Here is a 72,089-nt window from a genome sequence, read left to right on the forward strand (position 1 = left end):
TCTGGATAAGCAGATCTAGGCTTATCCTCCCAGTCCCTGGGAACTGAGTCTCTGTAGTGCCTCCTCTGAAGGGACTGAAATTCTCTATATACAAACTGCACTTTTGATTTTATTTTAAGCTTATCTGGAGGAGGCACTAGATGCGCTTAGTCAGAGATGTGATTCTTCATAGTTCATCTAATTATTTCTTTAGGAACGTGACGAAGTAAATAAGTGTAATGGGTACAGCATTACAGTGCGTGTAGTGGAGCATCCTCGGAACATCACCTGGAGCCTAGCTGTGTGACTCTGCCCTGCAAAAAACTTATACATCTGCAGCAAAGCTATTTGCAAGATGAGGCTGGTGTTACATTGCAACTGTGTGCGTGTATGGGGAGGCCTGGGATGGTTGGGGATATTACCATTGATCACCAAGGACAGATTCTGCCTCTGAGGGATCTGGAAGGCTGGTGGGTTTCCATGGGCTAACATGCACAGAGGATGCTGGGTAAGACCTCACATGGTTCTGAAGATGACCTGTTTTCGTCTTCTGCTGCTACGTTATTTAAATCTGCTTACTTTATTTTTTGATTTTCTGATATTCCATTGCAAGTTTTTCTTCTTTCCAATGCTTTTTTTTTTTTTTTTTTTTTTTTTTTTTTTTTTCCTCTTCTCTCCTTTGGTTTGAATTCAAATCCACAAAATATTTAGTTTCTTTTGGTGTCTCAGCTAAGCTTCCACGTGCAGAACCTTACTTCTAAAAACAGCTCTATGGCATTGTACATATGCTAAAGTCAGGTTTTCTCACTTTCTTTTTCCCAAACCCTCCTGCCAAATATGTGGGCAGATGATCACAATCACAACTTTTATGCCAAAGGAGAGGAATGAGGAAAGATGGATGTGTTGAGGTTTTGTGGGGGAAGGAGCAGAAATAATGTGGAAAGATTTTCTGACTATCTAATCCTTTATCTTATTGTTGGTGCCTTCTTCTTACACCTTTTTGTTACTGTTGTTTTGTTTGTTTTTGGTGGGGAGAAGAAAGATTGTTGATTTTCTTAAATTTGTTAATGAACTTTTAAGACTTGCTTAGGTATTTATGCCCTCCTTCTACTTGCAGGGAATTTTCTCAGCCACTCAGGTTATGATGAATCTCTTTAAACAAATGGAGCCTTACAGAGTGAGCCCATATCATTCATTACTTGGGATTAGTGATGTGTGCTCCAATTTGGTCCGTTTCAGTGAACCTCTCTCTTACTTCCTTCCTATTTCTTATTCTGTCATAGCTCTAAATAGCTATCCAGAGCAAGAAATGAAGTTTCTAGTAGCTAATACAGTCAGTAGTTTGGCGTCTGTTTCAGTCCCTGAGTTCTGAATGAGTTGAAACAACTATTATTCATCCACTAAAAAGATTACGGAATTCCTTATGCACAAACTGTGTTGTCATTACAACTTTGTTTTCTCCAAGAAACTGTTCCCCTGTAATGCTCAGCTAAGTAGAATTGTTCCCTGCTGCCCTGTTTCTGCATGCTTTAGTGAATATATTCTTTAGTATTCTGCTCATCTTGGTTTGTACTAGAATAAATGCTGTGCTTTCTTCAGTGTGGCCCTTCTGGGTGGGAAGTTCCATATGGATGCTCACCAAGCCAATTCATTGTCCTTGATTTTAACAATTCCTAAAATTTCTTGGTGCTATAATTGTTGTGAGCAGCTCAGTAAAATCAACTGTGGTTTTGTGACTAGTATCCTGCTGTTTAATACCAGACAGGTAAATGGGGATATATTCCCTTGCTTGTGCTCCCGAGCTGGTTCCTTTGTACCATAGTGGGAAGAGGCTACACAAGTGCTACATAGTCCTAGCAACCAGAATTCTTACCAGAAGAAGTAAGGACTTCTCAATTTAAGATACACTCTGAAGTCATGCTGTGAAAGCTTCTTATGATTTGCCCTGGGCAAGTCTGTAAACCTTCATGTTAGAGGCTACCAAATTTTATTCATTAGTTTAGATTCACTACTACTTCTGCTTGTTTATTAGGGCGTGTTCACACTAATGCATTTTTCTGGATATGAACTTCTTTCACCATCCTTTTCCTCGTCTTTAAACCGTGAGGATTATTGGTATGAAATAGACACCCTTCTGCACACTGTGTGCACTAATTTTTGCAGCCATGTAGCATTTTGGAGATTGGACTAATTCTTACAAGACAAAAAAATAAAAAAAAATGCACTGATTGTAGCTCATGTCTTTATACCAGCACTCAGAGCTGAGAGTATTCTGTGCAGGCCAGGTGCCTGCTGTGCCTTCTCCTTCAGTTTCACAAGCTGGTTCAATGTGTACTGTTCATTTTTGGGACAAATGTTTCATCAGAGGGGCAGAATTCCCCATGTTTTCACGCTATGGACAGCAGATGGCCATAGCCAAAATAGCTGCAAGTAGGTTGACGCTGCACGTGTGATCCAGATCAGAGCCATGCTGAGTCTGCTAACATGGATGTCTTCTATCCAAAATGTCATTGCAGTTGTGGATTCTTGGCATTCACGTACAAGATGTGTGTAGCAGACTCAAAGGCATTTACAAAGAAACTTCACAGCTACATGATATGCAGTACCCATGTTCTGGTAGGAAAAAAAAAAAAATTGCGTTGTATCTGTGCTTCAGTTGACAAGCTGATGGCTGCATGCAAAAGGTCAATGATCATTCAGCCACAGAAAGGAGAAGTGGTGCTGCAGAAGCAGTGACTGGAGAACCAGTGCTTTATTGAAATTGCTTTCAGAGAGAATAGGAAAGAATTTAGATCACTTTAAAGAAAATCAGATGAAAATAAACAAGAATTTGTGAGTGAAGATGAAGTAAAGTAGTACAATCAGTAAGTTATCAATTCCGTTGTCTCCTGTAATATTGTCTGCTGGCAATAAATGGTTTGAAAGTTTTGTGAACTGATAGCTGAACACTGATTAGGTTGAGAGAGCCTTAAATCCTTTGAATTTTCTGAGTTACTTGTAGTCCCCTGAAATGTGAATGTCCTGTGAAAATGTTATTTTAATATGAAAGTGATGACAAGTTTTGGCCACATCTGCTGCTGCACTTTGTGCAAGCACATAAGTGTATCAGGGAGACACGGGGTCCCCCCGAAACCCCACAGCCAAACCCCCAGTGGGGGTGATGTACTCGGGGTCATGCAGAAGCTTAACCTCAAGTCCCTCTCCCTACAGCTAAGCCCACAGAAGCTGCGTTACACATACCTTGGGACTTGTCCCCTGGTGGTGGTGAGACTGACTTCGCCCTCCACGGTGAGTGAGATAGCGCTTCCCTTACTCTTCACTTAGCGTTGCTGTAGACCTGGTGGGACAGCCATGTGTGGTGAGCTAGATCCTTGATCTGGTTGATCTCGAGGGTCAGCGTTGGGTGGGTTGACTATTTTGTCTTTGAAGTGAAGCTGGAAGATGTGAAGTGACTGACTGAAGCTCAGATGGCAGGTACAGGGGAGGGAGCATCCTGGCCTCCAGTCATCCTGTCCCAGCTGTCTCTTGCTAAGAGAAGAGAAGAAGGATTGGTTTCTAGTTGAGCAATGAAGAAATGATGATTTTCTGAATAGAAAATGAAATATAAGTACCCCCAAAATAGATCAAACTATTACTTACTTGTCTGTCTTTGTTTGACTGGTTCAAGTGATGTGTTTGGACAAATGGATACGCTGCCCTGACTAACACAACTGCACATATTGAAGAAATGATCCCCCAAAAACTGCCTCAGGAGCCTTTAAGAACCAAGGAAATGCCCGTTCAAATTAGGACTTTCTAGTACCTCTTGAACTCACCAAAAAGTCACAAAAAATGTTATTTTTTTTTTCTGTTGATAAATTAGAATGATATTATTATTTTTCCTGTCTTCCATTTGCCTCTAAGAGAGTTTCTTTCCTTGCTTCCATAGGAGCAGGAAAAATATCTGCTGGTGCTGAGACCATACTTGAGCTGCTAGTTGCTCTGCAGCTTCATTCAGAAGAGCATACTCCTGGTTTTCACTCCCTCAGGGCTGACTGCCTTGGGAAGTCCTTCAGATAGGAACTGTGATCCTTAGCTGAATCACAGCTCTTGCTCACAGTTTGCCCACAGATCAGCTGTGGCTCTCCAGATCCTTAAAATACTCCTATGCTTTGTTCAGGACTAAGGGCTCGCTTTTTAAAGACATCTTATGTAATAGAAAGTAGCATATTATATGAAGCTAAACCATGCTTAAGGCTGAGGTTGAAATACTTTTCCAAAGTCAGAAGTTAGTATTCAAGTTAAATCTGCCTACTGAAAAGCTTTGACAAAATTTCTTTATTTTACACGCTTGATGCAAAATTTATTATGTATTTTCATTTGGAAAAATAAGAGAACTATAAAAGTCATATTTGTAATGTGGATAATTGCACTACTATCCACAAAAGAGAATTTACTGGAAAATTAAAATGTTAGTGTAACTTTTAATATCAAAATAAAACTACTTTTCACAATAGTGGCTATATAAACAATGTTTCAAACTGCATCTTGTGAGTATATTTTTCCAGTATGAAAGATCAGAAAAATAATAATAAAAGAATATTACTTAAATCTCTATATTGTCACACTTAGCCTTATTCATGGAGGCAGACACCTACTTAAACTATGTGTAAACTACATCTAATCTAGTTTCTTCTGAAGTTTACAGCGGTGTAGCCAGAAGCATAATTTGGTCCCCTATCAGTAACAAAATGTTTGGAGTTTTTGATTTTGATTTTGATTTTTTATCTAAATGATGTTTATACTACTGGAGCACTATTAACTTGTCTCTTTTACAGCTTTCCTTCCACACTGTCTCCAGTTTCAGAAAATGAAAAATACTACTATTAGAAATTAATAAAAGTACCTCCACAAAATTGCATTCCTGCACATCTACAAAAAAGCAATTTGTAAAGCCCCTACTTGCCCAGGCTAGACTGTGCTGATAAAAAGGCATAAATGTTGAGTTGATTTAAAAAATAAATATATATAATAATAGTTTACCACTAACAAAACAGGAAAGTGTCCGTATCAGTGTAATTACTTTTGTTCAATAATCAGTTCCCCTGATCTTGACAAGCAATGCAGCAGAATCTAAAAATACTGTTGATTAACCATACATTTTGTCATCCTTGTTCCATGTGTCTGTGTGCAACTGTCTTAATTGATGAAGGCTTGTATTTTTTCAAAAGTAGAGTAGATTGGCTTTTAAAATTATAAACATTATCTTTCATTCTGCAGGAACAAGTTTAATAATTTGTTTAGGATCACTTCAAATTTTGTTTCCCCAATGCAACCCTTTATGCTACTACCATGCCCAAATAAATGCAGTGGTACTTCACATGTTGTGAAACTTCAGAAATACCTTACATCAGCCACAGTTATTATGAAATGGGATCACAGCTGAATCTCTTCAAACCTTTGGAAAATACTTTTCCAAAACAACTGCATCAAAACAATTGCAGTCGGACAGGATGCAAAATAATAATTAAAAAAAAAAAAAAAAAAAGTGAGCAGAGGCAGTGATGGAATTTATTCTACTCCAAAACATTTCAGGCATCCAGCAGAATAATTTAATCTCCTTGCATAAATAATATATTATAAAATTACTTTGGAATACATATATATATAATATATATACGCAACAGCGTAGTATGCTAAAACATTTTAATGTAATTGAAATGCATTTGATGAGAGTAAAAAATATTTTTTATGTCTTGAGAAATGTGTGTGTCATTTCTCACTAATGGGAAAGAATTTTTACAACACCGTTCCTTATTATTCCTTTAGGGAATTCCTCCATGTTGAAAATTTGAAGTCAGGGTATTTTAGAAGTGGAGGAGTACGAACTTCACTATATGGTGCAGTTTGAGGATATAAGGGTGAAGTGTAAATTGAGGAGAAAATGATCAATGCCAAGCATTTTGTGCACAAAGCTTTTCAGGAGCTTGCGTTTCTGAGTAGCGGCAGCTAAATAAGTAGCAGGTGCCAGTATAGGCAACCGGGTGGCGTAGATTTCTTGTTCAATGCAGAGTGCTGCAGGGGAAGTGCGTTTGGTCTGCTTTTTGGTTTAAATGAGCACAGAAGCAAAGTCTTATTTAGAGCTTGCTGAAATTAAAGCATGATCCATATGCTTTGTGTTGTGGATGAGATTTAATATTTAATTGCACTGCAGGTTTTTCAATGTTGCTCTCAAGAGAGCATATAAACTACTTAAACTCTCTCAAATAGTAGGTGCAATAACAATCAAACAACAAAAAAAAAAGGAGAAACTCTCGGGCTACTTACATAAATTCAGAGTGGCTTTGCAATATCTGTGAAATTCAGAAGTGAAGCTACTAAGAAAAGATTGATTGATTGATTAATTACAGAAGCTCCTACTGATTGAGCAGCTCCTTTTGATCTTGCTGGGGATTGTATGTGCTACCAATTTTTAACCAGTCAGGTGTTCAGCGTTGCACTGCTCGTGCTGGACACCAGGGAAAGGGATTGCATCTGTCCCGGTGGCAGCCAATGCCGAATACTTTCTGCCTGGGCTCATGCTACCAACGGCACCGTAACTCTCTGCCTGGAATGTCTGGGTCTATATGCTTTGAAGAGGTGGTTTGGAGTCCTTTTTGTATGCACTGCTGGTGGGAGGTCTTTCTGTTCTGGCGCTTCTATTCTATTTTGGCATTTATTTTTAAAGAAGTCATCTGTGGCTCTCTGTAATCCCCTCAGACTGTATTGATGGTGAAAGTCATGCCTCCTCCTCCCCCCCCCCCCCCCCCCCCCCCCCTTCCTTTTTTTTACACAGAATATCAGCAACTCCTCTCCCTGGGTATGATGACTTTCTGACAATGCTAGGTTTCACTGATAAATGACTGAAGTGCATTACTCTTAAGCTTAGAAACATTCTTTTCTTTTAAACTGTAGGCTGTCATGTGGATTAAGCTGTAGCCATGTGTAGTTTCTGTATCCATTATACTGAGAAAGTGTAGAGAGAGGCAGCTCTGCAAATGTGGCACAAATCTGATGTGCAGGGTCAGGAATTTCTCTAGACTCTCTCTTAACTGGCAATAATAATATCTTTTTGTTTGTTTTTCTTTGTTTTCCTTTGAACCATGAAGGTTTGGTTGTTATAAACTGAACTGAAGGCACTACTTTGCTTCACAAAGATCACCGAAAAACTGATGGATGGCAGGGACTTGCTTCACTTTTGACTGAGCTTAATTTTTACCAGTGACCAGAAAGTGAAAGGCTCAATATCTGGTAATTGGCGACTCCTGCCAAGCAAGCACAAGTATTAAATTCAAGGCTTCTAAGACGCATTTCTTGTATCAACCCCTGGGACGCAAAGAACAGTAACAAAAACAAACAAAACCCTTCTGTATGATCTAAATGTCAATCTGGAACTCAGAAAATAAAATTCCTGCCCAAGTATTATTTACATCAGTGTTACATCAGTAATTACTCTGTAATTCATTTACATCATTATTCCTGGTCTTTCAAAGAGTATTCTGTGACTTCTTAAGTTTTTTTTTAAAACTATGTGCCTGTCAATTAGTCTTGATTAGTGTCCATAACTGATAGTTATGTCCCTAGCTAATATCTCCTGACCGACTGCCACTCAAGCCACCTCAACTTTTTGACCTCTGTGTGCTCGTGTGTATATGAGAAAGGGTGAAAGCTGTATTAGTAATGTTTTACAATGTACTCTAAAAGATGACTGGCTCTGATTCTGTCAAGCTAAGGGAGAAGGAAAACTTTCATTCACGCATTTTTTGTGAAGTGTGCACTGCTCTTTTATATGTGGTAATGCCTACCATCCATTCTAACTACTCAGTCCATATTAATGGCACATTTGGTTTCCTGGGCTGTGAAAAGTTTTTTGTTGTTGTTTTTTTTCAGCTTTTAAGGATAAAAATCACCTGTGTTTTTCATATATTTCACCCCTTGTTGGCCTTATAATTCCACAAGCCCAAGGCAGTTTCTAAATGAATACAACATACAATGACCAATGATGGTCTTTCACTAATAAGTCCTGCTTTATACTTCTATTTTTTTCTTATATCTTTTTTTTTTTTTTTGATAATGTGCTTTCCATAAAAAATAAAAATAAAAATGGACTTCTGTGTATACAAATAACTCATTTGTGAACCATGTACACTCTTTGTCTTTCCTGGAAAATAAAGGCTTTGAGTTTGAGTTGGCAGAAATGAGTAATTTACTTTTCTTTTATTAGTCTTGAATTTAATTTTTCACTGGCTAGAGGAATATGTGCCCTAACTCTCAGCTTGTACTTCAGCCTGTCTTTGGAAAGCATACTTGTGAGTAAGCATATTTCTTCTACTACCATCTTATTTGATCAATCTGGATGTTTTTTACAAAATAATAATAGTAATAGTGTTTCCACTGCTTTTTTAATAATCAGGTAGTTATCTATTTGAACTAGGTTATTCTGTGTGTGAGAATCTGGAGGACCAAAGTGTGAGGCAGCCCCTCTACGCGGGGTAGTTATTGTGCCATTTCTCCTGTTCACTTCACGTTAAACTTTGTGTCAGGAACCCCTGGATCCAGAAATATAACAGCAAGACCATTATAAACAATGTGATGTTTCCCTCAACAATTGTATGGCAGTTCCGTGTCATTCAGTGATGAAGGCTGATGTGATGTTGGGGATGCGAAGGAATGACTGAGGTCATGCAGAGCATGTGACAGTTCTCTCACCTTGTCCCTCATGGCTGCAGCTGGCTTTGAGGAAGTCCACGGACTCCATTCCTGTGCCAGTGGTAGCACTGGAAAACCAGTGGCTGGGCCTGCTAACCAATTGCATTTTTATTCTCACCTTTTTCAGTAATAAATATGCACATTGGCTTCATGTGGTCACAGCTGATATTTCTTAGGTGTTACTGAAATTCACAATCCTGAGCAACAAAGTAATTGCAAATTATGAAACTTTGCATAACATAGAGTAAACAGTTAACTTTATATGACTTATGTTCTGCAATATTTCTCTCCTTTGGCAGCTTCTCTGCGACCCCTTTAGTTGTAACGAGCATTACATTTGTGTGCAGAAGAGGGAGCAGACAAAACAGTCGAAGCATAGCAGTCCTGTGAAGCTGCAGGGGTTCATTCTTGAGAATCCCAGCAGAAGCATTAGGGTAATCTCTTGAGTACCTGGGGAGGAAGGATTGCCTTAATGGCTGCAAACTGAATGTGAATAAGTTAGCAATTTATATGTGGAATTATCTTCTGATTCACTCCACCATCCCTTTCTTGCTCCTCTCCATTGCAAAGTAGCAGCAAAAAAGTTTGGAAAAGTTATTATTTCGTTCCACTGAAACTCTTGGCCTTTTAGTCTTTTCAGAATGCATAAGGGCCCAGCGTGTTGAAAGATGTTGTAGTATTGCTTATCTATATTTACCGATTTATTATTCTTTACAAAAAAAAAAAAAAAAAAAAAAAAAAAAAAAAAAAAGAGTCCTCCTTAAAGTAAGGAAAACTAAAAACATGAAAACTAAACATAAGGAAGTAGCACCACAGGACTTGTTTGTTCATGGTGGTCTAAGACCTGTGCAACTGCAACTGTCCACACAGGTTGTTTTGCATCAGGAGATGCAGGCAGTTCTAGATGTGGTCTTTATGCACGTGCCAGGCTAACAGCATTTCTTGTCCTCTCTCTCTCAAATTGATGTTGGATGCTGTTTAGTTTTGCTTCCTTAAATCATGTTGGTAGTATGACCAGAGGAAGTTGCAGAAATTGTGAGGGAAGGGGATGGATCAGGTAGGTTGCTTTGTTTTGATAATGAGGATTTAATGGGAAGGGAAGGTATTACAGGCTATGTACTCAGAAGATGTTTGTATGCCTTTCTTTGTTCCTTTCTGGGGAACAAAGTGCACATTTTAGCTATATGCTTGCTGTTTTCCCACTGCTCAGCTAGATATGGGCAGAGGAATGGTTAATAGAACCATTGGTTAATAGAACCAATGGTTAATAGAACGTGCAGCTCTCAGGTTTTGTGGCATTGCTCTGCTATCTCTACTTCTCTGGGAAGGCATTTGAAACTACCCTTGTATTTCTAAAGGGTTGGAAATTACAAGTCTGTCCCAGACGCTTCCTGGTTTTGATAAATGGGAGAGCATCCTATTGTGTTATGCTTACTCCTCTAAACTTTCTAATTCACATGGAGGAGTTAGGCAGAACGTAGTCTTTAAATGATCCTTCTCTGTGTTGTCAGTCTGCAGGTCTATAGATCACTATAGCAGCAAAAACTTTTGTATGGGTTTGCGAAGTAGGTGCCTAGGAATAAAATAACCGAGAGAATTTGAAAGACTTTCTGCATATACTAGGTAACTACAAAAAATTACTAAGGAAAATTAAAGTATGTAGGATGAAGTGATTGAAGGAATTGATTGAGAATTATTACAGCGCTTCCATTTGCTCCTAAATAGGAATTTTATTTTAGATTTAAGAAAAATATTTTTAGCTTGGTTTCTAAGGAGATTAGTGGTGTATTAATGTGCTGTCTTTGTTCGTCTGCCACTCCTATGTTTCTAATACAGGCTGAAACTGTTGATAGATTACTAGCTCAACAGAAGTGAAGGGTTAGAAGGTATAATGTTTCATAGTAGTTAGTGGCTGGGTGGAGGCTAGTTGGTATTAGTACAGTTCAGTGCTGTGGGGAATTTCCCCAGTATAATATGAGGAAGACTGGGAGAACAGAAGGTGCTAGGATACAAGAATTCAAATGGACTGGAGAGTACTGTCTTGGAGAGGTCCTGGGAAGCATCAGAGGAGAGGACTTGGGAGAAAGCAAGAAACGTGAATTGTAATAAAAGAAGCCTATCTACTTCTGTTGTCTGTGTTTGGAGACCCAGTTGTAAGTAAGTAATTGCATATTGTTTATGGTCTAATAAAGCCAATAAAAACATCAGGAAACAACTGGTATCACTGTCAAGCACATGTTTACCTTGTCACTTTATACTAAGGACTTGCTGGATATGTGGCCTGGATATAGTCACCTTTTGAATTCTTTGGGGTTGACATACTGATATTGACCAACTGTGCTCAGCCTTCCTTTTTAAAACATTCAGGCTTTGTGGACTCAGCCCCAGGATCAGTGGTTCACAGCTGCATCCTGTACACTTCTTCATTCCTGCAGCTGCACCAGCAGGCCCAAGACTTATCAGAGAATCCAGATGATTTCTTCAACCAGGGATGCAACAACCATGCTAAGATTGATAGCATTGTTTCAAAAGCAGTGAAATAACACAACTTTAGGGAACAGCATGTGTTGTTTTCTGGGATATCATCTGTGATCTTTCTGGTAGACAATCTCAGTGGCCTTTCTGTAAGGAATATACCATCTTTCCCCTTCTCCTATCCTAACTCACAGACTTCTTGAGGTTTACTTCTCCTGAAGGAAAGAACCCCTTGCCTTTCAAAATGTGTGCACTTTTTTTTTTTTTTTTTTTTGAGCTCTTGAATTACCTAGTTTTCTGCCTGAAAAATATATGCAGATATATTTCTCTGATCTGAAAGATGCTACTACTTATCTGTGGTTAAAAGGTAGTTAAACTTTGGATTTTTGCTCTTCCTTGTTTTGTGATTTAGAGAGTGAGCTTGGGAAATGAAAGGCTGGTAATGCATAATATGTTTGTTTCTATAGAAAATATATAACCTTTAAGAGGATGTCAGAAAGGGAAGTGGAGCAACAAAAAGTGAAAAATTGCCACTTGATACAATGATTTGTCACCTGTTGACAGTTATGCCTGATAGCAAAAAAGTTCATTATGAATGATAAGTGGAGAGCTCAAAGCAGGACAGAGAGAAGCCTTGAAGATTTGTCCTTGAAGGTTGGTGATGTACAACATAGTTTCTTTCTTGCTATGAAGGAGGTTAGTGTAGTTTAATGTGCCAGTTAGTCTATTTTAAGATACCTCCAATCACAAGAATTACAGAATGAAAGATGTCCATAATTAAACTATACTGTGAAAATACTGTGAAAATGTAATGATCTGTAACTATTTATACAAATAAGTGAAGAGAGGGCTTTAGGCAGTGAGAACTACTGAAAATCAGAGTAGCTGATGCTATAATCCTAATTTTTGTAAGGATGACTTGAGATCAAGAAGTTTATATCAATTTAAACATTCATCATCCTAAAAAATCATGAGAAAAATGTAGAGAATACCAGGGTTCGTGGAGTCATTCAACCAGCAGCTGAACACAGGAGAGAATTTTCATAGTCAAGAATTACTCATTTCTGCTGTAATAACCCAAGCATTGGTTACTGTAGCATCATCTCCTTCGGTTCTCTCACATTTTTTCAGTAGAAATCTTGTGTGTAATGTAAAACAGACAACAACTGGGAAAATGTCTTATTGTTTGTGGTTTTCTCATGTGGCAAAAGGTGGAGTTATAACATCTCTCTCATCCACACTCACATTCAGATAGATATACAGTGGTATGCGGAACAAGACATATTTTTTTCAGCATTGAGTATAAAACATAGTTGGCTCAAGGGCTACCAAGTAGACTACCGTTTGATTCTCAATTGGCTTTTCTTTCAGAAGAAATGGAAATTTAAAAACTGCGGTAATCTGGTGATAATCTTATTTCAAAGGCATTTTAAGTCCAAATGAAAGAGAGTAGCTCAGTGTGGGAATTCCTGTTGCTTAATTTCACGTTTTTGTTTAATTACCAAATCACCAGTGTTTAGCAGCTTGACGTACCTTCCACTGCCCTTGTCCAGCTAGTATTTGTTGTCCTCCTGGATTGGTTGGCCTTAGGAGTTCTTTGTGACCTCTCCTGGGTTTATAAGGACACAGTCTTTAAGATAGAATTGATGCAGTAGAAGAGTAGACTCTGGTCTACGTAGTTCAAAAGTGATGACTGCAGAAGTAGCGTAATGACAAGTGTGCACAGCTTTAATCAAGTCTGATATACTGGCCCTGTGGGGCATATGATATTTCAGAGAGAAACGGCACCTTTATAGCCTACTCATCCTAATTTATTTCCTGTTGTTCAGCTGTGCTTCCTGTTGTGGGTGCTTCTATACTGAAAAAGAATACCCAATACAAGTATAATGTTGTCTTTACTATCAGCATTAGACTCAGTTGTGTATGCTTAGTTTTGAAATTTAGTGAAATTGTGTGATAAAACCATATGCCTCCCACTCTTTCTGAGTGTTGACAGGTTTCTTACATATACTCTATCTGAATGCTGTAACTACACATAGATGGAGCAGATGTAGTTGCTTTGCTTTTAATCAGGGAATATATTTGCTTTCGAATAACATACTTCTGTTGTTTCATAATTTTTGGGGAAAAAAAAAAAAGTTTTGTGTGGTATTTATACGATCCACTTAAAGTAGATGAAAGGAGAAATAATCAGATAAATGTTTTGATAAGAATATTTGGTAGGAAGAAGTAAGAAGGTGAAATAAGATCCCACAAGGTTATTCCATACTGGAAGGTTGACCTTCAGATATAGATGATGTGGAGAGGGAGAACATCATAATCCTGATGGGTAGACTGTTAATAAGTTTTGTGTCTACTTACCTATTTTGATTCAAATTATATTTGGTATAACACATTAGATATATAGTGTACTATGAGTCCTAAATAACTCATATTGTTATGGAAAAGACTCTAGAATATAAGAATATATAGTGTAAATACTAAGAGAATTTGTAGTAAATACTAAGAGAATTTGTAGCAATTTATAGTGTAAATTGCTAAGAGAATTTGGGGGGACAAAACTGAGTGATGTTTTTTCAAAATCAGTACACATTTTGGGGGGTCGGCTTCAATGCTAATTCCAAGGAGGTAAGCTATGGCTTCTTAGAAATGACTGAGAAGATAATATGCCCCCAAATGACTCACATGACAGGGAAAGGAAACAGGAAAGTCACAGATACCATCAGAACTAGCTAAGGGTAATGAGACAACTGAATGGAACCACTCACTCATCACTACAACTTGTGAACCGTCCTCTGGCCGTTGTGCTGCCTGGGTGTTTTCTAAACTAAATAGGATTTGTCTCCTAGAGGTAGCCACTAAAATCTGTTTCCGATATCACACATCCCTTGGGATTTGTAGGACAGCAAAGATTAGTTAAGTCATTGATCACACTTCCAGAGCTGTCCACCTTCCCCTCAATTTATAACAAAAGGAGATTTCCAGTGCCAAAAATACACATTGAAGTTTCCAGATTCAGACAGGTGAGTTAGAACTACGGAAGCTGTTGAAAATGGATTCATTTTCTCCTTCACTTCCCATATTAATCAGTCTTACAGAGGAGCAAGTCCAAATCCCATTCCCAAAAGCTATCTTCAGCATGTCAGCTACTGTATTGTCACTGGACTGCCAAGATACTTGCACTGCTTTTGCTGAAACTAAATAGCAGAAGGTCTAGTCAGTGAGAGATGTGAACCTCTCCCAGGATTCTTGTAAGACCAAGCACTGGGAGGAGAGACCTTGTCCCCAGGGCTCTGCAGCTCTGATGGGCAGACTAATAACAAAAATACTAATATTGACTGATGACAACTAATATATCTTCTGGAGTTAATGGAGTCAGTAATGTATTAAACATGTACAGAGGGAAGACAAAATCCCCAGCCTAACCATGACAATAATTCTGGATGGTCAATGGTCTCCCCTACTGCATCCTAGCTTCCAGGAGTGTCTTGGAAACTGACTGCTAACAGACTGACTATAAAGAAATGCAGGATAACGTTATGCCAAAGTCAGAAGAATTAAAATCCCATTTTATATCACAAAGCTGATATTAGGTCTCTTGACATTTTAATAGGCAGACTTTCTACTAAAATATCAATATTATCCATCTGCATCAGGTATTATCTTGCTTATCAGGTACATATCTTGCTTAAAGTAGCTCCCTGTAAGAGTTACTCTGTTCTTGTTCATTTTCCACCACTGAGGTCAAGAACTTCTCTCCATCCCATTACAATGTTTCACCATTGATTTAGCCTTTCTGTCACGAGGGCACCTAGCTTTAAAAAAAAAAAATAAAAATAAAAATCTGTTATTCAGTATTTCTGTAATCATGACGTTTTAGGAACCTTACTGTCTCCCATTTTATAGTTTTTAGAAGTCTTGAAAATTTCAGGACTAGAATGCCCTTTTTTTTAAAATAAATAAATAAATAAATAAATAAATATTTTTATTGAAAGACTATGAGCAATGAAACTGTGAACTTAAAGACATTTCCTTGAAAATCTCTTATCTCTTCTGAGGTAAAAAGGACTGTGAATGTCCTCATAATTACTTTTGTGGATATCTTTTTAATAGCCTTGGGGACACACGCAAACATTTAATTATTAGGAAGGAAGTTAATACAATGAAGAATATCACTCTAATAATGAAGCTTATAAATACAGAGAACTCATTAATTGATAACTGTGTTGAGAGATAAGCACAACTCAATTGATTTTGCTTAATGCAATGAGTTCATGCAGGTGTTTACTTAGGAAAGGGCTGTGAGAAATCCTCCTGTGATGATGTCAATAATTTGCTTCTTGTCCTTCTTTCTATAGCAGTATGGATCTAGTAGAACTTTTTGATCCTCTTTTTTCCCGAATATGTCTTTCTTCCTTCCTCCTCCCCCCAAAACAAACAAACAAACAAAACAAACCACACACACACACACACACACACACACACACACACACACAAAAAAAAAAAAAAAAAAAGGCAACACACAACACAGAGCCTTAGAGCTGGCAAGTGTAGCATGAGGGAAAATTAATGTTGGCAGACCAGCTGGCTTTTGTGAGCCCATGTCTGACCACAAAGTAAGAGAGAATCTGGCTGCCTTTGGACCACCAGCCCTTGTGCCCTCAGATTGTTCTGCCCTGCATGTCTAGAACACAGCTTTGCTCACAAATGCATAGTATCTGGCCCCATGTGGAAAGTCTTTTTATTTCCTAGAAAGCAGCATGTAAATATACGTGTAGCTGTATTTTCACATTGCATCAACTTGGACCTCTTCTAGTAAAAATAAATAAATAAACTACACATTTAGAGTTATTAGGACATGAGCATGGAATACAGAAACTCAGTCAAGTGCTCTACTCCATGTGACATTGGAGTAATAGAGGTAGGAGAAATATGTTGATAGATTTATTTCATTCAGCTGTAGAGTAAAAAAAAAAAAAAAAAAATTTCCCTAATTTTGAATGTTTCTAGGGGGAAAGAAAGCTATTTTTTGATGAAACACAACTTGTACTATGACCTCTAACTTAGTAATTTGATTTAAAAGAAACTGTCAGGTTTAATTTGTTCCTAAATATAAGCCACTGAAAACACACTTTTACAAGCTTTTTGTGACTCACCCACCAGATTTAGTTTGCATGCTTTTAGATATATTGTTTTATTTGTGAAATGGCAAATATCTTCTGGAAAAAAAAAATCATTGCTTGAAACGTAGTATTTAGAATGTTTGATTTTCTTCAAATTTAATTGTAAAATATATTTCTTAAAAAAAAAAAAAAAAAAAGAACTTTTCACTGTAGGATTGGCAACCCAAATATTTTTCTTTCCTTCCTGAAAGTAGGAAAGGTCTTGAATGCTAGTAGCTTAGTTTTGGTTCTGTTTGCCCAAAAGAAAAGGAACAATAAGTGCACTAGAACTTTTATTTTTTTTCCCACTTTCAATAATCTGAAATATTGTTAATGGTACAGATTATAAAATGTGTTCCTAGAAGGTGTCTGGGAGGTATAGGTTGATGGAAGAACTGTAAGACTGCACAGGTCATTTACTCAGTTTACCCAGCATATTCTGTTCTTCCTGAGCTGTTGCTTAGGCAAAAAAAAAAAAAAAAAAGAAATGGGAAAGGATAACAGAAATCCCACAAGTTCTGATTGCTGTTTCTAAAACACGAAATAGAAGATGACTGCCCCATTTTCATATTTCCATCCTATTTTGTTTTCAGGTAAAAGGTATTAATATCTTACAAAATAAAGATGAATAAAGAATTGGGACTACTGCAAACTGCGATGAATTTTCTGCAAGATGGAAATGTCATAAGGAAAAAGAAAACTGGCAAGTTTGTTTGGTAAGTCTCAAGTTTGTTCCATTTACTTAGAAAAGAGAAAGGAACAAAGGTCAGATATAAGGAAGGACATGGAAAAACAAACAAAAAAACAACCAAGCACAAACAAAACAATAAAATAGGAAGGGATAAAATTAAACTCCATGCAGTTGTGGCATTACCTCAAAACTGAAGTAGGTGAGATTTTTGGTGTTGGAGCACTTTGTCAAAATGAAGCTAGGCTGTGGTTCAGTGATATAGGGAATTTGGCATTAGGCCTAGCTCCTGATACCAAGTGACAGATATTGTACCCACACTGCACAGAAGTGTTGATCTGCACTGAGCACCCTGTCAGTTTGGTGTTCTTCTAAAAATACATCAGGTGATGTCTGACTTCCCACTACCAGCAGTAAGTTGGCTGATTGCATATCATGTGCAGTGGATATTTTGGTAGAAAATCCATCATGTTGCTTGCCATGACTGAGATGGGTAATTTTTTTTTACTGCTGGTATCTGTGCTGTGCAGATCCAGTACTAATGATGGGGGAATCGTAGCTTTTAAGTGTTCAGCAGCATTACAGTCTGACATGTGTCTGTGTAATCTGCTGTAGACATGTGAATCAATGTTTTTAATTATTATGGAAAAATTAAAAACAAACAAACAAAAACCAACCACCAACAACCAAAACCCTTCCAGTTAGTTTTTTGACAACAAAAGTGTACATTCAAAGAAAATATTTCTGAGAAGGCATTTTGTGATATGCAAAATAATAACAATAATAAAATCATTAAGCAAGCTACCAGCTGTGAGCTGTTTCAAGTATCAATTCAACATGTCAATTACATTAATATTTACACCGGGTAACAATTTTGCCAGCAAAGGCAGTTAGAACAGTCTTTTTTGTGGAAGATTAAAAAAAAAAAAAAAAAAAAAAAAAAAAAAGGATAATATGTGCTTTGAAATATCAAATTATGTAATGACAATTGCAGTTTGGTTGAATGCTGTTTTTAAGCAACTGCGTGTTAGGTAAGAAGTCTCTAAACATATTCTTGGTGGATAAATAATTTATTATGATAAGCTTTATTCAGGGTATGAATTAACTAGTTTGGGAGAAGGTAAAAAGGGCCTAGATTCTCAATTGCTTCCTGTTTTGCATAGCTCTTGCTCAAAAACCAACCAAACAACATCAACAACAACAACACAAACCTAAGATAATAAGCCTGTGCATGCTGCTGGGACCAGTAGCATTCAGCAGTGGTTGCAGCTGAATTATCCAAATAGTACCACTCTATGAAATGCATGTAATCTACTACTTCGGGTGAGAGTGAGGACTCTGAACTCATATAATTTTGTACTTTTTATTTACTGTGACAGATTTTTTGCACTTTTGTGCTTGCCTGTAAGGAATTTGTCAAACAGGAAGAAAAGGAAGGCTTAGAGTTGGAGTTGCTGGCAGAACCCACCCATTGCACAGTCCCAGAACACACGCATGGGTTCAGTGGCCAGCTGACCACTGTCACAGCTGAACTTAGGACTCAAGGTTTTATCAGTGTGTCAAATAGATCTATAGTTTGGTTATAGTTTCATCAGAGCCTACTATTGCTTTAGGAATTTGCTTCCCTAGAAATGTGCATGTTCTCTGTGAGGCTTCCTGTTAGGTGTGGGGATATTCTCCTCAGTGTTCTGCCAAGCAGTACTAACAGTGTCTTTGTGTTGCAATGGCCAATCACAGTAAGTATTAAGCTGAAGTGCTATCACAGTAATAGTCCTCTGCTATCTCATCTTATCCTGTTTCGTTCCCTGTGTATTGAACAGATGGACTTGAGTTTTATGTAGGTGATTAATTAAATTGCATATAACAGGAGTATTTTGTGCATGCATAAATTCCTCTTAACAAGATTTTAAATTCTTGTTGCAACCAATCTGCTCTAGAGGAGGGACAGAGTATTTTTATCTTTTCTACTTTTCTTTTTAATATATGCAATATATATCTTTAAATAAATGTGCCAATATCTTGTGCCAGTTGTTAGAAAAGGCTTAGGCTTTGAATCTGCTGGCTAGTAAAACTTATAAAGGTTATCAGTAACCTGAAAATTTTAAATTATGCTGTTGAAAACATAACATACCTCAGTGGATGCTCTGTAACAAACTTTAGTGTGTATGGGAGATGGCAGACATTGCTTTGTCTGACAAGGTCTGTTTAGGGTACAGAAACTTGAGTTCAACAACTGCTCTCAGAAGTACCTGCACACGTGTTAGAGTGTTGGCACTACAAGATGAAGTGCCCTTAAAGGGAGCTGACGTCTGGAGAACAATCCCTAGTCAGAAATGGCAGTGGGTATATCCATTGATACAGCACTTGCTGCATGTCCCTCCCTTGTTTCTCACACTAGCCAAGAGGCATTTCTGCAAGCTTGCTCAAGCTGCAGTGACCACTGACCTCATGTGCATGTGCCTTTCACAGGCTTATTAGCAAGAACTGGATGTGTATTATAAAATGACTGAAGGTGATAAGATAAACAGTTACTCCTTCAGTCTTTTTTAACTATGTAGGAAAGACAGCAAAAAGGAAGCTTAGGAAAGGAAGGTTAATACAAAAAGGGAATTGATTTTTCTCTCTGACATGTAGTTAAGGATAACCACATATCTTGAAAAATCTTCTACTGTATTCTCTGACTTTACTGTACATCTCTTAATAGGCAATCTGTGATACCTAACTGCAAACACACACATACCTAAGAAGAACAAAATTCTGTGAGATTAATGCATTGTAATCCCTTGGCTGATATCTTTGCAGCTTTTTCTTAAAAGTTTTAAAATCCTCAGGCAGTCTTCATGCATCCTGTTTCCTTTACAACTGATAAAATTTAGAAGAAAACTTGGATTTTTTTTCAGAAGGTAAAAATATTTGGAATGCTCTGTTTTCTGATGCATATATGTGTGAGGCTCTTTCTTCATGTGCCAGATATGTTTTGGGGATATTATGATACACAGGGGTGGCAGCATTAATAGGGTTTGTTGGGGTGTGGGAAGGCATGACCTGATACTGCACATTAAAAATGTATTTTGATTGGACACGTAAAGACCTTCATAAAAACTTTAAACTCTGTGTCATTTTAATAACACATTATCAAGCTAAGTGAGCAGTCTTGTTTCTCATCCTGCCCTTCATAGGTTTGCTGAAGAAGCATTCTTGCTTTCTCCTTTTCTCTCTGTGCCTCATCGCTATTGTCCACTCCGCTGGGGATGCGTAATCCTCACAGCAGGTGACCTGTCATGCTGAGCAGCGTCTAGCTATGCAAGTATCTCATGCCAAAGTGATCTTCTGACCTCTTGATTCCTTTGGCTGAAACTTGAAACAGGGATCAGAGCTGAGCCCGCTGATTAGTTCCTAATCATGTGAGAAACCCCACTGAACTGAATTGCTGCTGCTCACTGTGACCCTGTGTATCATCACTTATGTTTCCTAAATTAAAAGGCTTATCTTGATATGTCTCAGTATGTGACATAGCACTTTAAAACAGCTGCAAACACTACTTTCTGTTCAAAGGGGAAAAATAATACATGCAGTTGCTTTTTTTCTTCTGCTTATTAGCCCTTACTTTTGATGGCTTTGACTGCTGTTTCTGTATAATGGCAAATTATACCAATTTCCACTGGAACAGTAGCCTTGAGGTCTACTGTATCTTGTCACAAGAGGTGGTGTACTTGAGACAAATCGTGCACAGTGTAAGACATCAGTGAAGCAGCAGTGAAGTAGTTAATGGCTCTTGGCCTCGATTGCAGTGCAGCTGGCCCAAATCAACTCAGAGCATTTGTAGTACAGAAATTGCTACAGCTCAAATCAGCCAGGCTTCCAAGGAAAGGATAAGGGTGGCCTTTATGCGAGATGGGTAGGTTAAGATGACCCACTTTAGCTGAATGCCTGATTTAAGTGGAACACTCCTGTTTAATACAAGCCTTCTTTTATCTTAATGGCATTGGCAGAGAAACCCATTTGTCTCAATTTCCTTCAACCAATAGTTCTTAAACCAAACCTTGAAAGCAGCAAATTCTACCGTACCACAGCAAAATCATACACCTTCGGCTTATTCTGGTTTGCACGTAAGGTGACTAATTTTCTGTCTTATCTCTTCCTGATACTAGGGTAGAAGTATGTTAGAAGCACTGGTATTTCACACCAGAAAAGCAGGATAAAAGCTTTCTCTCTTGCTTTTACAATGGCACATTGTGGTACAAATAACTTTAATGTAGCATGATTTGAGAATTCCAGCTACTATCAACAAGATTACTAATAGACTTGTACTTTTAATTCTATTAATAGAGTACTTTTCACTGGTTGGGCATACAAAATTCAGTGAGCACATAATACTTTTATTTTGAGGAAATTTGAGCTGAATAATCAACATGCTTACAACAACTGTCAGATAAGATGATCAACACAATACTTGCTGGTATTGGTTTCCTTAGTAATAAGTATTCTCTTGATAGCAGAAATAAAACTTAAGTAATATCATACAGTGAAACGTTTTAATTGCAATGAGATTTTGGATTATATCAATTAGGGTGTTGCTTTGAGCCTGCAGAAGTTTTCTGATAAAGGCCTCCCTTTCAACATTTTGATAACAATACAGACGCCAGACAGCATTAAATACTTAAAGCAAATTCTAGAAAAATGAATCAAGTGCTTGTCTTGATATCATATTTTTACGTAGCCCTATCTAGAACTCAAATATATACATATGTATATAGAGAGCTAAGTAGTATATATACATTGGAGAACTTACTGTTCTGTGTTGGGGGGCATCTGAGAGGGAGGCAAGAGAGAGAGATGGTGCAGGATTCTTTCTGATCTCAGTAAGAAAAGCCCAACAAAAATAGTTTTAAAATAACTATCTTAACTAGACAGAATAAGAAGAGAGTCAGTCTTCCCTTCAGATTTCAGGAACCCTGCATTTGCACAGCACTGGACGGACCCTCGCTGGATCTCTCCCATAGGGGCATGCTGTGTAAACCCTATCTGTGGAGAGAAGCTCCTCCCTTATGCTCATTCAAGCTATTAAATAATTTTCTTACAAGAAGCCAACTCTGTTCCTAAAGGATGTTCATATGAAAACTTCTTGCTGCGCTGTTTGATAAAGGCAAGGCCTTGTACATAGCAGGAGCTGCCTGCAGGCTACTCAGTTGCAAGGAGCTGGCTGAGGTTATCCTGCTGCCAGGGGATTTGTACAGCATAGGCCTGCGTGTACCTGGGTTAAATGTATTGTGGAGCACAAACACCCTAACCTGGAGTGCTTTCCCAGTCAGAATCAATGCATTTGTACTCTTGGTACACATAGAGTTCACCGTTCCCAAATCCATTATAAATTACAGATTATAGTAATAACATACTGGTCTCTCAACTCCAAGTAAGAGGCATGGTATGGCAGGTGTGGCCAGTTCAAGATCAATGACTCCTCAAAAGCAATGCCTTCTTCAAGGCTCCCAATGCACTTATTCTGCCATGGCATAGGTGAGATTTGCAGTATCAAATTCATATTTGGTTATAGCAGGTGAAACAGCCATGGATCTATGCACAGGGCAGTGGATCATTTCATGATTCTGAAAGGTTGTTGTCTTGTACACACTTCTGTCTGTCAAGGAAAGTTTTCATTTCCATAAATACTGGCATGATGGGATTCTGCTTCTAAAGAAGATGCCTTTGAGAATCAAAGAATCATTTCTGAAAGAGAGGGAAAACAGGAGTGTATATGCAGAATGTACAGCCGAATATACTGCTCTGTCTACAATTTCCTACCTTTTCTGATGAAGACTTCTCTGAAATCAGACTCTTTTTCCTAGGGGAATTAGATTGGAACCAAAGCAACATGTTTAATATTGTCACTATTCTTCTCCTCCCCCAGTCTTCAAAAGAAACAGAAGCCGCAACAACTTACAGTCCTCTTAAAAGGTTTCAGAACTTCTGTAGAATAACTTAAAATTCAGAAACTGTGGATGAGCTATACAGTATTTTCCAACCTGCAAACATTGAGCACTGTCTGAAGTATATGTCTCAATAGACTGAATTTTGAGTAATTACTACCTTTCTGCAAATAAAATTTGCTCATGGTGGAGCAGGTGGATATGGCATGGAGGAGGCTATGGCCCATGGCGAGCCCCTGCAGGAGTAGGCCCCGGGCTGGAGCTGCAGCCCATGGAGAGGAGCCCTCGCAGGAGCAGCAGGTCTGGGGGGAGCTGCCACCCACCCGTAGGGGACCCGTGCTGGAGCAGTTTGCTCCTGGGGGATGGATGGACCCTGTGGTACGGAGATGCGTGGGAGCAGTTCTTGGAGAGCTGCTGCCTGTGGGCAGCCCCCACAGGCTCAGCTGGGGAAGGACGGCATCCTGTGGGAGGGACCCCATGGGGAGCAGGGGCAGAGAGAGGGACCTTGAAGGAGTAGTGATGAAGCATCAGGGACTGACCGCAGCCCCCGTTCCCCTGTGCTGCTCAGGAGGGGAACATAGAAGAGGGCGTATGGGGAGAAGGTGTTTGTAATTTGCTTGCAGTTTCTCACTGTTCTAGTCTGCTACTGATAAGTAAAAAATTATTTTAATCTCCCGATGCTGAGTGTGTTTTACCCACGATGATAATTGGTGGGTGATCTCCTTGTCCTTATTTCAACCCTTGATTCATCCTATTTTCTTTCCCTCTTCCTTTGAGGAGGGGGAGTGAGAGAGAAGTTGTGGTATAGTTTATTTGCCCATCAGAGTGAAACCGCCACAGTTGCATCGTTGCTGTGATTCTTCCAATTAGACACAGAACGCTGAAGTATCAAGAAACACTGAAATATGTTCCTTTACAAATATTCCAGCCTCTGCTGATGCTCTTTGGCTAGGATCACCAGGATCCATAGAAGCTGTGAATTTTTGGTTCCGTGCAGCTGTTCAGCGGTATGAAAAAATTCCTAGGACAAATTAGGTTCTGGATATATCTGGGCTCAAGTCCATTGCAGATTTTTGCCAGAGCTTGCTGCTATTCTTTACATTGATCTAATTATAAAGTTTTGATTATCTTATTGATTTAGTGAAGCTGTGCCTGTTTCTCCCATAGCTGATTTTGGCTCGGTGATTTCAGATGGAGACAACTGAAGAGAGATCTCACAGGCTTGGCCAGAAGGTGATTCCCTTTTGACGTTGCCACAACAATCCCCGTCTAATTATGCTAAGCATCAATACATAAACTACACAGAAAATGAACTGAGTCAAGCCAAGGTCTTGCAAACTTTACTAGATGAGCATGTCTGACACAGCTTTTTGCCAACAGCTGGCAAAATCATCATATTTAGAGCAGAGATCAGCTCAGATATGAACTGGATTCTTAGAATGTGTCTGCATATAACCAGAATATATGAAATATATATTTTAGGTCAGTCATGTCTGTTTCTTCATGGAAAAGGTGGCTTTGTCTTGTGTTGCTTTTTTTCCATCGTATTACTAATATTAAGTAATTTATCAAGGCTTTTTTTTTTTTTTTTTTTTTTTTTTTAATATTGTTAAATTGCTAACCTTATTAACATTTAACAACTCATCATTCAGGCTAAAATACTATAATACAGATGGGCATTGCTGATATTAAAACACAAAACATAGATTGCTGCTATTTAGGGACACCATTTATTATTCTACAAACAAAGCAATTTCAGGCAAATTAGTTTTGGTCATGTAATAAGGGAAAAGTGGAGGTAAGGGAAGTCTGCTGTACAAGCTAAGTTGACTGGCACTGATGTATTCAGAGAATCTGATGTTTTATCATCCTATTATTGTAAAAGATGCTTAAATTCAGACATATGGGTTAAACTTCTGGTCATTCCACATGGAACAGCGATACGCTACACAGGATTGACTCCTAGACGGTATTGAGAAGGTCCATTTATAAACATGAAAAAAACATAAACATAAAAAGCAAATTTTCTGTGTTTAGCATTAAAGAATATCACAGAATTTTATAAATTTACTTTCCAATAAATTGATGATTTTTTTTTTTAATTGAATTATTTGCACAGTGTTTGGTTGCAAAGCTGTTTTTATGAGATGTAGAGTGCCATGATTATCATTGTTTGTTTTTTTTTTTTTCCTATACTCAAGGATGAATAAAAATGAAAGTAGTACTGAAACACATATTTATCTTCAATCTAGTATAAAAACACTAGCAGGTTTAATGATGCAGGAAGACTGAGTGAAGGAACTGACCCTATGTGGTAGTAAGTATGTTGCTCCAAACCTTCATTTCCAGTGAATATTGACACCTGAGTGTCCTTAAAAAGAGAACCCCTTGTGCTCACCTCTACAATTTAATCAGGATTTGAGTTATGTTTTCCTTTTTTTCTAGGCCGGATATAATTTGGATATATATTTTTATATATATACTGTGAAAATGGAAATGCATGTTTTAAGATTTCTATGAAGATATTTAGAATTTATTTGCAGTATAAAGTCTGGAGAAAATTAAGAATCCCCTGTGACTTTTAAGGTGCAAGAAGTATTTGGAGTTTAGGATTTCTGTTTTCTTTTGCTGTTGGCAAGCCTTTTTCATGTTTTCCAACTCCAGTTTGGCTGTGATCCAAGATCCAGTGTTTTTCATCACAAGGAGTCTTTCCATTACCTTCTACAAGTGTTTGATAAAGCTTTTTTTTAAAACTTGAGAATTAACTGTGCCTCCTTCTGGGTTCTGTTACCAGTGTGATAATCCATAACTATGGAAGTTCATAGCTATGGGAGCTTTGTAAAGTTGTCACTACAATGAATGAACTTACTTGAAATTCCTGAAGAAATTAATGGAAGAAAACAATATGCTATCTTTGTGCCATCTATTACATGTTATAGTGAACATTTAGGTAAAATTTTACTTCAGATATCAGATATTTTGAAGCTACAATGAATTGAATGAAGTCTTTATGACTACCAGCAGAGACCAAGCTCCATTATCGTGTAAGCTGTAAAGGAAGGAACTCTATCAGGGTTACCTGTCATCTTTAATTAAACAGCAGTACTGTGCACAAACACAACCTCTAAAAGGAAAAAAAAAAAATAAATAAAACTACAGAGAACCAGTGCAGCTCATGCTAGTGTTCTGATAGCTTTGCTTGAAACAGTTTTCCAATCTCAGTAACATACTGCAGGAAAAAAAAAGTACTTATTCTGGTGAAGTTGGAAACTTGTATAGTTTTTCTTGAATATATTAAGCTATGAATATTATCTATACATTGGTACTGCATAGCAGAGTTAATGAAGCTGTTAGCATGATCTGTCATGCCAGAAAAGATCCTGAAAATAATTAGAAAGTGACTGTGAATATTTAGATAGGACACATATTAGATATGTCACATTCTCTTGTAGAAGATACAAGTTTGCATTAGAAAAATATTAAATGACCTCCAGCAACTCGTAGCCTTAAGTCAAGAATATAGACTTTGTGAAGTCTGTTATGCTTGTGAAGTCATACTGTTTTAGTAAAAGGCATGAGTTTCTATGTTATGCTTCTTATAAGATGTGTACAGTATTCATTAAAAAAAAAAAAATCAAACATAAATTTTATATTTTCATTGTCATAAGAGAACTGCAAGCATTTTTTTTTCCAAACAGATTTGGCAAGTGCGTGTTCATCTATTTCTACTTTTTTTTTTTTTTTTTTTTTTTTTTAATCACATGTACATTAAGTACTGTAAAAAAAAAAAAAAAAAGACAAATTTTAGATGGGTAGTATGTGCAACAGGTAATGGGAATGTGTAGGTTAAACTGAAAAATGAAAAAAATAATAAGGAAAAATAAGGTTGATGCAGGACCAACAAATTTTAATAATATATGTTTAGAATGTTGGTTCCATTTACAATGATGAATTGCAAGGGTTCTTTTCATTATCTGCCAGTTCAGATCACCTTACCTCTATATGATGGGAAGAAAGAGCAAATTGGTGAATGTAGTTACATCTTTTCATTGTTTTACTCCTAACCACAGGCTGAAATTGTAGTTAACTTGCTCCACACACTTCAGGATTATTTACTTAAAGTTGTTTAGGGATACATGAAGATTTCAAAAATCTATTTAAGGGGTACTTGGGAGTGAAGAATTAATTAGACCGTTTCCTCTTTAAATGGTAGACATTAAAAGACAGGGTAGGATTACACTTGTACGTGGGTAGGATTACACTTGTACGTATAGTGAAACAGATCTTAAATTCACTGGAAGAAATGCTAACCCTCCAGAATTAAATGAAATGCAAACCACGGTAAAATTCAAATTCTTGAGGACTGTGAAACTCAGAGCTATGGGGTCAATATTTTCTTAATTTTAAATGATTTAAAGATATTTCCTTATTTTGATTGTAAAACAGCATGAAAAAATAAAACAAAAATCTTACAGCAGGCATATCTTTATCAAAATGCAGTGCTCAGAGGATTGTGATATCCATACTGGTGTGGTCAGATGATCCCTTTGATTGCATTAACACGTGCTTTTTAGTAACCTTTTCTTTGGCTAAGTTACTGTAAATGATCTCTGATCTCCTGCAATGCAAAGAAGAGGTTTGCTTAAAAACAATGACAAAGGAAGCCCCCTACAGCTGGCCAAAGCCTGTTAAAGTCATTCTGAAGATTATTACTGTGGTCATAGGCAAGTGTCTGCTCCATACATGTCTGTCTCAACAAATAGGCCTCTCTGCTTTGTAGTAGTAGTGTACAAGTTATGCAAAATGTAACAGAGGAAAAAATTGGGTGTTTTTGTGCCAGTATTACTGAGCTAATGCTGGTTCAAATTTTGCTTCCAACTCTGTTGTAGTACAGGTATTTCTTCTACCTTTAACATATTTCAGTGTTAGGTTTCTTCTGTAAAATAGGTATAAAAATGCTGCCCTAGAGCACAGAAGGACCATCAGCCCATCAGTTCTTTCTTATTAAAAGACAGATTTGTTTTTGATTGGAGTAAGGGGGTAAAAAGCCCTAGAAGAGTGCATGAATACTAAATAGCAACTATAAACACAAAAATACTGATATGGTAATATACAAATCTTTTATATTCCTCTTGCTGTTCCAAGAATGGTTTATTCAAGGCAGACAGATAATTCCTGATCAATGGATAAGTTATAGCATAAACATGTGCCACTAAACAAAATTAATTAAAAAGAAGCAAAAGTCATTCTCTATAGTATCCCTATGGGTACAGTGAAGATAAATACAGGAAATTAAATTTGTGAGGTGAGGTTCATATATTAGTTATTATACCTGCATTTTATTTTTATTTTTTATTTTTTTTTATTAATGGAAAAGGACACCTCAGTAGGCCAGTAAATAAGAATTGCCTTTACTAATAATGGACTGTAGGCTTAGTAGTGAATTTGCATGCCCTCCAAGCTGGAATTTGTCAACCTTACTCTGAATTCATCTTGTATTGCCTTGCAGCTTTGCTTTAGCTTGCTTAGGTGTAACAGTAATTTTCCTAACAATCAGTTTGCTATGCCAATTTTCACAGAATTTCAGACTCCCAGAGGTTGGAAGGGGCTCTGGGGATCATCTGGTCCAACCTTCTGCTCAAGCAGAGCCAGCTAGGGTAGTCTAGCCAGGATCATGTCTAGTCAAGTTCTGGATAATCTCCATGGATGGAGACTCCACAACCTCTCTTAGAAGCCCGTGGCAGTGTTAGTGGGAAAACAAACAAACAAACAAAAAAATTGTATGTATAAATGGAATTTCCTATATTTTGTTTTTCTTTCTGCTTTCTCTTGTCCATTCACTGGATACTTCTGAGAAGAGTTTGGCTCTGACTTCTTTACTTCTCTTAGTAGAAATTCGTAGTCATTTTTAAGGTTCTCCCTGAAATTTTCTTCTCTAGGCTGGACAGTCACAGCTCTCTCAGCTTCTTCAGATATGTCAGATGCTTCAGTCTCTTTATCATCTTGATGAGCCTTAACTCACTCCAGTGTGTCTATGTGTCTCCTGTACTGGGTTGCTGAGAGCTGGACCCAGCACAGCACTTTAGATACGATCTCACCAGAGCTAAGCAGAGAGGAAAGACCACCTCCCTCAATACTGGCAGTGCTCTTCCTGGTGCAGCCCAGGAGGCTGTTGGCCACCGGCCACCTTTGCTGTGAAAGATGTTTGGCTGGCTCGTGGTCAGCTTGGTGTCCACCAGCACCTCAGGTCCTCATCTGCAGAGCTGCTTTCAACAGTGTGTACTTTTTTTGTGCCTGTTGTTTTGATTTTTTTTTTCTTTTTTTTTTTTTTTCCCCAAGGTGCAGGACTTCACATTTTCTTTTGCTCTGTGGTATAGCCTTGATTTTAACATAGGTAGTAGCAAGAAGTAGTTATTCTGTTTAGACTGAAATGTTTGTGGTTTTATTATAAGGATGTAGTGGAGAGGAATACAGTCCTGGTCATTTAGTCAAGTCCTTAAACGTGGGGATCTAGAATACAGTGTAGAGGAGTACAGACGTGAGATGGGAGGAAAAAGGGGCACAGGCTGGTACTGAAGATACTAATGGTCAGTTAAAGAAATACAGACCCAGAACTGAGTACAGCCAGTTTTAAGACAGAAAAGAAAGAGCAACATCCTACATATGTAAAGCATGACTTATTAAATATTTGGATGCAATGTCTGCTTGCAGGCCTGTGAAGAAGGAGGAAGGTTCAAAAAAAATAAATTGTTAATAAATAATCAGAAATTGCCACAGGCAGATTCTAGAGGGAGTAGTAAGATGAAATTGTGGACATCATACTCCTCCCAGAAAGTGGGACTGAGGATGCTGACAAGACACTGTACACCTCCCACCCCACACATTGAAGCAATTGATTTTAGGATCCAGAGAAGGCAGTGAAGGTCTGAAGAAAATAGTCATAGATACTAGGCATGTGCATGTAACAATGTTAAATCTATTATTGAGACTTTTTCTGTAATAGTATTCTTTCTTTCCCCTGTTTTTATAATAATCAGATGTGAATTAACACTAACTCATGGATTGAACTATTAACATTTCAGGCATAAAAATGGTAAATACTTGATTTTATATGTAAGGTTTGCTTTTAGACCATAGTTAGCTTTTGACTGTAACACTATGATCCTTCTTTTTATTCAAAAGTCTCAGTTGACCCAAACCACTGTTGAGAGAAATAAAATAGAAGTCTGAAGGGTGGCTCAGGCCAAGATCCCCTTTCATTTCTACCTGAAAATGTGTGCTTGCGTATTAGTGCTTTTATGTGCCTTCCTGTAACCCTAACTTAATATTCTCTCAGTTCCAGAAGCATGCTCTATGCAATTAGTGTCTGTGAGGAGAAAGTTGCATGTTCTCTGAAGAAATTATCTCTGCTACTCTGTCTGTACAATTAATTCTGTATTGGCATGTAGGAATTCAAAGCCTTAGCTCTTTGCCTGCTGATTCAGGTTTGATGGGAATTAGTATGTGTTTACACAAAGTTTGTAAACTCAATCTCAGAGCAAAACTGCCTTATTATGCCTTTACTTTGTTTGTTTGTTTGTTTATTTATTTATTTATTCATTCTCCCCCTCTGGCAAAGGAAGTGATTCATAGGTGGTTCCTTAGCAAGGAATGCTGTTAGATGAGAAATCAGAGAAGAAGTCACTTAATATACACTGCATACATTTATTCATTCAAGACAATAGATGTTCAAATGTCACCACTTGCTTAACCACCATTAGAACCTAGGAAACTTAGCCACTTGTGTACAAAAAATATCACGTTTAATGCAGGTGCTGTCACTGTTACTTAATACCAAAATAACTACTGCAGTAACACATGCAAGGAGAAGTACACACTAGTGAAAAGAAAAAGCTTCGTTTAAGCTCAAAAGCCTTTAACTTTGTCACTGAAAATAATCACAGAAATTATCTTAGCAGCAAAAGATAGTGGATGATAGAAAAAAATGGATGGTGTTAAGTCATACATTTTGAGAAAGCTCTACCTCATTTTTGGCCTAAATAAAGCCTTCAGTCACAACTGAATTGATATGCTCAGTTTCCATCAGAGTATGGTCTCTCCAGAATTATGTCATTGACAGAATAAATTAACCATTGCTTTGCTTTCACAAAAATGCACAAATGTAGCTTGATTAGACTTAAAAGAGGAGGGCTGTCTATGTCACAAGTTTTTCAGTGCACTTCAGATGAAGGGCTTTGAAGGGCTTGATTTAATATATACTCCTTAATACTGTATGTATCTTATAAAACACTAAAAAAGTAAAAAAAAAAAAAAAAAAAAAAAGAGAGAGAGAGAGAGAACTAAAAAAGAAGCGAATTAAGGATGGAGGCAAATAATGCAAAACAGTAAACGTGGAGTTTAAAGTTGCACTAATCCTTTGCAGTTAAGTTAAAATTGGTGAGAATGACAGTTTTTTTTTCACACGGTGTAATTTCTACTACATTTTTCCTTTTCCCTCCATTAAATTGTGATCTCAGCTAAATTCTGTTTCGGAGACATCCAGAATAAGCTTGTCCTTGTTGTTTTCTATGCAAGAGATGATTAAGATAGACTTTCTGATTGAACAACAAATATCACAGCAGGTTTGGAAATATCATCCTGCACTGTATAACTGATTAGAATAAAAATATCTAATGCCAGCCTTGTACTCATATCCAGTCAAGTCTTTTCCCCAATGTTCTTCTTACTACTGAATATTTCACTGCAGTCTGCTTTTTCAGAAACAAAAGCACACAAGTGAGGTCCCTGAAGAAAACGCTGTTTGAATTAAAAAAAATCCTTAGTGCTACCTACATCCATATGAATGGAAAAAAAATTGTATTCATTTTAACATCTAAGGATATGAAAGTGTAAGGAAATTTGCAGGTAGAATCTAGAATACTTCTGTATTTGAAAACATGTGAGAAACAAATATACATTACTTCCAATATTCATCACAGTAGAATAAATTATGATGGAGAAACTGGATAGGAGATGAAAATTAAAATTAATCCACTCAAACTGAGCAGTAAACTTATGCTACGTGGTGGAGATAATAAAGGATATGATTCCTCTGTTTTCTGTAAAAAATGGGAAATAAAAAAGAAAACAACATTTCAGTATACTAAAAAGGTTAAGGACTGTTTTGTTTTTTTTTAGGGGTAAGACATGGTAAACACAGCAATTGAATTACATCAGAGGGTATCCATTCCATGCAGTGAAATATATTATGCAAAGGCTTTTGACCTTTAAAAAAATATGTTGATGATTTTCCTCTGCATACAGAAAAATGTCAGCATAGGTGTAAATAAATGTCATTAACTTTGTTTTTGCATTCAGAATATATCCACAAGGACCAAGATGTGCTGGTATTCAGACACATGAAAAGAGAGCATTCAAACCAGCAATTAACCCTCCTAATTCACTTGACTGCTCAGGCCGCCTCAGCGATGGCAACCTCCCACATTATTAAGGAAATAGGTCCTTATCAAGCCCATACAGTATGAGTATGCATGTTGTCTTACCACAAAAACTGCATGCACTGCATGTATTCATGCCATGTTCTGAAGATCTGCTCTCCCAGGGAACTGAAGAAGTCCACTTCCAATTTTCTATTTCTTCAAATATATGTATATAGAAGAAATAGAAAATGAAGAAATAACACTTCACTTTGATAAAGAAATTATAGGTAACTGTATGCCTTACCCTTTAGAGGATGTTTTTACTGGCCACAACCTCATTTGAATGTTTCAAGTTTCAGAGTATGCCTCTATTGTAATCGAAGCTTAACAGTCCATAAAATGACTACCTGGATATTTCCATAATCACATTTCTGCTATCTAGTTGCTATCACTGACTGGAGAAGGGAAATCTAGCACTCTTAAGATGCCAGGAAGAGAAGGCGACTGTAGGTTTTAAGAGACCTTGAGCTGCTGTCTGTCCTGTTGTTCAACATATGTCTCTCTCAGTCCGAACAGGGCAATCCAAAAATACCTTGTTTCAAGAATCCTCCAAAGCCCCTATATATTTTCACCATTTTGAATTTGGAGAATAGGATTAATTTCATTATTCAGTGATACACTGTAATCAAGGATTGTCTCCCACCCAAAACAAAGTTAACATTGGTATTCAACTTTTGAACATTTCAAAAATCTATTTTTGTTTCTTAGTTTTGCAAAAGTGTTTTTGAGAGTAAATGGTAGTAATAACAATGAGCAGAAATAAAGGCCTGCAGGCAGCTTTGGTTTCATCAGTATTTTCATGCAATTTAATGATGATTGATTGCATAAATTCTTGGGAATTGCAGGCAGTCAGCATAGTTAAAAATTAGGTCATTTGTATAGATGTAACCAAATTTAAGCATCCAAGATGGAGAAAAATTCATGAGTCTGCTTAATTATATCTTACAGATTAGCCTGTCCTGGAAAGCTGGATGCTTAAAAAGTGATCCTGCGGATGCCTACCTCTTGTTTGGATCTCTTGATTTCAGCAGCAGTATAGACACCAATAAGCAAAATTGTAAGTGTCTGCAGGACTGAATCCATAATTGAAATCTTCTAAAGTACATCAGATCATACTGGGGTTCATAATTCTGCTCCTTTCTGATACATCTCAGTAACTTAAATGCTGTCAACAACATGCTGTCTTGACATCCTACACCATTACATCATGAAACTGTTTAAATACTCCATGAGTTTGTTGGTAGAACTACATTGGGAATTTTTCTTTAATAGATCATTGACACATTTTGTGCTGTAGTATTTAGAGATTAATAAGTGACTCAATGATGGAAAATTTTATAATAGCTACTTTGTAGCCATTTATAAATTAAGTCAATCAGTGTATGATTCAATACCAATTTGGTTTTTAAATGTGTTATGAAAAAAACATTTTTATATCTCAGTCTAATTTTTAGACATTAATAACCAAACCATTCATTCTATACCATGACTGCTTTCTGCTGTGAGTATGATAGCTCTGGAAGTAATGCATTTTACCTTTGTTCTCTATTTACATCGTGTAGCTTATACCATTTTCAACGACACAAAAGCAATAGAAATATGCTGTCCAGGAAAATTTCAGGGCTCTAAGGGAGTCATATAAAATCACTAGGCAGTGTGATGTGGTAATAACAGTATTATGATGTTGCTTGGAGGACAAGGAGATGGAACCGGAAATAATGGGAAGTTGGTTAGATCCTGTAGGACAATGCCACACACATGTTGATATACACACGTGTGTATATGCATATATATTACATCTGTATACACATGCAGCTGTGGGTGAAAGTTACCAGTTTGTGTTCAGAGACACTCAAAAATACATCAGTGATTTCTGATCTTTCTGAAACTATTCCACATTTTAACTAATATAGTTATTCTTCATTCTAAAGCATACAGTGGTTAGAATGACTTTTAAAAAGGTTCAGTCACATATCACTTTCTTTTTATAGAAGGGGCATAGGACTTTGGTCAGGCCTTAACTTTTGTATGTCATTTGGTGGTAAATTAGTTAATTTATGTTGGCTTAAAACACAGATTAAAAATATTGCTAATGGACATTGATTAGTGAAATAAATGGTACTGACACTAAGTGAATGGCAAGTATAGGCTCTGTTAAACTGTACAGTAAATCTGGTTTTGGAAATAACTTAGGTTGTTAGATGTTAGGCTTCGATGTTGTTGGTGTTTTTTGTTTGTTTGTTTGTTTTGTTTTGTTTATAGGGTTTAAAGTTTATAAAAAGTCCTTAAAGGTTTTAAAGTCTGGGTTTGACAAACATCAGAAAGTTAAGCTTAGCTGAATTCTTTGGTGTACAACCAAACTGGGAATTGCGTGCTTGAAAAATACTTTAGAGAATTTGTTTTAATGAATGTTGTGTGACTATCCATGCAGAGCAGATTGGATCAGTAAAGTTCAGTGCCATGTTCTTCAGTGTTTTCATTCAGAGAATTATGAGTACACAGTGGAAAATTTTTAAGGTAAAAATCCTCCAAGATTTATGAGAATATTACATTTTATCCTTCCTTTCAGTCTTCTGAGCTCAAAGGTGCTGCTGCAGAACATGACAAATCAATCTACAGGTTAGAAATAATCCCGAAGTGCTCAGTGGTGCTGAACTTCCACGTAGGACTGCTGGCGAGAAACATGTTCTACCATACTCTGCCTGGTTACAGAACTGTGTTGTATTCATACAGGAGAGATACTGGCTGTGATAGATTATGTTTTTGAGCCGGTTAAGGTTGTTTGTTTGTTTGTTTTTTGATGAGATACTTTTCTGTTGAAAAAAGATAGTTCATCAAAACCAACACTTTTTTCGAGAAAAGGTCAGCTTTAACAAATGTTCTGCCTTTAGGAAAAAGTATCAAAAAGTATAGAAACTGCAATTTTTTCACTTTAGCAGATCTAAAAATAAAATATCTGCTCAGAATTTCATTGTGAAGTTCAAGTTAATATGTAGTAAAATACAAACATTTTAGAATTAGCTGAGCATTTTCCTAATAGAAACAGAATTATGTTTTATACTTAGTTCTCAAAAGTGTCTCCTCTTTAATGTTCTGTATTGTGCAGGCTTTCTTTTTTACATTTCCCACATACCTTTGTAATTTTCCAGTTATTGCATTGGAAACATTCAAGTTTAGTTAAATATCAGCAATAGAAAACAGGATACCTACCTAGGGATGTGGCTTATCAAGCATACTTAATTTTCTCTTTGGTACAAGGTCGTACACAGTAATTGCTTTGAGTTATTGTTCTGGAGAGCATGTTTAACATCTATGATGGATTTATGTTCTTCTCCTGTCCTCTAAGATCTAGAACAGAGCAAGAGATCTTTGATCTCTTAGGAATAGCTCTGGTTTTTAAAATTCATTTCAAAGTATTTGATATAGAAAGCAGGGTTATGCAAAAGAATCCTGAGTTGTAAGTAGAAAATAAGAAAGTTTGTCCTTCCAGTCCAAAAAAAGCTAAACTATAGCACAGATGAGTTTAGCCATCCTGAAGGAGTTCCCTTGCACCAGAGAGCAGCATGACAATTTGAATCATAATCTTGAGCTTTAAGTAGCTTTTCAAATCACTTGAACTAGGAGCACAAGGATCTTTGAAAAAGAATCTTAAAGCCTGGAACTTGATTCCAAGCAGAGGATGACAAGAGATGACAAGTTGCCTGGTAGTGTATGCTCGGTGCAGAAAGCTTTGTCTCAAGGAATGCATCATGTATGTAGACTAAGGAAGAAATGATGACAGCATGAATAATGAAAAGTAAAAAAGGAAGCTTGTACTACGTTTTGTCAAGACCACACTTCACGAGTTTCAGTGAAATAATTTCTTGACTAAGAGAGGGAAAATCAGACTTATATGAGCCTCAAAGTGTTTGACAAATACCAGCTATAAGCTCAAACTACTGTTTTGAACAACTTCTTTGTTTTCATTGTCTGTTACACTTCATAATTTATGAGGAGGAACAGAAAAGATAACAGAATAAATGATCTGGGCTTTGTTTTGGGGGATAAAACTTTTATGCCTTAAGAAAAACAACATTAGCTACAAACAAACAAACAAAACAAATAAAAAAAGCTCTAAAGGAACTGTTCAGATATCATTCAGTGTGTAGCTGGTCCAACATTACTGAGGTACTTGGAGACCTGTAGATTTGTATTCTGTATAATGTATTTGACTGTTCTAGAGTAAAAGGGCTATAAGGGATTGGAAAGACAAGTGTAGACGAACAAGTAACAGTGAAACTGCTGATTAGAAAACACTTTTTCACACTAACAACATGAGATATACTTTCAATATGTCAAAATAGGAGTTCTTGTAGCTGAGGGCCAGGTGCAATTTTGTAAGAATAGGCTGAAATGAAATGAAGTTTTCCTGTAAGTTATAGACAAAATAAATGCTGTTGATGTCTTGATGTATTTATTTTTTAATCTTACACTAGATAGGAAAAAGGACATCTAAGAAATGTTCGTCTTTATTGTGTGTGTGCTTTTGTTGTTGGTGGTGGTGGTGTTTTTTTCCCCTCAAAACTTTTCACTCTGCCACTGTAAACTTGCTTGCTCTAGCATGAATCTATTATGAGAAAAGGTTTGGAAAACCGGTGCAATGTTGTACCAGAAATACTAGATAAAACTGAAAAATTATAATCACAGACTTAGTAGAAGACCTTTTCCTTTAAATACTAGCTACTGACAGGTTTGACTTAGTAAATACCACTTAATTACAAATTAAATACATGTTCCTCCACATTAGTTGATAATTATGGTTAATATAGTAGACCCAAAAGTAATTACCTTCAACAAGAAGAGAAGTTGTAGAAGACAAAAATAATCACGTATTTACATGTAACAAGGTGCATTTTGTGTTAGTCTTCTTCCACTACCTACTACTTGTAAATAAATGATCAATGATTTCCATGCAAGAAAGGACTTGGTCAATATCTTTTCCCTATAAAAGAAGCATTATAGATTTATATGGGAATAAATTCACTAAACAGAAAAATTAAGAAGGCAAACAATGCATATAGACAAATTAAAATGAAGTGTGGGAAAATCATTAAAAATTAATGTGCCTTAAATTTCATTCTAAGTTATTTACCACTCATGGTATCTTTATTGCTAATTCAGGAAAACAAACAGACGAACCAGGAAGAATAAAGGCTTTATTTTACCTTAAATAACACTGTGATATAAAAGAAACAGCACTGAAACATGTTCTGTTATTGGGAGTTAGAATCAAGACATGATATGATATCAAGATGATATAACAAATCCTTTGAACTCATGACAGAGCAATTGTATGTGAATCACAATATGATGCGGTGTCATGTTGACAGACCTGTTTTGTTTTTTATTTGCTGTACCTTAGAATTTTATTAGCCAATAAAAGATTGAAGAAGCAGATTTTGCAATGGAAAGCAGCTCTAAGGATGAGTTCTGTAATCCCAGGTTGATGCTCAAAAACAGTGTTTCAGTGGATAAATCCTTTTCCTTAGAGACACAAAACAAATTAATGAAATCTTGACCCTTGGAACACATCAGTCTTTGTTCCAAACTTGGAGGGCAAGGCCATGGCCTGCCAGGTAATGCAACAGGCCTTGGCCTGCCAGGTTGCAGCAATGAGCAACCCGGCCATGCCGAGACAGAATAATTATCAAAGTGGTACAACAGGAGTGGAAACTAGTGTTAGTGTCAATAATTGGAATTAAGGAGGAAGTACCAATGACATCATACATCCATTACATTAAAATAAATTTTCAGTGTTGTCATAACATTCCTATTGCACTTACATATTTCAGAAGTGGCAGTAAGATGGAAAATAGCATTTACCATTGAATTATGAAGGTCTGAAGTGGCCTGTTCACTTGTGGCCTGAGAGAACAAGGGTAGGATTCTGGGTAACTTCTTCAGTATTGAGGAGAATTCTATGGTCACTTCCTTCCAGAATGAAACAGGAGCTTACAAGGCTCTCCAAGCTCTGGTTTTCACCTCTGTCCCCACTGCCTCCATAGATAATCCCCATTCTGGTCAGTCAGTCAACCACGCTTTACACCTGAAGATTAGGATCTTGAACCAGAACTGTTGCTACATGGGGGGGGCCTGAAACACAGATTTTCAAAAGCAGTCAACACCCTGTGCTTCCTATCAGAGCCTCTAAATGATTTTGCTCAGTGGAGACGAGATGAAAGGAACTGCCAGTTATCCTCAGACTCTGATTTCTTTCCTTTGTCACCTCTGAAAGTTTTTTCAGATCTTAAAATTTCAGACAGTTTCATCTCTCAAACAAGCAAGTCAGATAGACTTTCAGATTCTGGACTAAAACTAGCTAAACAGTAATCTCGCTTTCTTAAATATTACTTCAAATGAGGGTGATTATTAAGGCAGAACTATTTATAAAAAATAATAGCCTCGTAAATTTAGCCCGTCCTTTGAATGCTTCCTAGACACTTCTGTGATTTCCTTAGATTGCAGTCTATACATAATATCATAATTTAGATTAAAATTATTTAGACAATCAAATCAAGACAGAAGTTTACATGTACTTTGTTGATGAAGCTTGTATGTTTAAAGATCTAATATGTATGTTGATGCTTCTGATGCCTGAATAGGTGCCTTAAACAATTTCAGTAATTAAAAAGTGTGCATCTTATGCCAACTTCTGAAGAGGTGACTGAAATTTAAGTGTTGTGTGAATACTAGCAGGAGTGCACACATTTTCAAATATTTGTTATAAAACTTTGAATCATAACCACCAGTGTCAGTCATTTTTCATTATGAGAATGTTGGCAGGTAATTTTTGATAGTATTCATTGAACTTCAAGGCAAATACTAAATTTTGGAAAAAATGCAGATATATGAGCCTGAAGGGCCATGACAAAATGATTTGTCCTGCTATACTTAGATTTAAAATCAATTCTAGTTTCAGAATATTATTTAAATATGTAAGTATCTTCTCAGAGATAATCTTATTTGTGGCCATAATGTGTATATTTCCTTAATTTCTCTACATACACTCAACCTTGATACTATTTTGTTTCTTTATGATAAAGTGTATTTAGTAAGGCACTAGGAGCATGTCCTTTTAAAGAAAGAAGATTTGTTTTCAGACACCAAAAAGACAGTGTTGGAAGTTGGCACTGATTTTTAATATTTATTCCTGGCACATGACTTTTCTTCTTGGAGACACAGAAGGACCAGTACACTCAATAAATTAACTTTGGTTAATATTTGAGACTAGTGATGACTTTTGGCTCTTCTGCCTCAAGGGGCATTACTTTTATTTCCTCAGGGAATTCATCTACTGGACAATGAATGCTAAAAACATGGTTGACAAGAAAACAGTAGTGCCCCTGGTGTTGCCCTGTTCTGTTCACTAGCTCCCCATGTAACATTTAATCTAAAGCAGGCTCGGCATATAAACTTTACAATATGAGAGAATATGAAAACTTGTTTTTGTGTGAATATGTCTCTTCCCTTCCTCTTAGTTCCTTGGCATTGTCCACTTCTTGAGGAAAACTAATGAAGAAGTAGAGATTTCTGAGCCACCTGGAAGTTTCTTCCAAGAGAGGAACAGAATCACTGCCACCTTTTTTATTGTTTCCCTAACCCATCAGTGCCCACTTCTTTCCTATAGATTAGAAGAAACCTCTGAAGGTCACCTGGGGTCAGAGACTTGAGGATGAATCAGATTGTTTGATTAATCAGTTTTGAATATTACAATGTATAAAGATTTGATAACATCTTTGGGAAATCTGTTCCAATGTTTGAATACCCTCACTGTGATTTATTTCCCTAATAACTTGTTGTACTTGCCTGTATTGGAACTTCTATGTGTGACCCATTGTCTTGCAATGTGAATGTCAAATGAATCCCTGTCTATTTTGAACAAAAATTATCCTGTTTCTTTGGAAAGGAAAAACAAATGGTAGTTAAATGTGATGTCTACATTAGTTTTTACTGTGATAGTGACTTCAAAGTCAAAGACAGGAGTAGGGAGAAAAACACTACTGTGACCTCATTGCTACTTTTGACAGATAAATAGCTGAACTTTCTAATACCCTACGAGCCAGTAGGTGCCTTCACTTCATGTGTCAAAATATAGACTAGCTGGTGTTTCTCATCTAATTGCAGTAAATTGAATCAGTAGTATGTAAAATTTTGAAAGGAGGGCTTTTGGCAAGGAATTTTCTTATCCCCAGGTAATGTTTACATGTTTTTTGTTATTTTATTAATTTTATTCTTCTTATACCTAATAAGGAGTAAAACTTCTCAATACTTTATCAACTGTCTCGCTGAATCATTCAAACTGACCTGTATTGATTGATTTTGTAGTTGGGGCAGCATAAGAACTTTATTTGTCCATCTAGTTCTGTGTCTTTTTCTCGTGTACAATTACTACGTGACCTTTGACTATGTTAGGAAATATAAGTACTCATTCTGTGTTGATGTGAATTGTTGGTATTGAAACACTGTGCTCTCAACTGTGAAAGTACTATCACAGCTATCAAGCCTTTTTGAATGCTGATGGGGTATACACAATGCTCGATACATACAATAAAAATAGATCATTTGTGAAATATTTACACTTGGAATTTGCTTTCCCTAGTATGTAGAAGTTCAAGAGATTTGTTGAGTCATACTGATTCATAAAAGGAATGATAATAAACATTTTTTATTATTTTTTTTTCTGTATCAGAGAACAGGGAAAATCATTAGACATGAGTCTGTAATTACAGACTCAGATGCAATGCTATCATATCAGATTCCTCTGACACCTGTTTTCTTTCATTCAAAAATAAACATAGAAAACATACAGTATAATGGAAATTGAAAATAGTTTTGTTCCTCTTCAGTGATCAAAAGATTGCCAAGTGTCCTTTTAAAATATTGTAAAGTATTGTAAAACAAAAGTTTTACACTTTTTTATTTTATCAGGGATTTTTTATTTTTTCTTTTACATTTGACTAACCTACCACATTTCCTCCACAATATTTTGGCTTTCTAACACCTGAAGGTTATGTTAATCTCTAGAAAAGATATTCGATATTCTGCTGTCCCTATTTGGTACTATTAATGTCATATTTTCCAATCTGTGTGTTAAATGTTTCACCTTACTCTGTCATTGTATTTCTTACTGAAGTGTATGAAGACTTATTTTTATTTTGAAGCTCAGTTGCATTTTTTTTATTGAAACTGAGAAGTTGAAAACATTATGTATCAAACAACTTGCATGTGCTTTTTGATTTTGTATAACCACAGAAATGATTTTCAGCCACAAATGGAAGTATAAGATGAACTTTCTCTTAAAATATTTTCCATTGTTTGTTCATTGGAATGCTAGCCTAAGTTCAAAATTTGGGAGGTACTCAGGTTCAGATCTGGTTTACATTTGCAAATTTGACTTGCTGAGCATTTTACATCTCTGTGTATTTCCATTTTGGTGTCCCCCATCTATATATAGGGTTATTATTAAAAAGTATTATCCTGGTATATTCTGAGAGGAGTGACAATAACTTAGAACTGTAGCAGCAAAGAGAGAGGTGTTAGAATTTAGCATTTGTAATGAAAATTGATTGCTAAAATTCATGTATTTGTGAAAACATATTGTATATTTAATACTTATCCAGTGAAAATGCAGTCAATATACCATGTAGATATATTTTTGAAACATTTTAGGTAAACATTATAAAATGTACATAGTTACCTGTAACCAGCATTCCAACATTTGCAACTGGAGGAAAACAAATAAAATGACCAGCATCTTTTTCATCTTTTTCATCTTTTTTTTTTTTTTTTTTTTTTTTTTAATTTTAAAATAATGCAGAAAGTCAATACGATACTTATAAAGAAAGTAAATACTTGGAATCCAGAAAAAAAAAAAAATCAAACACCCTCTCTTTTATTGTCTAAAACATTGATTTTGCAGCTGCTCTAGATTGGAGTAGATAGCCAGATTCATATTTTCTTCAGCTTTCCAGAATAAACTATACAGATGCTCACCAGTTACAGATATTACAGGCAGAAATAGCACATGTACTGTCAGGCTACTAAACACAGGAAATAATTGCTGTTCACTTTTCTAATAACTTAGCATTGTTATCTCATTTTATGAGCATAAGTTTATCAAGTAGAGCATTAAATCACTTTCATTTTTATGAGGATTATATCAAAACACCAACAGTAGTATTCTGTATGGCTCCAAGTCTTCTGATATCTGATTTTTCAAAAACTTATTCAGTTCTTTGTCTAGAAACCTATTACCAACCAAATTTTATAACCTTTATATCTCTGTATACATCACACTTCTCAAATGCATTAAGTTATTCATTACTACTTGCAATATCTCATATCTCTTAGACAATATGTTTTTAAGTTGTTCCAACATACAGAACTATTTTTTTCTCTGTGACTCTGTACAACTTATCATGAGGTTTATCCACCTTGGTGTACAGTAATAGCTCAGATTTTTTTTATTATTTTTTTTATTTTTTATTTTTTTGTATATTCAGCATTTTCACAAGATTCTTCTAAGAAAGGAAATAGAGTTTTTGTGGTTTGGTTTGACTTTTTTCCATTTTTAGGCAGTGTTTAAGTTGCATCAATTTTTAACATATCCTTACTTTTTTTTTCTTTTTTTTTTCCTAAAATAAGTAAAAAGAGAATTTATTTCCAGCTATTATGTGTATATTTGGTTGACTTCATCTAAGACAATCACTGTATTGGAACCACATTCTGAAAAGCAGATAAATCCTTTGTAGCAACACCAGTCCCACAGCAAATATCAAGTAGAGCTTACATCACCTTATGTAAGATTTGAGTATGATGGAGAAATGTATGCTAATTCTGTTCAGTTCTGGAAAATTTTGTAAAAACTGTTGTTAAAGAGGTTGTAGAAAGCTAGTGATTGATCTCTTCTCTTAAGCAACAAGGTATAGAACAAGATGAAATGGCCTCAGATTGTACCAGGGGAGATTTAGGTTGGATATTCAGAACAAAAAACAAACAAACAAACAAAACTTCACTGAAAGGGTTGTGAGGCTGTGCAACAGGCTGCCCATGGAAGTAGATGAGTCACCATCCCTGGAGGTGTGTAAAAGTTGTGTGGATGTGGTGCTTAGGATCATGATTTAGTGGTAGACTTAGCAGTGCTAGGTTGATGGTTGGACTAGGACTATGGACTTATAGGTCTTATCTAACCTAAACAATTCTATGAGATAGGTAGGAGGATTCAACAAGTGAAGATGTATTTTTTCATTAGAGTCCTCATACTTGCTAACAAACCACACTTGAGAGGTGCGTATTTTTTGTAGGAGCTTTTATTATTCCAGAGTGGGGTTTTCCCAGTGAGGGATTCTAACATGTAAACTCTTGAAAACAATGGTAATTGTATCTACGTTTACTGATTTCACAGTGGTGATTGCAGAAGTGTATTCACTGATTGCAGTCTATCAAACTTTAGAGTTTCCTTAGCAGCTTAAGAAAATTGTCAGTTAGTCACTATTTCTCATTTATGATGTTCAAATACTTCAGGAGATTCTTCATTATTAGTAGTGGTCATTTTGGACCAACTTCTGACATGAACAAATAATTATTTGGGAAAATATCTAACTTACAAAAAATAGTTGGATGAGATTCCCTTATAAAAGACTGCAAGAGGCTGTCTAAAAGACTTTTACTTGCAACGAATAATCTAATCACGTTTCCAAAATGGTGTCTTTTAAGATTCTTTTGCTGTAGTATTTAATTTTATGGGACTACCATACTTTAAAGGTTTTGAAGAATATTTGCTTTTCTAAGCACTTCAAATTATGTTATTGTAAATATTAAAATTTTAACTTCCTTGCCACTATCATTCTTTCACATTTTTACTTTCAAAAATTTTATTACTGTCTTCTGTACTTGTGACTACCTTTTATGATCCATTTTGAGTTCAGGCATTTTCCCGATGTCTTACATTATGTGGCCCCCTGCTGTCTTGTAATACTGCTAGGTATACAAGGTAATCTCTACAAAATGTGCAATAGCAGTAAATAGCAATCAAAAGAGAACCGTTGTATGTATTTTTGTCTCTTGTTTTTTTGTTTTGTATGACAACTTATTGGAAACATTGATTCAACTGCCAAGCCTAGGCATAAGATGATGAATAATCAAGTGTGAATAAGGAAAATCACTTTAAGTGGCTAAGAGGAGTTAAGAAGGTCAAGCAGGAAGAAAACCTGTTGTAGGGATTTCATTTTAAGTGTAGGTGTCTCATCTGCTTATAATTAGAAACAGTTTTTTGGGTTTCAGCTGTGCTATGTCTTGTGTAACGACAACCCTCATCAGAGTAATTTGACTGATATTCTTACTGGCCTTTGCTGCCCTACTGTAATAAATGTTCACTTGTGTGAGACACTGAGCTAAGTCATTTGCTCTTCTATGTCTGCATAGCAGTGTGTTAGTTAAGGATGATACTTAGTCAAACATTAGCAGCTTCATTACCTTCTTACAGGGATTAACTTTATGCTACACTGGAAGGGTTTTATATTTTTCCTTTGTATTTTAGAGTCAATAGTAAAATCACAGACCAGTTAAACACCGTTATTCTCTCAGACTTTTTTCAGTATGTAAGAATATCATCTTTGATAACACATCAGTGTCCTCCTTTTTTTCCTATGGAGGAAATAAAACCACTCTTTCCAAATACATTTACCCTCTGCTTCAGCTTTAGTATTCCTTCAGAACAAGCTCACTATTAAGCAAAGTGGTTCGATTATAACCTTTTTTAAATAGGTCAATTTTAGAGTTATTTTTCCACAGGCATGAAGAACAGGTATAAATTACAGATCTTTAGCACTGATAGCCTGTAGCTAATTAAAATTAATTGCAAGTTTAACAGATATTCGAAGTTATAGGGGAAAAAAGGAAAAGAATGATTCAAAAATGAAATACTAAACTCTCAATTTAGTATTAAGTTGTATCTTGGGGGATTAAAAAGATAGATCCATATAGATATAAGTATTTATGAATAGTGGGATATGAGGAAATTCAGAAGGCAAAAGTAAATAGATAACCTGAAGGTAATTATAACTAAATGCTTTTTTTTTTTTTTTTTTTTTAATTTCAGAAACCCAAAGGAAAACAAGATGTGTGGCTATTAGAATGGAGTGATCAGGATTCAGAGTCTTCAAATAATACAGCCAGAAGCATTGTTTACTCAGGACAGCACTTCTGACCACGTATCTCCAAAGTACTCCGAAGCTTCCGAAGCTTGGTAAGTGAAAAATAATGATCCTTTACATCATATTACAGTCCAGTTCTGTGGTTATGGTAATTCTGCTGGTGTATAATATTTTGAGTTTAACCTCTAAATGCTTACAAAACCTCTGACAGCATTTGTAATGGGATTTTAGTCTTTATGCTACATTTCCTATTATGAATTTATACTCACTGTGTTTGATACACTTGTAGAAAGCCTGTTAATCTGTGTCATCTGAAAGCCTTCAGATGATACTGAATACTTTACATACTACCCATCCAAGAAAAAGAGATAAGGAAAGGAAGAAAACTTTTTGGGCAAACTGATGACAATCTACATGTAGCTATCATATTTTTTTTTTTTTTTTCCTTTTAAATTAGAATTTGGACATATTCTGTGTATGTTAATTTGGAGCACCAAGTATCTGAGACCTAAAGAAAACTTATAAATAATTACCAGATCTTCAGGAAACTGCTCTCTAGAGGTTAGAGTGCTGGCAAGCAAGGTTTTGAATGCTATTGCTTATCCTTTTGGGATTGCAATGAAAACTTTGACTAACTAATCTACCAGATCTTGCCACTGAGCCTCTGCCGCAAATGGAGGTGAAATTGAAGTAAAAAAAAAAAATTCCATATATTAAGGTTCAAAGTAAAATTGCTGATATATAATTTACAGATATTGAAGCAAAAATGTTTAATGGAGCTGTACTCCACAACTTTGAGTACTCCAAGACTTCAGTTATTGGTAAATTCAATTCTGTAGAAGTTATTGTAACTTCAGTGCTAAGTATTATATAATTGTAAACAAATGCTTATAAACAGACTATAGGGAAATAATATTCATTACAGAAGATTACTAGCTTCTACCTGGCTATGAATGAAGTAATCTATTATGTGAAATTATTGCAAGTAACTGAAGTTTAAAACTGGACATACAAATGAGCATCTGGATATAGCTAAGGTTTTCTGTATGCAGCTGAGCTCTTGCAATAATATTTGAGAACACTGGTAGTCTTTTAGCAAGTGAGGTGACAAAAGAATGGCTGGAAATTAAGGAACTGCTTGGAAATAAATGTTATTGTTTTTGAGAATAAGTAAGGTTAGTTTTGCATTGTGCCAGAGTGCAATACCTTAGCATATATCTCCTTAGCATAAAAGTTTGTGACCAACAAAAACATGAAAAATGTAAATTTTCTTAAGTTATATGTATAATGTCAAACTGGTTTTGTTTTCATAGTAGAAAAGAAAACAAGAATTCTGGCTGTCAACTGGATAAACAATTTTATTATTTTAATCAGTATTGCACACAAATCTGGATTTACTTCACTTTTGACAGTTGCTAGGACAAAACCCTATAGGTCCTGTGTACAAAGCTTATATAGAATTTATTTGGAGTGCAAGCTGTTTCAACTTTGCTTATTAAGCTGTTCTTAAATATCTGATCCTCATCTGTATTTGTCATGATTTTTTGTTGCCCTCGACTTTATTCTTTACTCACTGTACTCTTGGAGAAAACACTACCTTGCAAGTACATATAAGTGAATATCTAATTTGGAATATGAATATGGATGTGAATGTGAATATGGATACGTGAGCATGGAGAGGAGCTGTGCTTAAAGGTAAAGTGACCACTACAATGGCTCTGGCTGAGCCTCTGTGGACTTTGCCACAGATGTTTCTATGTTCAAAACGAGATAAGAAAATCCAGTACCCGTTTTGAGAAGTGGTTGTTATGCTTTTCTGATTACCTGAGAGTGTGGTAGAAATACAGAGCTGAATATGGCGATAAATATGGGGAACTCATTACAGAATTTGTTTTGGCTTTCACTGTGCAATTCAGAGGATAAGAAGGGAAAGACAGAAGGGAGATCAAATGAAATAAGTGGTTAGATAAATGGAATAGAAAATACAGCTGAGATTGACTGAGGATGCTAACTGTCAGAGAGATGATAATTGTCCTTTCCAGGTTCATGCTCTAGATGGATCCACATGGTTCTAAAATAACATAAAAGACAAGTTGAGAGGGATCCTGATGAGCAGGTAGAAGTTGGTTTTCGCTGAAGTCCAAAACTGCCTGAAAACATTTCCTTGTGTTTTTCTTCCTCTCCAATGTTCCTTAGAGATGTGAGGAATTCTGTATTTTTAAAGCAATTTAACTGGTGGAGGATACTCTCCTCTGACATACCTGAAATTTGTGTTCTTTAGAAACTTCGGTCTAAGAAGTTGGAGAATGTTTAGTCCTTTCCTGTCTGATGCTTCTGAAAGAACTAGGAGGGCTGCTCTGATGTGATGTCAGTAACAGCAATCAGAATAATTCCTGAATATTACAGGACTTGCATGGAGGGATAGTTTTCATTTCTCTGCAGCCCTTCACATCGGCTTTTGATATCTGCATATCAAACTAGATATTTTGAAGTTCCAAAATGAGGCAAGTGAGGAAAAAATGCGTGGCAATTTATAAATGGCACACTGAAATTACTGTGGTTTGGAGAACTAGATTCAGCAGACTGGATTTCTCTTAACTCTTTTCTATTGAATTCCCACTCTTGTGACATTGTCTTGTGCCTTATAATTCATCCCCTCTCTTTAATTATTCACCCTTCATTAATACATATTTCTATGGCTGGTAAAAAGAGACAAGAGAATTGATTGGCATGACACCCCTGAGGCATTTAAACCAGCCTGTTGCCTCCAGACTGGCAGCCTGTCATAAGCTTAATATTTCATGTATAGAGAACATAATAGCACTATAAAAACAACACCAAACTTCATCTGTTGGCAGAAATGCAGCTTTGCTAAGACTGCTGTAAAGATCAAGTGGAAAGCTCTCTGGAAAAGTAATATTGACCCAATAATGTTAAATTTAAATTAAATCCATTATTGTACAGGAATAAATGAGAAAGCAGAACAAAACAAAAAGTTCTGGGGAAGTCAGACTCCACAGAAGAGTACAGAAAAAAATATTGCTCACAAACTTAAATTGGCAGTGAAGGATTATATAAAAACAGTTCTGTAAACCAACATTTGTTAGATAATACAAGGATGTTCTAAGTTAAAAAAAACAAAAAACACAACATAATTTTAGGATGGTGTGTGCCATTCTTGATGTATTGAGAGTATAGTTTTTGATTGTCAGAAAGAAATGCAGCATGACCTACCTACTGAGATGAAGCCACAGGACTCCATTATTGTTTCTCTATATGTGATTGTCAGCAGGTCTTCCTATCTGTATGTAGTTTTCTCTTTTGATTGTCCGGAGGTAATATTTATATGAGGTATCGATTTCCTGTTCTTTTGAGGATTGCATCATAAACATAAACAACCATGGAAGTATAGGTGAGGGGCTGAACCTTACATGGTCGCAATAGGGGCATCATGCTGCATAGCATTGATTTGACCTCTAAAGCTTAGTGTTCAGTGGTCTACATCTGTTACAACACAAGGACCATCACTAATCAAAGAACTATATATATAATATGGACAAGGAGCATAAGGAATAAAGCAATGGAGTACAATGCAAGTGACAAAATTCCCCAAATGTTATGATTGTTGCTGGCATACAGAGGGCTTTAGACTGCAGAAATAATTTCAGCGTAACCTTGAAGACAAGTTTGTCTGTGGTTGAGACAACAGTTCTGTTAACATTTTACACGTTCAGAGGATAACCCTCAGACAGAACAAGAAGAGAAAATAACATGTTTGTATATGTGGTAACTTAAGTTGTTTATAGTGCTGACACATACAGAAGCCTAAAAGACCACACTGCAGTCAGAAGAAGAAACAGTGGGATGAGTCATGCACCCTGTTTTCAACATCTGCTTTAGAGCAAGACGAATGCTGCCCCAGAAATTTGTTTCTGTCCCTGTGTGAATGCAGCATGAGTAGCTGTCTTGGGTATGGGCAGCTGCAAATGGATTGCATCTCCAGCGATTTGAACACAATTCCCCATACCAGAAAACAGTAATTATTCTACAGTTGGAGAGTACTATACAGTACCTGTTGGATCAGAGATTTAGTACCAGCAAACTTCATGTGGACTCTTGGATTGATAAAATAGCCCTGTTTGTTTTGTGACACTTTATTCACATGCTAAGCTTTTTATCATCACTGCAGACCATCTAGCTCTATCTAAGGTTTTTTACTAGACATTCAGCAACCCAGGTTTCTACTAGTCAGGGTACCAAGATGTTTGAGTCTAAGAAGTTACCACAAATGTCCAGAGAAGCCAGTACTGAGAATTACATAGAATAAGAATACAAAGGGATACTGTGTTAAGGCTACTGGCTGCTCCTCAGTTCTCAAACACATTGTTTACTTTTTTTTTTTTTTTTTTTGGATTTTAATAAGATTAAGAGCAGAGTATGTGTCAACAGTATTTTTGCCTGTTCTTATATACATTATTGATATAACACTTACTATTCATATTTTTCTTAAAGCATTTTCTATGTTTGCATGACAATAGCTTTGCCTGCTTGAGGTTGTTCAATACATGTATACCTACAGACATCAAATCCTGGAATCTTGGAGGCTTTTTTTCCTTGATCCATGTAGGTTACCTTTGGCAGTACTGGTCTTATCATCAACCCCTGTTGCTCTATCCCTTCTTTGGTAGTCTTAGGGAAGAAATAGACACATTATTGAGGGTAAGGAGTCACCATCAACCAACCTTATTTATGGCAGCTGAAGTATAATACACAGAGGGAATTTACACTTTTGTGTGTTTAAATGACCCTGCTATTCTAAAAAGAATCTCTTAAAAACTTAGACTTTTGGTATCTTAAAAACTTTCAAATCTTTTTATGCATATGACTAAATGTATAATACTTCTTACCATACCCACACTGTCCAACTACATGGAAGTCAATAACTATTGCTGAAAAGTCTGTTTAAATTTGCAAAACTGCTTGTGCCATGTGCAATAATGGACATAAAGTGCTCTGTGGAGCAAGAAACCAGTGATTTTCTCTTGACATTAAAAATGGAAATCCTATTATTACAAGTGATATTAAATGAGCACTTTTACACTGAGCTAATGCAAGATGTTTTGGTGCATGGAAAAAAAAAAGAACTATCCATTTAAAAGGACTGTTTCATTAAGAGAGCTGATAGGTGGGCTTGTGCATGTATTTTAAGTACTATTTAATTAATGTCTTCTTTATTACACAGTGAACAATGCTATCACTACAATACATTAGAATCTTACTAATTCTCACAACCCACTTGGAGAATTACAGAGGTTTACTGAATTTTGTGAATTAGCAAGTAAATGAACAGGCATAATGAAAAGTTAAAGTTACTGCATCACAGTGTTTCTTTATCCTGAAAGGTATAATTTTAACTATAACTATGTTTCATTCTACTAATAAATGTTGGTAATCTATTGTCAAGATTATGAAGTCTTACTAATGAGACTTCAGTCTAGTTTCTGCTGTCATCTGTACTGAAAGAAGGACTGAAGAAACCAGTCTATAGACTTTTTAGACCAGCCTATAGACTGGTCTATAGATACTTTTCATGATGATGCTTTTCCAAGATGTAATTTTTTTTACTTTTACTGGTTTACTGCATACATATTCAGATTTTGTCCTTGGTTATTTACATGCTTTCATGTTAACAGTGACAGAGATAAATCGGGAACAGAATACATCCTTTTGATTTTTGGGAAGTGAATATAAAGGAAAAAGTTTGTAATGAATAGGAAATGAGGACAAATGTAACTTGGAGATACAGTGTGTTAAAGTAGAAATGTCAGAAATCCTTTATTTAAAAACTGAAAGTGACAGCTTTCCACTAAGCTGAAAACATGATATTAAATGATATTTAGGGATCCAGTACACATCATCCACCCTCTAAGGCCTAATATGACTTAAAAAGGGTAAAGGTCTATGTGCAGCTTCCAGTTAAGGAATCATAGTATCCCTACTTAGCACTAGGTCAAAGCACAGTATAAATACCACTGAATATTTTAGTACTGTTAATAACTAAGGTAAAACCACTGCTGACTAATATTATGGGAGCTGGTGTTTATCAACTGGGGCAGCTAAGTTACTTAATGCTTTTCCCATTAGAAAGGATTCATGTGACCTTTTCTTTGAAGAATACTAATCCATGCAGTGTTTGCAAAATACTTATGTTACTAGGTAGAGGACATCCAGTCTGTTTGGGGAGGCACTTTTGAAAGATCAAATTTTCTGCTGTTTTCAGGGAAGCAGCAGAGAGGCTGTTGCTTCTGCTAGAGTTAGAAGGCAGCAGGCAGAGGAAGCACCCACTCTCTCCTGCTTTCACAGTAATTAGTCCAGTACCTGTAGCACTAATAGATCTAGCATCTTTCAATTTTTATTTCAACAGTTTCCTTCAGTATAGCGCCTTGTTTATGGAGTTATGCTACTGATTACTGACCTGGCATTTGGCAAATCTAGAGCCTAATTTAAAGATCACAACTCTACCCAAACAAATATATACATCAATGGTATTATTACTGTATACATCCAGTGTTGTAACTTGTTTATCTTCCTATATGTATTTTAAAAAGTAGAATACTGTGTTAAATGACAATATCAAGAAGACCTCAAGCATTTTCACAACAAAGCTGTTAAACAAACAAACAAAAAAACAGTGATTGGAACGGTTGTGTGTAATATTAATGTATGTGCAGGGATTTAAAATATAATTAGAATCTAGGGGGCCACTTCTAAAAATCTAGGGGTCACTAGCATTATGGAAGCCCCTTTTTTCATTCTTTTTCCAGATTATGTTTGCATTTGATCATGAAATGTTTTTATAGGAATTTTTAAAAATTATTTAAGTTTGTTAGGATCTCGAGGAAGTAATTGTCCTATTATTTTTGTTTAAATGAGTTACAATGCCAACTCCAGTAAATGAAAGACCATGAAGGGACCATTCCAGCAAAATTGTTCCTTTATTCTGAGAGCTTACAGTTTTGAAAAAAAAAAGATAAAAATCTTAGAGTGAAGTCTAAAAGTAACTATATTTGTGTGAATTTTATGAACTTTGGATGTGTTTCTCGTTACTTATAAGTAGTAATGGAAGACTAACTTCAAAAAATTCAACTACTTCTGCCACTCAGGCAGAAAAATTCAGAATTCATTTAATTATACAGCTCAGCAAAAGACAATTCAGTGTCAGTGCAAATTGTTGGGTCTTCATAGATAGAAATTGGAGGACATAGGAGGAAATACCTTTTCCACAAAGGAGATAAAAACACATTTTCCAGTTTCTTTAAAATTCTTCTGGACATCAACTTAGAAATATCCACATAATTTTTAAATTTATAAGTGACTTGCATTTCAGAGACTTTAGCTGCACGTTTAGAGCACACAGAATACAATAAAATGTTGTAATAGTACATTTTAAGAATATTTTTTAAAAATGTTGAACTTTTTTGCTCATTTAATGTTCTTTCATATGCATGCACATAATTGGCTTCCCATTATTTTTGGAACATGAATTACAGGCCTAAAATACTCACATCTCATTTTTGTACATACAAAGGATGCAATTTTACAGGAAATAACAGCATAAGTCTATGAAAAATGGCAGATGACCAATAAAGCCAAAATATCAAATATACAAATAAAATCTCAACTTCTAGTGCAAGGTGAGACTTTAAACTGCATCTTCAACCAATAAAGTGTAAAGGGACAATGTTTTAGGTACTACTTTCTTCTGATATCATGAGCAGGGATGGTTTGCAGTATTTCTCAAGGTGCATGGAGTAGCCTGTCTAAATTCTTGCAATGTATTGCTTTTGTGGTAAAGCTTCCCAGAGATTTTGTCATGTGGTTGCAATATTAGCATTTGCAACATGCTAATGTTGCACCCCACATTGGGGTTTGCGTCTGGATAGTCTACATGTATAGTAGAATCTGTCAAAAAATTCTCCTGACTCAAATTTTTAAATGGTACCTTTTTTTTTTTTTTTTTTTTTTTTTGGGGGGGGGGGGGGGGGGGGGGTTGAAGCAAGAGCTTATTTTTGGTAACAGACCAGGCTAATATTCTGGTAATTTTAACAAATGCAAGAGAATGCAAGAATCTGTACAATTAGGAAATAGTACTATAACATTCCATGAAGCATTAAAAAAAAAAAAGTGTCAGAGTCTGCCATGTTTTGTGTTGTGTGGATGGTAACTGGTGCTATGACTACGGTAACTTAGCTATGACTTTGAAAGGGATGTGTTACTGGTCAAGCTGCACTCGCTGTGCAAAACTCGCACCACCTAACTTTTTTCATGCAAAGAAGGGAAGTTGACTAGGCAGATGGAAAAAGTCCTGTATTTTTTCAGCTTCCAAAATCAAGGAAAATATTTCAAAGACCACATTTCCACAAAGCCAGGCCAGTTAAGAAAATATTTGATGACAGCTTGTTCTCTGGCTTTTAGTGTTGTTTTAGTGTTTGTTTTTTTTTTCCCCCTTCGCAGTGTAAAGGCAGTTCTGTAACAACAGATTCTTCCTCAGCAGCTTGGCTGCTATTTGAAAGGTGAGCGAACTCCCTAATTAGGGGAACACAATTTCTACTTGCTGTTCTTCAGCATGGCTAGGGAAAGTAAAAAATAAACAGAGCACAGGTGCCTGGTCACCCATGTGATCTATGATGTGAAGTGTTATAATGAGAAGAGAGCTGGCTTGCAAGGGAGATGTTCTGGCCCTTTTAATTACATCTCATGCATCAAGCTGGAGTTCTGTTGTCAGGGAAACTGTGCTGCCTCCTTCTCTGCTGAATAGCTGCCACCATGAAATCCCATGCATTGCACAGAGACAACCAGAGAAGGACCCAAACAATACATCATTAAATAAATTTAAATTAATATTAATTGCTTTGATTTGCCTGATATTATAGATTTGGCATTTACCTTCCTTCAGGAGAGGTAACCTAATGTTTTCTTCTGTGAGGAAGGCTCTGCATTTTTAAAACAAAGGTACTGTTCTTTCAACTTCCATAATTTTCAGAGGCTATCCCTTTTCAGAGCTCTGAAGTTTGGAAAAGGTACTTATAATTAGGAATGAGCTACCAAGACATTATCTGGAGTGGCTAGGGAATGTATGTGACACACAGCTGTTCAGAACTAGGTAGTGAGTTTAGATCTGTTTTGTTTTGTTTGTTTGTGTTTTGGTGACCTTGTACGAATCAGTGTAGCTGAAAGTTTAAGCCTCACTCTTTTTCTCTCATTCCATGCATCTAGTGTATGGAAATTACAATATGTAATTTATATAATATAGAAAATGTATATAATTTGCTGTTTATAATCCTGGAGTGATACAGGAGCTAGTAAAGAAATCCAGAATATCCAGCCATTAAAAATTGTTAGTGTCTTCTCTTCCCCATAAATTCTGTGCATGTTTGAAGAGGGATAACGTATATATGTCTTAGCATTCATAAGCCTAGGTAGAGAAAAATGCCTAACACAGATATGAGAGTTGCTGAAAAACTTAACTACCAGCTCCTTAAGCAGACTTAGATCAAGTCTAGTGTGAGATAGCCATCATCTTATTTTAGATATTTTTCCAGAAGAACTTATAAAAGGAATGGAACAATACCTAAAAGCAACTTGGATTTCCAGAGATACTGTACATGTAATTCAATTTCTTGTCCATTATTGATACGTATATTTTATGTCCCTTGTTCCTCTTTGTAGAATAACTAGTATGAAAAGAAATCCACACCAGACTCCCTCAAATTTACTATTTTAATACCAGGCAAACACAGAACAACCTTCCTCAACAGCAGAGGAAAGGATACAGCTTTAAATTAGTATACAGAATACCGAAACAGGACTATTGAAAGAGGGGAAAATGGCTTGCAGTAGGCTTTGAAATGGAAATAGTGACACAAAAAACTATGCTGAAAAATATATATAAACTTACTGAAAAAAAAAATGATATTAAACCTGGTAATATTTCTAGGCTTCCTGTAACCCTAACTCTACTATTATTGCTTTACAGTAAGGGTGCACTTACTCTGTTGGTCAGGTCTGCCTGAGCAGCCTTGGGACTTGTGCCATACCTGTGACTTGCACTTAAGAAGCCAGAAATAAGTTAATTGTCATTGTTTGGCTGCTTTCCAGCTGGTAAAGAAGAGAAACAAGTACCCAACTTTCACGACTTCAGAAACAGGCTGAGCAAGAGAATGACTGGAGGTATTTCAACTCCCAGTTCAGCGATGAGTGCCACATGATCTTACTAATTCAAAAGTACCATGGTTCAGCTGCCAATGAAGTCTTAATATTATGGGAGGAAATTAATGGTATTTTTAAGTTGAGGCAGATTTTTAGACAAGACAAGGATTCAGAATTTAACAAAGATAATTCTCTGAAAAATATTCTAGTGAATTGTAAGTTTCCTTCAAATGCATTGCAATAAACTCTCTCTTCCATATAATTCAGGGGTCTTTACTTCAAGTTCTAAAAGAATCTGTAAGTTTTGCTTTTAAAAGTATTTGCATTTAAAAGTTAACCTGTTGCTAACCTAACTCAGTTTGCCTCTGATACTAATACAGTTATTTTGAAAGCACATGTACAAATCCCTTCTGTCTAGTGAAACATGTCTAGGAGCCGGGAAGTCTCACAACAGATATTGTCTATATGTAACATCCTTCGGCTCCCCGCTTTAGTATAGTGAAAGAACTACAAGTAAGATCTTAAAGAGATCAAAAGGTCTTCTGGAGCAGTTTGGTATGAAGTAATTTCAAACAACTATCTTGAGATCAGTATTTCTGCTAGTGGAAATGAAACCCTTGTGGTAGTTTGGTTGGCATTACAGAAAGTCATCAAAACAGACCAGAATAGTGGAAGTTTATCTTTCAGAACTGGAATTGTTCAGAGGTTTATAGAAGAAGTGTGCAAAAAACTCTTTTTTTTGATCAATAGCAAATGTAGACAATTTAAATAACATAACAGGAAATCTAAAATTATTATTGCCCAATTTTTATCAAATTCAAAACCAATGATTTTCCTAAGCCCCATGATGTTGTTTTCATTGTGAACCAAAAATTTGATTTCAAGTTTTCAACTGCTTTAAAATAAAATTTGATTTCAAGTTTTCAATTGTTTTAAAATAAAATTGGGGAAAAAAAAATGAAGAAGTGTTGTGAATCACTGTTGCTAAAGTGACTATTTTACCAATTTACTGTATGGTTTGGAGTATATTATTTAACCTCAGGCCACCATTGGTAAATTTCAATTAATGTCATTTCTCCACTTTAAGCAGGCAATAGTATTTGTGCATTTTTCAAATCTTATGCAAATAATTCCATCAAAAATTTTAAATATATTACATTAGAGAAGGCTGTTACCTCCTTGTACATAGAAGAAATGTAGAGAAGTTCCCAAAATAGGTACTTGAAAATAGATTAAATAACATAATTTGCTTCTCCAGATTGACTGGACTATTTTGTTTATTTTTATTCCCGTAACGGAGTTTGCTATAAAGTGGTATAAAATGGTTGATAAAGCCATTTGCCTACTGTAATGTGCATAAACAGAGCAAGAAATGCAGTCAGAGAGCAGACAGAACAATTAAAAAACACAAGGCAAATTCCCTGTATTGCCAGATCAGTGAAATCAGTTTTCCCCTTTCCAGAGTGTCTTCCTTAGTTGCTGAAAGAAATATAAGTTAAATGAAGAAGCAATAGAAGCCAAGCTGTAAAGGTTGCTTGCAGACATCACTTTCAAAATCAGTCAAGTAACCAGCGGAACTGCCTTTGGCCCTGGCTATCTGAAGCTAATTGCATGCTTCTCTCTTATGTGTACCTTTCATACTGAAAATACATAAAAGATCAGTGTGAGTATGTCCTTTACTGATAGTGTGGATGAATGAGGACTCAAAGTGAAATAATGCTTTTAAGGTCTTTGTCAAGTCCTGGATGTCCTGGATCTTCTTTCTTCCAACATGCACAAAATCCAAAGAACATAAGATTATTATTATTTTTATTAAAGAAGTATTAAGTCAAATTTGACCTGAGATATACATTATCCTAGCCTTATTAATACCTTTGACTTAGGTTTGAATGAACCAATGTTTGGACCATAAAATTATTTAATACAAATTCCAGAAATGTTGCTGTACACAACCACTCATTTTACACCTGATTCACAGTCTTATGTGGTTGCTAGCTTCTCTCTTTGCACTGACAGCCTTGCTCTTTCCCATTGGAAGGTGTTTCAGAGGCTGCACATGGTAGTCTCTCAGTTAGTCATCCATTGTTTGAATGTGCTAAAGCAGTCTGTTCTTACCCTATTGCCTCAAGTGTGGGAGACTGAAGTTGGGATTGCAGTGTGTTTTTTACTGTAGTTTATGTTTACCAAACCTCCTCCACTTTCTAGACAGTCTCAGATCGACCTTCCATTGCTGTCTTCTGTTCTTGTACTTATGCACTTTCCTTGGCCCCATGGCTGGTGAAGAAGGAGGACACTGCTGTTTCTCCAGGGAGGGCTTCTTTTCTGAGAGACTGCTACCTGAGGAACAGGCGTAAAGCTCTTACTTGAGCTCTACTCATCTATGAGAGGAATGTCCTGCCTGTCTTACTGGCTGCCCAGTGCTGTCATATAGCTTATAATGCAAATTGTATAATGTACAGTGTAAAATACAAAAATGGCAATAGAGAAACCTATGGCCATTGGCTTTTGTGGTCTGTAAAAGATAATGAACTACTTTATATGTTAATTTATTATTTTAAACCTTCATTACTCATCACAGAAGAATGGTTTCCTGATTCTCCTATAGCTAGTGAGAAGTAAGCTTGTTTGTTGCTGTGAGACAGTTGCAAATTCAGAAGCGGATATGAGAGAAGTAACTTAAAGTATTTCTTCTGTCATGGGAGTATGACTCATGTACTTTTATCTGTACCTACAATCTTGCCAACTTTTTTTGTTAAAAATCTTCCTAGGAAAAAAGATGAATGTACAAATATTTCTGAAGTTTTTAATAAATTTTAATACATCATTTTAATAAATAATATAATATTTAAATATTAGGTACAACAGGGAAAAGACAGTAATTTCTATCCAGTGTCTTCTGCAGTTCATAGTACAAAAGATATACAAAGCAGCATGCTTTTTGTTCAGGATTTCAAGCCTTCTCACAAAAGGAACAATGAGGCTTTGTCTTTTTGGATAGGTACTGGCCATGCACCTGAGATTGTTTATCAGTTTCTGGCTTACCTAAAATCAGCCTAGAAGAGAGGGATCTGGGGGTCGTGGCAGACAGCAAGTTGAATATGAGCCAGCAGTGTGCCCTGGCAGCCAGGAGGGCCAATCGTGTCCTGGGGTGCATCAAGCACGGCATCGCTAGTAGGTCAAGGGAGGTGATTGTCCCGCTCTACTCTGTGCTGGTGCGGCCTCACCTCGAGTACTGTGTGCAGTTCTGGGCACCACAGTATAAAAAGGACATGAAACTGTTGGAAAGTGTCCAGAGGAGGGCTACGAAGATGGTGAAAGGCCTGGAGGGGAAGACGTACGAAGAACGGCTGAGGTCACTGGGCCTGTTCAGCCTGGAGAAGAGGAGGCTGAGGGGAGACCTCATCACAGTCTACAACTTCCTCGTAAGGGGGTGTCGAGAGGCAGGAGACCTTTTCTCCATTAACGCCAGTGACAGGACCCGCGGGAACGGGGTTAAGCTGAGGCAGGGGAAATTTAGGCTTGACATCAGGAGGGGGTTCTTCACAGAGAGGGTGGTTGCACACTGGAACAGGCTCCCCAGGGAAGTGGTCACTGCACCGAGCCTGTCTGAATTTAAGAAGAGATTGGACTGTGCACTTAGTCACATGGTCTGAACTTTTGGGTAGACCTGTGCGGTGTCAAGAGTTGGACTTGATGATCCTTAAGGGTCCCTTCCAACTCAGGATATTCTATGATTCTATGATTCTATGATATAATCTTTCTCTTTCTGAGTTTTCTGATCAGAAAAGAGAAAAGGGTGGGTTGGGGGTAGGTAATGATAGTGATACTGCTTTGATAACTACAAAATATGACAATATAGCTAAATATTTTCTTTTTTCTATTAATCCATTCTAAGACTATTGTTTTTCTTGTTGCTTGACAGTTGTCAATGAGCAGAAGGATTTTATGATATGTATTTGTTCATAATTATCTTCAGTATAGGATATCTGAGGAATCAGAGACCTAAAGACAGTTTATGAATGTTTTTGGCTGCATTTGTTCCTGAGATGCACTTTGTTTCAGTTTCCAGCAGGTATGGTAACGTGATCTTTTAGTGAAGGGGATTTGGCTGGATTTCTGGATTTAGTCCTGCAATAGGGACAAGTGGTATAGCTAAAATGCTAGGACTCCATAGGAAGATTTTGTTTTATTGTACTTGTACTTTAGAAATCTTGTCTTTGTTGATTTGGGAAAGCAAATGTCACTGATTTTCAGTGGAACTGAATTCTGAAATCACTTGGGTAATTCTGGAAACTTAATTTCTACAGTGTAATAAAAAACAAACAATCAAAAATTTTTTAATTGTAATTGATATATATATGGCAATGCTGCTTCCCCCAGGGTATGACATAATGGTCACACTGCCCTGCTATTTAAAGGCCTGTCATAGTCCAGATACTCCATTCCTTTGTCTGACAGTTGCATCTCCTGTCTGTATTACTCATGTAATCTAGAAAATATTCAAGCAGCCTATTCTTTTGTAATATCTGATGCATCGTAACTCAGAGTTGACCCTGCAGGTGCTATTATAATATATATACATACATACATACATACATATATATATATATATATATATATAAAATAAGATACTATGCCAGCAGTATTCAGTGAGCAAATAGAAAATGTTTGTATTCCCAACTCTGAAATGGCACTTGAAAAAACTTCTATCTTCAGTTTTCTTTCAGGAACAAAAAGCCAGCCAGTACTGTTGCATTGGCCTAATATCTCTTGAAATGCATCCATACAGGTGTGTTCTAAAACTTATGAATTGTCTCAAAGCACCTTAATGGGTGATTATTTCTATTTTGATAGAAATAATATTATTTCTATTTTGATAGAAATAATCACTCATCAACAACACAAGAAATCTTAGGTCGTACCTGTAGCATCTGGTAGATTGTGTAGCAGTCCTCTATGTAAGCTGCGCAGGCTAGCTTTAAAAAACCTAGTTCAAGCCCAGGCTGTGTTACCCTCAAATCAACACAAATGCTGCGTACCTGGGTACTGCCAGGCAAGTCACCAGTCACTGTAGGTCTCAGCACTGCACTCCATAATGCACTCTGTATGTGCTGCAAGTTGTTTTATCGGGGTGTTTGGTAGAAATAACCAGGAAATAATCATGTACCTTATGGAAACCATACGCATTGTTCATGGATGCTTTCTTTGAAGAGCTGTAGAGATCAGTTAACAAAGTAAGTTTATTGGTAGAGAAGTTGTTTGTTGGCTTAACCTCTCTTAAGTAATGGAAGAATATTTTAAGCTTACTAACACAGCAAAAGTACTGAAGAAAAATAATATTAATTAAATGTTTGAATTCATGTTATCCTTCAAAATGTAAAGTTTTATCAAGAAAGCCTTTGTGTTTACTATTACTGAAAATGGTTCATGATCACCAATACATTTAACCTGTGTAAGTGTTCTCCCATCTGAAGTTAAACATGATTTAGTTACTTGCTTCTCAATTTTATTGTTACAGCGATGTTTTATCTGAAAGACCATATCAAGTACTTGGCACTCCTATAATTACTTATACATTAATCTGTAGGTATTTAATGCTAGCATGAGTTCAGGTCGGAAAGGGATAATTTCCTAAATCCACCCCCCCCCCACCTCGTTTTCTCTTCTGAGATTTTTGCAGAAGAGAGCAAAGTCAGAGTCCTGCCTACTCTTTATATTATGGAACACATCACTAGGGAAGCTTTCCTTGCTAAGTTTCCCCACTCAGTAAGTCATGAGTCATAGTATCTGTACCTGAAAAAATTGTTCTTAGTAAAAACCTGATTGAGATTGGCAAATACCCAAGAAGTATCTGAGGAGTCATTTTTTCTTTCCCAGTATACATGACTAGGTATATTTAATATACTAAAGTTGCAGAAAATTGGTTATTTTTTCTTCTTGACATCTAAGCAACACAACACTAGATCTGTTGTGTTTTCTGCCTCATTATTTGCATGCTATTCCCTAACCCTATGGTCTCCTTCAGCATCATTGCTTTTGAGATTCTTTCCCTACTGAATGAAATGTTGTGTTTTTTTTTTCATTAAAAAGTATTATTGTCACTTAATATTTTTAAATAGGTGATAGCAAATAATGTTCCTCTGCAGCAATATGCTAGATTTCATCTTCAAGAGGTATGTGATGTTATGGGGAGTAATGTTTGAACATTCATTTTAATGTGACTTCCCATTCTATAAAAAGTCAATTTTCTATTGCACGTAGTAGTAAAAAAGAAGGCATGACAGCTTCTTTGTATGTAGAAGGAAAAAATGTAGAACTGCTTGCCAATACTGGGGGATTACCCTGTGAAACTTTTAAAAATGACCCCAAAGAAAAAAAAAATTGTAGTATTGCACTGTTGACTTTCCAGAAGCTTTTTATTTTATTGTCTTTTATTTTATTGTCTTCACATTGTCCAAGACAAAAAATAAAATATTTCGAGTATTGCTGCTGGAATAAATTACTGTGAGTTAATTTGATCTGTAGTTTATAGCACATAGATGCTCAGCAGTACTCTTTGTGGGTGCTCTTATCCCATGGTAAATTCAAGGTAGTTCAGTGAAATTAGGGTAGGGAAGCCTTTCTACACAACAGAGAAAGAACACACACTGAGACTGCTTGTAGCAGAGTAGCTGACATGCTGTAAAATTACAGCCTAGCTTCTTCTTGATAACTGATGAAATTATTTCATATAGCCATTCATGTAGCCAGTCCCTTATTTGCTCTGTACCATAATAATTTCCAGTATATGCAACAAGCCTTCTTTATCAATATTTATGGCCATTGATGCAGCTCCACTTATATATTAAAGAGTGTAATATGTTTAGAGTATCTAGGAAAGATAAATCAGGCCACATCAAGGGTGACAGCACTGTGAGATTAATCTAAAAAGAATATTACTACATGTAAAGGACCAAATGAGAGATACAAAATAGAAGAAACAAGCAAGTTTATAAGGCTGAACTTCCCAGTCAGGAAATATATGTTGTCTCTACTATATAAAGAGATATGAGAGGCAACTAATGCTGACTGCACAATTAAATCAATAAACTATTTTATAAAGTCCCAGCTGCACTCCTGTTCCATTAATCCATTAAGGGCAATAGCCCTGCTCCTAATGTGGAATGCTGCATGGCCCTGTCATCCAAGCCTGGCCAGTGTGCTTCTTGGGGCTTTTTGGTAGCCACTGACAAAGATGGTACCTCTACAGCACAGCACAGACTGTGCGTCAAACTTCTTTGCACTCTTCTTTGTTCTTGGGAACCCCAGCTGGAACAAGGTAGTACATGGAAGTTTAGGGGTCTGTTCCATGAGACTGTTGTTCCAATGCTGAGCTCTGTTATTTTTTTTAGATACTGAAGCTCTGCCAGTGTCACTGGCTGAGACATTAGTTAGACGCATATAAGAAGCTCAGAGAGGAATGGCAGGGCTAAGAGAAACAATTTATCAGTGAGTGGTGTTTAACAGGATTTTTGAGAAATGAACAAGGAAGGAAGCAAAGCACTCTAACATGTTCAGCAAGGGGGGAAGTAAATATCACAGCTCTCTTAACAAGCTAGGCTATAGAATACATGTATATGCTTTATAAATATGAAAAAAAGCTGCAAGAAAAACTCAGAATTGAAAAGATAATACATTTTAGGGTGTCTAGGAACACATCCATATTATCAAATAACTTAATTCCCTGGTTTACTCCAGGTTCCTTGGTTGACCACACGTCATGTATATATCGCTTTCGGAGATCTGTTTTAGACTGCTGCGTTTTGTTCCTGTGAGCCTGAATTTTGGGATCTGGTTAGCATGAGGGACAGCATCTGACAGACCCTGTGGGAAGGCAGTGCCATGGTGGCAACCTGTGCCTGCACAGAACTCTGGCACTCTCCCAGGGGTCTTGTACCCTTAGATAAACCAAATGTTCCTGTGTCATTCCTGTTCCCCATGGCTTGTAACACATATCCTTGGTGTCATGTTGGAAAAGAAAAGTGCTGTTCCTGTGAGCAGTCTGCACATTACTGTGAATTCAAGAAATACATAGAAATCAATCATTACTAGAGACAGGTTCACCATAGAGAGCCAAGAGGACACCTGGATTAAGTGCTACACTGTGTGAGTGCAAGCTCTCTGATCTAAATGGAACTATCCCTGAACAGTGTGGTGATGAGCCCTCACATCTCCTATTATGGTGGCTGTAAGATTGGCATATGGCTGCAATCTGTGCAACATAATTTGTCCTTCTGCATATGAAGTCTTTAAATACTATTTTCCCCCATGCTAACCAAGAGGAGTTCTAGGCTGTTGATAGCTTACTTCCAGGAATGAAAGTATACATTTTTTTCAATGAGTGCTAGAAGTTGAGAAGAACAAGAACACGTTCAGTGAGAGCAGAATGAAGGGGTGAAGAAGAGTAAGAACAGAGATGGTAAACTCTACACCCCTTTTACACAAGTTCGTAATAATACATTCCCTAAGGGAGCTGAAAGTAATCATACAAGAATGAAATGGTTTAAAAAACAAATTGGCTCATATGTAATTTTAAAAGCATTTTTCACAAGATAATATGAAATCAGCTTCCAAAACTAAAATTAGATCAAAACACAAATATGCACTGAAGTTTTTTTTATTTAATTTTTTCCTAATACAGCTGGCATTATTCAATGCAATAAACCACCTACAACTTATCATATCTTGCAGAAGTATTGATTAAATATTTTTGTTTTAAGATTCATCCTCATGGAGTGAAGCTGTTTATATCAAACTGTTAAACTCCTACATGGGAAGCTGTCTGGATGTTTTGTATTTTATTTACAAGCAGGTTAACATCTGACATCGTCCATTCTGTGGGCTTGCTTCATACTGTGTTCCTATAAATTGAATTCAGGATGCATACCTTAGCAGAGCCCTGTGACTGAAATTTTGTCTCATAATATAACTGTGGGGGAAAAAAAAGCGTGCTTAAGGTTATGTCTGAACTCCTGCCTAGAACTCCTACCTCCATATTACTTGTAATACATTTTGAAATGAATTGTTCTTATTTTATCCTCTGAATCAGTTCTTCAAAGGCAGCTGTGAGTTAACAAGATACTTTAAATGGAAAATATGTTCCCTGCTCCCTTGCAGCCTGTGATTTCTGACTTCCTACACCCCCTCTACATAGGTGCTGTTTGTTGTACAGGCAGACTAAATCTCTCTGTGCTTTTCCACATATCTGCTATTATTTGTTATTCCTATTTTTACTAACTGTCTCAGCACCTGCTGAATTGCAAGTCCTCCTACTGAACCTAACTGAGTCATTTAGTTAATCTTTGCACAAAAGAGAAGGTGGAACCAGTGGCTGAATGTAGCCATCAGCCTTCATGACTCCTACAAGCTCCAGGGGCTAATTGTCTGTTGCACTCACTTGAGGCTTCAGAAACCTTTTCACTAAAAGTTTTTCTGGCTTGTAGAGATGAAAGAGAAGTAATTTTTGGAAGGTCCTTGTTCAGTTCTGTCATATATTCTCAGTTCTTAATACTGGAGAATTTCCAGTTGCAGAACAGGTGGGATTTCTGTGGTAGAAGAAACAAAACTAAGAAAGGAATAGCAGTTGCAGGATTGCAGAAATTATATATTTTTCTTCTTACTGAGGAGCAGCAGAAATAATGTATAGTTGCCCCCATGTTGAATGGCAGCAGATGTTGAGGTTTTACAGTACATCAGGTTTCTAGTTGAAAAGAAATTAGTTTCACAGACTTTGAAATGTTTTATGGTGGTCTATTGATATTCATAAGGTGTAAACAACCATGTTTACCGTTGACAGAGACGATAAAAACAAGCATTAGGGTGTTTAGACAATATTGTCAGAAGAAAATCCAACTCAGGTTTCACTGTATAAGGAAGTTTGTCTCCTAAAAAGTGTTCTATTTTCTGTTATCTTTTCTGTTATCTATCCAGTCCTGTCCATTCCCACCCTGTTCACTGTTGACAGTCACCACCAGTAATGCTACATACCTAGTGCTGTGCAGGCAAATAAATTATTTCTTGAAAAATGTTATTTCAGAATTGATAATGAGTCCAGGCAAAATTTACTGAAAAGTTTCAAGTTTCAGGTAGAATGTAAATGAAGCATTTTAGAAATGGGAAAAATGTTTTAGCCATGTGGTAAATGCTGAAATTAACTGGAAGCTTCCATTAGGAACATTACCAACATTTTTGAAATGTTACCTTGTGTTAATATAAATCTATGATCAAAGAAACAAGAACTACTATGTGTGGGATGCTCATGCCTCTCATTTTTTATCCTCCATTCATATTAGGACTCTTAAGGGTTGTTCTCATTCCTACCTAAGGATCCTTTTCCCTACTGCATAGACTGTGGAGGTACTTACTGAGCCAGTGTACCCTGTGCTAGCCTTGTGAAGGGGAATTTGAGTGAGTCTTCTGTCTATTTCTGGAACATGTCCTGATTACTTGACACTACTTGTTTTGTTTTGTACCAGAAGACCCCAAAACATTTCACTGAAAAGAATAGTCAGTGTGTAACTGATGTAAATGAACAGGAGAAATTAATGAGCATTTTCCCTTATGTCAAAGGTAATGTTACTGTTCTCAGCCACGTTCTAGTCATAAATGTCAACCCTCTGTTATCTGTCATACTGTTTATAAGTAAAAAGTGCAAACTTGCAGAAAATTGCAATCAAGATTTGCAATGAGGACTATAGCTTTTTGTAAAGTGCAACTTGCAAAACTGAAACCGTTGTTCTAGTCAATGGAAATACATGACTTATGTAGGAACAAAGGTGAAATTGATTTATTTATTTTTTAAATATTTTTTATCTATCTTTATTTATAAGTTTACGAATGCACAAAGAAAGCAGGATGAATAAGAACAGAATATCCTTCCTAAAATTAATTTTTTGCCATTTTGGAGAAGCAACTCATATGTTTCGTCCTTGTCAGTTCTGCTAATTTCCAAAGATATTTTCCTAATATTAGCACTTTCAGATTTCTTCCACAGTTTCCCTCTCTATGTTGCCAGTAATGGAAAATTGCATCTTTCCTAAATTTCTGTCATTCTCTGGTAAAATTTGACAAATAATCTGTGTTACAGGAACCCACCAATTTTACGGGAAGAAATCATTAGGACAGGGATGGGACACAGATGTCCCAAAAGCATGCACTTGGTTACTCAGATTACTGGTAGGATGGATGCTATTCTATTATCATCAGCAATGCAAATTAAATGTATTCATGTCCCATCACTACGGGAAGATAGTTTTGCTGGGGGTGACTGTCGTAATCTTCTCCCTCAATACTGTATGTAGTCTATGTGAGCTTTTGTTTTCCTTTTGTGACTCAACCAGAATCTCAGATGTAAAATACAACACATTTCAAAAAGAGAATTTTAAGCAAGTTCAATAACATGGAATATAAAGCTTTTCCAGTTTCAGCTGTATTAAAATGCAGGAAAACTGAGCACATATGTCGGAGTGCATTTCTTCACTTCCCCATGTGGGCATGGCCAGATTTCCCTGTGAAGTACAGGCTACTGAAAATGATGATGTTTGTTATCCAACAACATATTAAAGTTACATCCCCTTGAGGTAGAGCTCCAAAATACAGAAGTATTTGGATCCAGCTGGGGCAGGTAGGTGGGGTGAGGAGGGGGATAAGCAGACAATTTTTGTGGCTTTTGTAGCAGCTGTGACAAATGAGTGAGGCTCCATCCTACAGGCCATTTTCACTTTATCTTTTCTCTTGGGCTACATATCTCCTTCCTAATATTATCATCATTTATCACAACTTTAAGATTCATCTCACTGGCACAAAACTTTTGGATCATGGACCTTACATCCATAATTGATTCTTCAATGGGCCATCTGTGACTTCTTTCTTGATAAGATAGCTAAAAATTCAGAATTCCGTTCCTTGACTTTCATTTTTATTCATGCCATTTTCTGAAAGGGTCTCTGGCAATTTCTGCTCATTGATCTCTGTGATACCTGTATTCATTCTACAGCTATACTATGTGATTTTACTAAACAAGGGGGGCTAAATCATTTTTCTACCTTACTTTGTAAATCAGAGGAAAATATGCTGTACTTGGTTAAGATCCGTTACTTTAGCTTTTCAGATGAAAGTTAACACTTTGTATCAAAAAACAGCATGCCTATATTCGTGGGCATTTGCAGATACTATTTTTATTACGTAAATATCTAAAAGAAAGCAGACACTGGAGCACCATGTTGCAGGCAATGAATGCATGCATATGGAAATGAGAGTTTTCCTCCAATACCAGACTTCACTCTTCTGGAATTTGTCAAGAACTAGTAATAGATAACACACGTTCCCTGAACCATGACTTTTCTCCCAAGGCAGCTGTGCTGCTTAACTGGGAAGTTTGTCAAGCATGGAGAATTTTCAGGTCTTGCTTTTCTCCCTGAAAGACTCCCTCTCTCTGAGGAGCAAGCCTGATGGGATCTCAAACCATGGCACAGCATGTCAGGCTGGTGGCCAGGAGTCGTGGGCAGAACAGCCATCGCTTTTCCCTCTGGCAGCCACAATAGTGGTCCTTCTTAGTTTGAGATATAACAGAAGTGCAATGTGTGATCTCCCCTAGAAGATCATTTTAACGGCATGGATCGTTAGCCTTTCTTTAATTTCTCTTGCTTTGAAGTAATTAAGTTTAGCATATCACTGGGTTGTCATTAGTACGTAGAAATGTTGCATGAATTTATTGAGTAATGTATCAAGTGCAATTTCATACATAAGGGAGGAAAGGTTATTTCTTTCTTCTGTGCAAAGAGCATCTTTGCTGGCTTCTTAGGACTTGGTTCTGTGGCCATTGTGCTCTTTGCAGAGATAAGTAAATGGTCTATTACAATGCCATCTGCTATGGCACTTTTTTGTCTTTCTCTTTTTGTGTAATGCAGGAAGAAATGTTTGATATATGATATTTTGATAAAATCAAAATCTGAGCAGTAAATTAGCTGGAATTAAAGTCAGATGAACATTGGGTTGTCAGAATAACCACTTATTTTACTCACTTGTATTTCAGTCTTTTGATCTATAAGAATTATTAGTTAAGTAAAATATTTTTAAAGGAGATCCAGATAAATACAGCAGCATGAGCAGGATTCTGCTGAAGGTGATTGCTGTTTAGATTACTGAGTGCTGTTATTCCAAAGATTAGAAGCATAAGGTTGCATTTAAGATTGATCACTGGATATGTTTACTGAGGAATTTCTTTCAAACATAATTGTTTGTGGAAAACAATTCCTTGTGGAAAACATCTGTACCATCCTTATTGTGGTAGTTTAGCAGTTAGAGCCTACATAGTGCTATCTGGACATAATGTAAAATGTAAATGATTGTTTAATTAAATCAGAACTCCTCTACTGTGTGATAGGGCAATGTCCTTTAAATAGATAATGAACATTTTTTGTAGTTCAAATGACAGATCTTGCACATTTAGTACAGATGTTAAAGGCTTTCAAGAGACAAAACTGTGAGTGCTAATTTCTGTTCATAGTAGGATGATTCTATCTATCCAAAATCAGGAAAATATCAAAAATTGGGAGAAGTGTCCAACAGGATTGTGTAATTAGTAACACCTGCAGGCTCTCTCTTCCTATATGACTTTACCCTAACTTCCTTCTCATATATTATCAGCTGCAAATCTGTGGCAAGAGGGGAAAAAAAGGTTTCTGGCAGGAGTTTCAGTGTCCAAACATCTCAAGGACAGAGGTGGAATCATTTAAACGTTAGCTCTTGCTTGGGGCTGTGCCTTGGGGTACAATCAAACCCTTTAATTGCACTAGAAATATTTTCAGATACTCTGTCTTAAAAGTAGGTTAAGAAGCCTGTCTTGGTTCTGTATTTCATGATCTCTGCAATTTACTGCTCTAAGCAATACTAGTAGACCTTATAAACACTGGATGCTTTTGCAGAATATGAAGAAATCTCAACAAACACTGATGAATTTTCCTGCCAGATACTTAGACTGTTCAACAGAATTTGATAAGCCAATACTAACAGGCATTAGAAGATAAATAAAGTTCTGTCACAAAATGAAATTACGGACTTAGGGCATTTAAATTAGCTCTATAGTGAGGTCAAGGGACTTTATTCAATTACCTTCACTTCTGAAATATACAGCTTTGAAACTGAGCTTTTGTTAATATATATGGATGTGCCTCCTGAGATGAGGAACTGACTGCATGATATTCAATTATATTGTGTTTAACTATATACATTCCTATTGTTCCATAACTTATTTCTGTGTTTTATTCATGGCCTGTTTTGCAGACAGTTTTTCAAGTGTGCATAATGTGCAAATATTTTCTTTGGCCCTGAAACTAACTGGCTGCTATCAGTTTCAGATCGAATAACTAGTTTTCCTTTGTTTTGCTTTGTTGTTGTTGTTACCTTTTTTTTTTTTTTTTTTTTTTTTTTGGGTGGGGTGGAGGGGGTAGTGTAGACCTATGTTATGCCTTGTGAATCTGTACTCAGGATATAAACAGTTTTACTCAGCCATTGTAAACCTAATCCAGATTAGTTCAAATAAGCATAGCCTATGTAAGAAGAAAAGTTATCTAAAGGGTTTATTAATCGTTTAAACTTCATTAACAAGTCAAAATATACAGAAGTGTCTCTTCTATCCTCTGTGATGATCCTTCAGATCATCTGTGAAGGGCCTGGAGATAGGGAGAAGCTTGCTCTTGCACCTACCTTCTGCTCTACTCTAATGAGCAAGAATGTCTCAGTCCTGTGTTGACTGAGTCACCAGATCCACATCCAGAAGTTGCCTGATTTTAAAGCATCTATTGCTACATAGAGGAATATTGACTCTAAGCATATAATAAGTATATTGGTAACAGAAAATGATAATTTGAGAAAATGTGCAAAATGAACAACGGATGTAACTGAAAAGAATTTTCAATCTTGTTTGAACCTCCAGAACTAAAAAAGAAAATAACAAATTGATTCTATATAAAAGTCTTTGTAATATGCTCTCAAAAGGATAGAGAAAAATACACTTTTCTTGGCTCTGTCCCTGCTGCTGAATAAAATTTCCACTTTAAGACAGTAGAAAATGATGTTCATTAAATTCACTCTCCACAACAGGAAATAGTCTGTGGAGAAAGGAAAGGACACAGAAAGCTCAAACTGATTTTGTGAAATATGCTCCATATTGAAAAATAAATAAAATAAAATCCACACACAACTGTAGCTAATCTACACTTCATTAAACCATATGCTTCATCACTCTCACACATAAGTGGCAGTTTCTTTCTTGCTTCTTGGAGACTGTTCAATAGTGTGGCACCATAGCAAAGTCTCCTGTTATGAAAACTTCATTATTATTTCTTCCAATGATGGTAGTGCGTCACAACATAGTATCATAATTAAAAACTAAATTTTGTTAGCAGAAGAAAAATGAATGAGAAACACACTGATGCAGAATACCTTTATTTAATATTTATTACCTTACTAATTCATAAAGCCATTAAACTGGTTATAGCTATCTTTGTTAATATGTGAAATTGCAAGGTGATTCTGTATTGATGACAGTAAATACTAATAAAGATCAGGAAATGAATAACTAGGATGATGAAAACAGCTTTTAAAATATAGGATTATTTATCTTCCCAATTTTAAATAAATAAAGAGAAAATCTGACTATTTTTACTTTTGCGTTTTATTTCTACTAATTATTGTACAAATTAAATTTAACGTAGTGGAAAGAGAAATGGATAATTACTCAAAGGCAATTAAAGATTCTGAATCTGTATAGTAATTATGATTTTTTTTTTTTTTTTTTGAAAATGAGAGTGCCATTTATTTTTAATGTGTGCTATGTAATTAAGGCCATATGCAATTATTTTTCTCTTACCATCCACTTCCAATGGGAATTGTTTTTTAAAATATCTGGCAAGAGTGAATGCAATTGTATACAGTGGGACACTCTCATACATAAAGAATTTTTCAGTTGTTGATCATTGTTCAGCATGACTGCAGTATGCTTCCTAATTTGTTTTAATTTAGCAATTCTGGACATGGCTGACCTCATGCTAGATATGTGATGCAGTCACTTCTCTAGCTCTTGTGTCTGCCCTTCTATTTCTCCCTGAATCCTCTGTATCTTACAGTATGCCTCAGTTTCTGTAGAATTATGTTTCTTCCACAGCCAAGTGTCTACTTACGCCTCTGTGAAGCTAGGCTCAATGTAGTCT

General features: G+C 36.3%; 1 long non-coding RNA gene across 1 annotated transcript; it reads left to right on the top strand.

Annotated features, from left to right (window-relative positions):
* The first annotated feature begins 16,967 nt into the window (after window positions 1-16,967).
* LOC309880231 lies at window positions 16,968-45,927 on the top strand. The gene is made up of 3 exons (XR_014317923.1): window positions 16,968-17,059; window positions 33,386-33,494; window positions 45,576-45,927. It is a non-coding gene; the product is annotated as an uncharacterized lncRNA (long non-coding RNA).
* Window positions 45,928-72,089: the final 26,162 nt, after the last annotated feature.

Source organism: Aythya marila (assembly GCF_965140915.1).
Source record: "Aythya marila genome assembly, chromosome: 1".
In the NCBI taxonomy this organism is placed as follows: domain Eukaryota; kingdom Metazoa; phylum Chordata; class Aves; order Anseriformes; family Anatidae; genus Aythya; species Aythya marila.